General features: G+C 31.7%; 1 pseudogene; it reads right to left on the bottom strand.

Moving 5' to 3' along the window:
* Positions 1-49,141: 49,141 nt before the first annotated feature.
* LOC118608428 lies at positions 49,142-49,260 on the bottom strand (annotated as a pseudogene).
* Positions 49,261-72,089: the final 22,829 nt, after the last annotated feature.

Below are 72,089 nucleotides of genomic sequence, written 5' to 3'. Positions count from 1 at the left end.
ATTATTGATCCATGATAGAAATTTTATATAGATAGATATAGAGAGATGATGATGATGATGATGATGATGATGATGATGATGTTGATGATGATACATAGATAGATAGATAGATAGATAGATAGATAGATAGATAGAGGTACCAAAGTAATTCATTTATCGAGACAGAGATAGATATGGGTATACAGATATAAGTAAATATATAGATCGATCGATCTATTTATCTATCTATCTATCTATCATCTATCTATTTATCTATCCATCTGTATCAATATTACTCAGACTCCAATTAAGATTTTAAATATACATTTTCATCACTCCAGAAAATTTCTTTAGGTCCATTTCAAGTCATTCTCCACCTCGAGACAAATGATATTCTGTGGTTCTTATCTTTCTTATTGCCATTATAGATTAATTTTTCTTTTTTGAATTTCATATAAAGATACACATATAGTAAGTATTCTCATGTCAGACTTTTCTTAACATTGTTTTCTGCATTCAACTCCTTTTTGTCTTTTCTCTATATCCTTTGTATTACAAAGTTATACATTCTATTGTATCTTTCCAGGAGGTTTTATAAGTGATTAATTCTCCAAATATTTGTTTGCAAATATTTTATTTAGCTTTCATTATTGAGTTATTTTAAGTGATCACTAAATTACTGAAATACTTTTAATGGTTTGTAAAGTTCCCTCTCCTTAAAAGAGAAAACCATTTAGAATCATTTAAAATAATGAGGTTTACTAGATATGAGTCTAGCTAAAAATAATTAATAAATTTTTGTCCAACTAGAAACCTAGTTACGGCAGCTTGGACTAACTTGGGAAATATAAGTAAAATTTTTACCCTAAATTATAAGTACTTTCTAAATATGTGTGATCCAATACAGTATCCATTAATTATATGTAGGTATTTAGATTTGAGTTAAAACTAAATAATTTTTAAAAAGTACTTCATAAATCACTATATATATTTCACATCCTTAAAACTGGCATATTGCCTGTCACTACCATTATTGGTCAGTGTAGCAATTTCTATTAGACAGCACTTTTCTAAGAAATACATTGTTTTATTATTCTCATGAAAGTTAGAGCTAAATTAATTTACCCACAGCTATTTATTTCAAAAAGCAATACCACCATATTTGGTTTGAAATTTTTTAAGCTAGGGCAAAGTCATTATAGCCATCTTAAAATTAGCAGATATTCCAGTTATTATGGCTGTGTAACAAACAACACCAAAACTCAGTGGCTTAAAACAATAACAATATTTATTTTGCTCAGACATTAGCAACTTGTGTAACACTTGACCAAGATTAGATTATCTCTGCTCTAAACTGCATAAGGTGAACTGGTTTGGAGGCTAGGGTTGAGGGCTGTTCACTTATATGTCTATTTGTAGTAGTGGGCTGCTGATTGAGACCTATACCTACACATGCCCATTCTATGCTACTTGAGCTTCCTTGCCACAAAGTGAGTGGGTGTCAAGTATGATCACCCCATGATAAAGAGAAAGTTATTCTGAAGCCATAGGGCATTTTATAATAGCCTTGGAGGTCAGGAAGTGTGGCTTTTACTACTTTCTATTTGTTGAGACAGTAGCAAGGACCTGCCCAGGTTAAAGGTGAGAGTAAATGAATTCCACCTCCTGATGGAGAATGGTAAGTTTCTAAAAGTGCATGAGAAATCAGATCTCTGATATGATTGCTGTGACAACTTTTATAAAATACAATCTACCACAGCTGTTTTCCACATTTGAAATCAAATATACACATGTAAATATATGTTCTTTCTACTTCAAAAGTGACGATCCATTAATTTGAAGTACCTCTGAGGTGCGGCACTAAGGATTGATGTGAGAAGAAAGGAAAATTATGTTTTTGATATCATACATCTTTGTACTTTTGGAATTTTTAATAATTTTAAATCATATTTTTAAAAAAATCATACAAATTAGAATATTAGTACCTTTAAGTACAAATGCTATTGGAAATTAATGCATACAAGACCTGTCAAAGAATCTACTTCTTTTATAAATGAATATAATCAAGTCCACTTCTCTAATTTTACAGATTGGAAAAATAATTACCCATTAAGAGCAGTCACTTAGCTGAACTATCAGATACTCTGTTCACTTATGGATCATTGCCAAAGTCCTTGCTCAGTTGTCTTCCATACTGAACTGCTGTGTTCACAGATATATTATCTACATCGTTGTTCCAAGCTATATCGTCATATACTATGTACAAAATATTTGCAGAGCAGTGCTAGAGAACTACAGAAAATGACATTAAAACTTCTATTTGATTTGTTGACCTTGTAAAAACATGTGATATTAGTTAAGCTGCTATATGGAAGCGATTAAGGAAGTTTACTTTTCCCTGTAGAATTCACAAGAATCTTCTGGCTCCTCCTTTACTTTAGATCCCTGTGAGATTGATTTTTTTTCCTCTGAACCTATCTTCATTTTCAAGACAGTGATGCAAGGTTTTCTGCTTTTAATTAGTACAATATTGTGACAAATATATCCAAGAAGCTTCTAGAAGGTCAATGTAAAGTATTTCATTCCATCTTTCTTATCTTCATTTAGAGATAAGAACAATTAAAAAAGAATACATTCCACTTTGGAGCAGCAAGATAAAAAAAAAGAAGAAGATGTTAATAGAGAGTATAGAGAGTACCAGAAGTAAAAAAAAAAAAAAAAGCCTTAAAAGTGTGATTAGTGAGATGTGGGGAGTTAGTAATATTACAAAAAAAATACTTTGATTTCATATACAAAGAGCAATCCCGGTTACTCTGTACTATAACAGCGTTATTCGTAATAATGAAAGTATTTTTTTTCTCTATATAACTAGTACCTTTACTCATCATGGGTTATACATTCTTGTGAGTTTTTGTTGGAGATCTTAATTGGTAAGAGCTCCCTGCCTGGTGCTGGAAGGAACTCTACCGAGTGCCGCTATGAGAAATAAATGCCAGCAGCACATATCTCTCAACAGAGTAAGCAATCTCGAAAGAAAGTGGCAGTACCACAGGGAGATGTTGAAAAATAACTTAATGCAATTCTATGCCACGCTGAGTTCATTCACCACTGAAAAATTACATAGGTAATAATGACCAACAATAAGGTGATTGTTGTCAGCATACATTGTTTAAAATTGAGTGAATCTGGAAATTTTAGAAATATCAGCTTACAGTTACTTAGAAGGAAAATATTTAACAAGGCAGAATTCTAAAATTTTTCCCATTTTATAACTATTACTTTGTGATAGCTAAGCAATTTCTAAACAGATTTTTTTTAATACAATAGTTCTGCTTATTAAGTTAGTACACGTTACGGTGTTATTCTCAAAAATGTAAACTTTTGTGAAATCCCTGTGTGCTTCAATGCCCAGTTTGGGAATCACATCTCTATACGCTGCCCCACCAATCGACATTTTTTCATTTCCATTATCTCAGCAAGACCCATGTTCACAATTTGCTGTTACACATGCCCCAAAACAACACTTCACAAGCCAATGCAAATTGATGGCAATATCTATATTTATTTTTGCAATGCCTTAGATAAAAATCATTTAAACAATGTCAGATAAGGTGGCCTTTTCATAAAAAACATCTTCTTTCAAAACCAATGTGTTTCTATATTCCAGTAAAGTTAAAATTACATGATAAAACAGAGTTAATTGCTAAGATAACATGAAATAATATCAGAAGACTTAGAAATTAAGACCAGATAATGATCTATATCATTAAATTAAACAATTACACAGAACTAGAAAACTTATTCAGTAGTAAAATATCAAAATCTACACTTATACATATAAATTTTATCCATGGTGACACTAGAGCAGTATTTACAGTAAGTATCTGATTTTGAAATTACAATTTTTAGTTACTGAACGCCAAAAAAAAAAGAGTTTGTTTTTACTTCTCCAATAACTTGGGAAAAACTATTTGTAAAAGTAGATAAATATGTATCAAGGCAGACTTAATTTAATAAATGGAAAGTTGTTCCAGTGGCTTCTTTGGTAATTTAATGAAATAAAATAATTATAGCATAATGTACTTATTTAAATATTCAACATAGTGAAATACAATTTTATAATATTCTGAAAGAAATTTTATCTCAGGATGAATAATGTATTTTATATGATTTATTTTTCAAGTTCTACAGTTTTTATTAAGTAGTTATATAGGACAACATTGAAGGGCTTTTAAAGGACTTAACAACAAGTGCAATATTTTGAATCCTTTTTTACAGCAATATTTTTCAAATTCTAGATGTTAAGTTAAGAAAATGAACAATAATATGGAAAAGAAACTGTATTAAAACTAGTTTAAATGTAAAATTATAACCAAAATAGACGTCATGGTCTGTGAAATCATGAAAAAAAATACTATCATATACTATTGATTTACAAAGTAATATACAAAATAAAATAAAAATAAGTGATGAAGGAGAATAAAAAACATAGACAAAATTATGAGATGAGATCAAACAGAAAATTAATATGAAGAAATCCATGAAATATTGTCCTACAAAATAATTTAAAATAGCTCACAAATTAAGCTCTGTGCTTCCTAATTGCCAATTTTGTCTTTTTATTCAGTTTTACTCTTTCTGGATCTAGTGGCAATTACTTTTAAATGATTTAGGCACTTATCATAAAATCTAGTTCTTTATATATTCTAGTTATTGAGGTGTGAAGATCAAAAGAATAAAGTAAAGGTAGGTGGAGTTTTTTTTAATTTGATTTCAATGACAATATATTTTTTGTTAAATTTATTAAAATGACATTGGTTAATAAAACTATATAGGTTTCAGGTATACAGTTTAATAATGTATCATCTGTATATTGCATTGTCTGTTCACCACCCAAGTCAAATCTTCCATCTTTATATGTTTACCCTTTTACCCTTATCTGCCTCCCTGCTTTTCCCTCTGATAAGAATTAAACTGTTGTCTGTGTCCATGAAGATTTTTTTTTGTATTTTATTGTATTATTTTTATTAAATTTATTGGGGTATTCTGGGAAACATGACAGAGTGAGTGAAGTCCTCACATTTCTCCCTTTGAAACAACAACACAACCAGGGATCCAAGAGGCTTAGACACCACTCACTGAAAACCAAAAGAAAAACATCTTCTTTGCAGCAAGCTAAAGAAAGATCTTTAAATAATAAATCTTCTTTCTGGAAAAAAACAGCAGAATACATTTCCATTAATGCTCAGGTGGAGAAATAGTCCATTGAACACCACAAGCAACCAAGGTGACAAGGCATCTCAGAAAGAAAGAGAAAAATATCCAGAAAATATGCTTACAGACATAAAAATATGCGACTTCAATGAGAGAATTCTGTATGGTATTTTTGAAAAAACTCAGTATTTTCCAAAATAAGTCATATCGACAATTTCGGGACTTAAAAAAAAGAACTAGATGAGCAGAGCAAGGAGATCGAAATGTTCAAAAAGAACAGACTAGATCCACTGGAGATAAAAAAAAAACTACGAGAGTTGAAAAATGAAATAGCAAGCTTGGGAAATAGAGTCAACCAAAGGAGGAAAGGATCAGTGATATTGAAGACAGAAATCTATAAATAAATCAGAAGGAAGAAGAGAGAAACTAAAGAAGGAAAAATAATGAAAGAGAAATACTAGAACTTGCTGATACCATAAGGAGAGGAAGCATAAGAATAATGGGCATTCTTGAAGGTGAGAAAGAGGAGCAGACACTAGAAAGTATTTTCAAATAGTGGATGACAATTTTCCAATCTAAGGAATGAACTGGAGCTTGGAATTAAAGAAGTCAACAGAACACCCAATTAACTCAACTCAAAAAGGCCTTCACCAAGTCACATTGTATTAAAGTTATCAAAAATCAATGACAAACACAGAATTCTCAGGGCAGCCAGAGAGAAGAAAATGGTAACTCATAAAGGAAAACCCATTAGATTATCCTCAGACTTCTCAGCGCAAACCTTAAAAGCCAGACACAGAGATAGCCTTAACAAATATAAGAGAGTTGAAACCATTCCAACCATATTATCTGATCATAATGCTTTGAAACTAGAGATCAACTGCAAAAAGAAAGCAGGAGGAACCACAAGTACATGAAGATTAAACAATATGCTGTTGAAGAATAACTAGGTCAGAGAAGAAATGAAAAGAGAAATCAAGAGATACATAGAAACAAATGATAATTATAGTGAACATATCAAATCTTTTGGGACATGGCAAAACAAGAAAGTTCATTATTATTACAGGACTGTCTCCAAAAACAAGAAGGATCCCAAATAAATAACCTAATGCTTCATCTTAAAAAGCTAGAAAAGGAAAAACAAATGAAGCCTAAAGTTAGCAGAAGAAAAGAAATAATCAAAATCAGAGCAGAAATAAATGAAATTAGAAAAAAAAAAAACAATAGAAAAAACAAATGCAACAAAGAGTTGGTTCTTTGAGAAGGTTTATAAAATTAACAAACCTCTAGCTAGACTCGCTAAAGGAAAAACAGAAAGGAAACAAACAAAATCAAGGATGAAAGAGGAGAAATTACAACTGACGTCGCAGAAGTACAAAGGATCATGCAAGAATACTATGAAAAAATATATAACACCAAATTTAATAACCTAGAAGAAATGTACTAGTACTTAGAAATATACATCCTTCCAAGAGTGAATCAAAAATACTGGAAAATCTAAATAGACAAATCAGTAGTATGGAAATTGAAACAATCATCAAAAACCTGCCAAAAAGTAAAAGTCTAGGACCAGATGGTTTAACCAGGGAATTGTAGTAAACATTCAAAAAGATTTAAAACCTATTCTCCATGAAGTCTTCCAGAAAATCTAAGAGGAGGCAATACTTCCCAACTCATTTTATGAGGTTGAAATTACTCTGATACCAAAACTTGGTAAAGATAACACAGAGAAAGAAAACTACAGAACAATCTCTCTCATGAACAGATGCAAAAATTCTAAACAAGATACGATAAAACCAAATACAGCAACATATTAAAAAAATATATATTCACCATGATCAAGTGAGCTTCTTCCCAGGGCCACAGGGATGGTTCAACATATGCAAATCAATTAATGTGATACATCACATAGACAAATTGAAGAATAAGAAACATATGATCATACAAATAGATGCAGAAAAAGACTTTGAAAAGATACAGCATCCATTTATGATCAAAACACTTAACAAAATTGGTATAAAAGGAAAATACCTTAACATAATAAAGGCTATATATGACAAACCCTCAGTCAGCATTATACTTAATGGTGAAAAAATAAACCTTCCTTCTAAGATCAGGAACAAGGCGAGGCTGTCCACTGTTTGATTTTGTGGATTTTCTCTCTGGTCCTTCTTCTTATATGTTATATACTTCATTTCTAAATTGTTGGCATGTGGTTACCATTACAAATATGTAGGGGATAGTTTTATATATAGTAGTCCATTTTCTTCTGTGTGTTCCTTATCTCCATTCCCTTTTATGAACTTGAATCTTTGAATCTTCCCTTATTTTGTCATTGTTGACTCAATTTGTCCCTATGTAAGCTGAACATTCATTACTATCTTGATATAGCAAATTTCTTCTTTTTGTTTATGCTTATAATGCTCTGTTATTAGTAAGGATTGCACTCTTCTGCTTCTATCTGCCTGCTTGTCATCTTATTCATTGTTATGTATATTTTTTGTCATTTTGTTTTAGAGGAACTGTTCCCTTTCAGTGTTTCCTGTAATGCAGACCTCATAGTGGAGAATTCTCTCAATTTTTGTATGTCTGGAAAGGTCTTTATTTCTCTTTCATATTTAAAGGACAGCTTTGCTGGATACATTATTCTTTGCTGGTATTTTCTTTCATTTAATTGTTTGAATATTTGATCCCATTCCATTCTGGTTTGTAAGGTTTGTGCTGAGAGGTCTGATAATAACCTAATGGGTTTTCCTTTCCCCTGGCTGCCCTGAGAATTCTTTGTCATTGATTTTTTGTTGTTTTAATACAGTGTGTCTTGGAGAAGGCCTTTTTCAGATTGAGATAATTGGGTGTTCTATTGACTTTTTGAATTCCAAGCTCCAGCTCGTTCCTTAGATTTGGGAAATTATTGTCAACTATTTGTCTGAAAATGCTTTCTAATCCCAAGACACATTATATTAAAACTGTTAAAAAATAATGACAAAAAGGTAAAAGAAAACAGTAACTTAAAACAAATAAACAAATAAAACATTAGATCATCATTGTAATTTTAAGCAGAAAATTTACAAGTTAAAAGAAAGTGGAATCAAATATTCAAACTATTAAAAGAGAGAAATTTCCAGCCAAAAATAATGGATCCAGAGAATTTCTTCTTTAAATATAAAGGAGAAATAAAAACCATTTCAGAAATACAGACGTTTGAGGAAATTCTTCACCACAAGAATTGCATTACAAGAAATACTAAAGGAGGTCATTTGAAATGAAATAGAAAAAAACAAAAAGATACAAAACTATGAGTAAGATGACTGAGATACAGACAGAAATAGGGAAGTGCATCCATTGTTAAAAATAGGGTATTATAAAATTAATTGTTACATAATGGTTAAAAGAGGTCAAAATATTTTTTTAAAGGAGAAAAAAACACAATAGTTACCACAACTTAGAAATAAATTGATCTCATGAATAGAAATAATTTGAGACAACAAAAACAGAAAAGAGGAGGAAGTAAAGGTCTGAATGTGAAATTAAGAATAAAGATAAGATGCACACAAAAGAAAAAAAATATCTGTTGTATATATAAAACTTTCTTTTCCTTAAGCTTAATGGTAACGATGCAGAAAAAGAAAATCCAGAACTGAGATACAGAACATAAAAAAGAGGGAACACAGCGAAATGGCATAAAATACCACCAAACTACAACAGAGATACAAAAGGACAAAGAAATGATGAAGACACTGAGCTACCAGAAAACAAAAGATAACATGGCTATAGAAAAACCTCATACTTCAATAATCACCCATATATAAATGGACTGAACTCACCAATAAAAAGGCACGGCAAAGCAGACTGGATTTAAAAAACAAGCAAACAAACAAACAAACAAATAAAACATTGGCTGCCTTCAAGAGACACATATAGACTTCAAGGGAAAGGGTGGAAAATGATATATCGAGCAAATGGCATCCAGACAAAAGCGAGGATAGCCAAACTTATGTCTAACAAAATAGACTTCAAGATAAAAAAGGTAACAAGAGACAAACATGAACACTTTGTAATGATAAAGAGGAGAATGCATCAAGAAGACATAGCACATATGCTCCCAATCAAAGAATATCAAATATATAAAGTAAAACTAACAGAACTAAAGAAACTGACAAAAACAATTATAGTAGGGAACCTAAATACTTTTCCTATAGTGCACATGGAACATTCTCAAAGATAGACCATATGTTGAAACACGAAACTAGCCTTAATTTCAGAAGATTAAAATCATACTAAGCATATTCTCAGACCACAATGTTTTGAAACTTGTGATTGATTACAAAAAGAAAGTGGAAAAAAAACCCCACGAATATGTGGAGAGTAAACAACCTGCTACTAAAGCATGACTAGATCAAAGAAGAAATAAAAGGAGAGATCAAGAGATACATAGAAACAAAATAGAATAAAAGTACAACATATCAAAAATTTTGGACATAACAAAAACAATAATAAGATAAAAGTTCATATCATTAGAGACCTTTTTCAAGAAATAAGAAAAATCCAAAATAAACAACCTAACATTACATCTTAAAAAGCTTTAAAAAAGAACAAATGAAGGTCAAAGTCAACAGAAGAAAGTAACCAATAAAAATTATAGCAGAATTAAATTAAATTGAAAAAAAAAGACAACAGCAAAAAATAATGCAACAATGAACTGGTTCTTTGAGAAGATTAATAAAATTGACAATGCTCTGGCTAGACTCACTAAAGAAAAAAGAGAAAGAACTTGAACAAACAGAATCAGGAATGAAAGAAGAAAAGTTATGACAGATACCACTGAAATACAAAGGGTAATATGAGAATAATATAAAAAATTATACGACACCAAATTTAATAACCTAGAAGAAATGGACAAGTTCTTGGAAATATATAATCTTCTTAGACTGAATCATGAAGAACTGGAAAATCAACTTAGACTGATCAACAGCATGGGAATTGAAACAATCATCCCAAGAAGTAAAAGTCCAAGATCAGACAGCTACACCAGTGAATTCTACAAAATGTCCAAAGAAAATTTAATACCTGTTCTCAAACTTTTTTTCCAAAAAATTGAGAAGAGACAATAATTCCAAAGTCATTTTTTGAGTTCAACATTACCCTGATATCAAAACCAAGTAAAGGTAACACAAAAAAGAGGACTATAGACCAATATCTCTGATAAAGACAGATGCAAAAATCCTAAATATTTTACCAAATATTGTTATATTCTACCAAATATAACGATGCATTAAAAAAGATTGTGGACTTTATTACACTGGTACAAGGATGGTTTAACATATGCATATTGATAAATGTGATACACCATATAAACTAAATAAGGACCAAAAATCACATGCTCATATCAATAGATGCAGAAAAGCATTTGACAAGATATAGAATCCATTTATGATCAAAACACTTAACAAAATTGGTATAAAAGGAAAGTACCTTAGCATAATAAAGATCGTATATGACAAATCCTCAGCTGACATTATAATTAATGGTGAAAAACTAATGACCTATCCTCTAAGATCAGGAATAAGACAAGGTTATCTGCTATCACCACTCTTATTCAATGTAGTGATGGAAGTCCCCGCTAGAGCAATTAGACAACAGAAAGAAATAAAAGGTATCCAAATTTGGAATGGAGAAGTCAAATTGTAACTTTTTGCAGGTGGCATGATTCCCTATATAGAAAATCCCAAACAAACCAATACAAAATATATTAGAAACAATAAACAGACACGGGAATATTTTAGGATATAAAATCAATGTGCAATATTTCATTGCGTTCCTATACACTAATTATGACTTTTAGGAAAAAGAAATAAAAAATCAATTCCTTTTGCAATTGCAACAAAAAGAATAAAACCTATAATTAAACCTGATGAAGAAAGTGAAGAATGTGTGCACTGAAACTATATGATGTTATTAAAAAAAATTGAAGAAGAAATAAAGAAATGGAAAGATAGTCCTTGTTCTTGGATTAGAAGAATCAACATAGTTAAAATGATCTTATTACCCAAAGCATTATACAGGTTTAGTGCAATCCCCATCAAAATCCTAATGATATTTTTTAAAGAAATAGAACAAAAAAACCATCAGATTTATAGGAAAGCACAAAAACTTTGAATAGTCAAAACAATTCTGAAAAAAAAGGATCAAATCTCAAAGTGTCACTCTGCCTGACTTCAAATTATACTACAAAGCAACAATAACCAAAACAACATGACACTGGCAAAAAAAAGTGACACACAAAAGAATGGAACAAAATAGAGAGTCTAGAAATAAATCCTCATATATATGGGCAAATAATTTTTGACCAAAAAAAAAAAAGCCAAACACATACAACAGAGAAAGAAAATACTCTTCAATAAATGGTGCTGGGAAAAATGGAAAGCCACATGCAAAAGCATAAAACGAGACTTCTATATCATTATACACAAAAATTAACTAAAAATGGATCAAGGATCCAAATGTAAAATCTGAAACAATAAACTGAATAGAAAAAAAAAAAGTACTAAACTTATGGACCTTGAATTTAGAGAGGATTTTATGAAATTGACCTCACAGGTAAGGGAAGTAAAAGCAAAAATAAATTAAAGGGACTATATCAAACTAAAAAGCTTCTGCGCAGAAAAAGAAACTGTCAACAAGTCAAAGAGATAACCATCCAAATGAAAAAATATATTTGCAAACACTATCTCTGTTAAGAAACTAATATCCAAAATATACAAAGAACTCATACAACTCAACAACAAAAAAACAAGCAATATTAAAAAATGGGCAGAAGATCTGAAAGGATACTTCTAAGACATACAAATGGCCAACAAACATGAAAAGTTGCTCAACTTCACTAGCTATTAGGGGAAGGCAAATCAAAACCACAGTGAGATACCATCTCACACCTGTTAGAATGATTATCATCAACAGGTTTGGTAATAAGCATTGGAGAGGTTGTGGGGAAAAAAGAAAACCTCATACACTGAATGTAAATTGGTACAGCCACAATGGAAAACGGTATAGAGATTCCTTAAAAATTTTAGAATAGAATTACTATATGACCCAGCAGTCCCTCGTCTGTGTATTTACCATAGGATTTGAAAACATTTATCTGTGAAGATATGTGTCTTTTGATGTTCACAACAGCATTATTCGTAGTGGCCAAGACATGGAAACAACTGAAGTGTCCTTTGATCGGTGATTGGTTAAAGAATGTGTACATACATACAATAGAACATTACTCAGACATAAGAAAAGATGAAATATTGCTATTTGTTGTCCCGGCCCGCGGGACAGTCAACAGGGACCCTAAGACAGAACGGGGAGGGGAGGGAGACAAGACGACGCAAAGAATGGAGACAAGACAGGCTTTCTGATCAAGTCTCGTTTATTAAGGCTCGCTGCAGGCTTATATAGGGCGTGATTGGGTGATGTTGCGTTAGCGGGGCTGATTGGCAAGAGGCATTCAGGATACTGTGTAACACAAAGGGGCCGGGCGAAAAGACCCGCGAAAAGTCCCTTCGGCGGGAAGCGAGGCAGATACATCCAGGAGGCTTACGTGGCCTTGGCGTGGAGCCCTGCTGAGCAGCCATTTTCGGCCTGGCAGCCATCTTAGTCAAAACAGCCCCCGACACTTCTGGTTTTAGCAAAGATTTCCTGACACATAGAAAAAAAATGCTGAGCATGGAGCTAGAAACACAGAGCAAGTTTCAATGTTTTCAATGAGCTTGAGTAAGTCAGTTAATATTTCTGAACCTCAATTTTCTCATCTATAAAATGCAAAAAATAAAAATTCTCTGTATTCAACTTATAACTTAGAATAGACAATGAGAGATAAAAGAGATATTGTACATTAAAATGATATACCTGTAAGTCACAATGTATGCATATAAGATTTAACCTTATGCCCACATTATATGAAGCAATCCCTAAAACTTCCACTCGAGCAACTAGATCATTTAGCTTTAATTGCACTTTGCTCATATACATTAAAAATAATCTTATTTCCCTTTGGAAATACCATTACATTTGTTGGATACAACATGTATTCAATGTGCAAATTGTGAATATTTTATCTCAAATAAGATGTATTGTATTCTGCCAATATAGATTTTATAACCTAATAAAACTACACAGAGATTTCCTATTTATTCATTAGGTCATTTTCCTTGTTATTTGTTGTTGACTCTCAGCCTCACATTTGCTTTTCTATACTGTGCTTTAATACCTCTGTGGCTGAAATTCTGCAAATTATGGTTACTACATTCACTTGACAGCTGGTTTCCAACTACCTGTTGCCAATAGGAGGCACTAGCAGGAGACTAGAAGCCAGGAAGAAGGGAGTAGCTTCATGCTTCTGGCTTTCTAAGTTTGGCAGCTGGTAGTCCAGGATTATTTAATAGCATCTTCTGATCTCTGATATTATCCATTCTTTCTTTTTTTATTATTTTCAAAGCCCGTTCTCCACCCCATCATTCTTCTGCTCTCCTAGCCCTTATATTAACTTAACTAATACCTTCTGTTTGAAATACCATGAGTAGTTTCCGACAGGTCCATGGTTGAGACATTCATATAAAGGTGTACCTATTCAGGATGAGAAATTGATGTTTTCTATATAATTTTAGTAAAAATATAAATATAAATATAAATAACAGAAATGACATTAATGACTTCGAAAATGAAAAGAAGCCCCAGAAATTTCATATAGTTATCATGTGAAATCTTGAGGCAAGAGTATAAGTGAAAGTCAATGCTATTTATACTATACACTGAAAGTGATTTGTCATGTTAATAAGCTGTAAACAGAACAAAGCAAAACATACATATTAAATGCAAAACAAATACATTTTCTTTTGAATATTGTTCACCATTAAGTATCTTGTCCAGGGAAGTCAGTTGAAACTTTTCTAGCAAAAAAACAAGTTTTGTTTTGTTTTGTTTTTTTGTTTTCCTCTAATTACTCTCATATCAGCATCACATGTTATCATCATCCACATTAGAGTTGTTCCAAGATTGTCTAGCAATGCATTTTTTAATTCAAATACCTCCATAATTTTCAGATTAAAAATATCATATTCCCTTCTTCTAAAATTGTGCACATTTTACAAAAAAAAAATAACCAGTGAGCATTCAGTATTTTTCCCAATATAAATTATCAAGGCAATATAAAACCTATCATAATTTCAACTCTTCATTCAATAGTGTTTTTTCAAGAAAAAAATCAATATCGTTTTTCAGGTTAAGCAAATTAAACAAAACACGCATAAACAAAAAACATACACATAAAAGAAAATTCTAATTTGAATTTAAAGCCACATCATTTTGCAAAAGACTAAGCCATTTATTCAAATATTCTGAGGATGTACATATTAACGGATAAAGAGTGTAACATTTTTCTTCTATTTTAAATTTTTTGTAGATATTGTCGCTTTTAAGAACTCATTTTACTGTAGTTAGTGTATTCACAGAATACAAAAAAAAAATGTTATAGCAAAATAGACAACTGAGAAGCCCTTTCCCTGAAAAGAAACTGAATAACCGATAAAGTATACTGTTTAGTGTATTGTTGAGAAGCAAATAAAAGGTTTATATTCAAGAGCTCCTTCCACTAAAAACAAAAAGAAACCATAATCTGTGGCCAGACTGGAGGTAGTTGCTGATAGCATTGAGATCAGAATAGTAAAGTTTAAGATAAAATGATGAGAAAATATACATTTTCAGTTCACATGGATTTTTTGCAAAATTATGCATATACTACACCATGAAGCAATTCTCAAAAAATTTCAAATATCGATGTCATACAAACTATATTGCCTGGCTACAATGCAATGGAGATAAAAACAAATGATTAAAATATAAATTAAAATACTCTATATTTTGAAACTATAAGATACTTTGGTAATGAACTCATGAGTTGAAGAAAAATTTATAATGAAAGCTTTAAATATTTAAAACTAAATAATAACGAAAATATTGTATATATATACTGTGGTTCCAGAATTATGGAACAAGGAGTTTGGTAATTTCCCTCCTCAGTGAAATAAAAATTTAACTGAAGTAAATTAAAAAAAAATTATATATATATATATATGTAATTTAATGTACCAAGAAATTGTCCTAAGGGTATACAGTAAATGGAGAAACGTTTATTTTTTAAAAATCCACAAATCTTACTAAGAACAATAAAACTCTGTAGCATTTCTGTCATGAACCACTCTGTTACTACTTCTCCACTGGAATATAGAAGGTTTTTCTTAGGGAGCTGCACTCTGGGCAGGTGTGACAATGGAGACAGACCCTATATACCCTCAGCTCCCATTTTGGAGTTACAGTTTAATGGTGGAAAAAGGCAGTTGTTGTGTACTGATTGTTATGATTTCTAATCCATGTTTTTGAGGTAGTTTTGAATAAAGTTGCTTTGATCTAAGAGCAAAGTTGTTTTGAACTAAGAATAAATGTGTTTACATTGAGGAAGCTGTGCCAGGATGTTGTTATCGACATCTGTTGTTGTTGATAAGTGCTCAGTAGCTCAGGCTGCTGATGGGTACCACTAGGGGCTTATTGATAAGAACATATGGAGGAACAACTGTGACTAAGGGACATTTTAACTTTAAAAATGAAGAGTTTGTAAAGTCTTACTGAGAGTGTTTGGTCTGGAAAAGGTGACTCTCTGCTGATCTAAATAGCACTTCAAACCTTGAGGCATTAGCTCTTGTTGGGCAAAGTGACTCTGTGAAGGACATCGTCTTGTCTGCCAACAATATCACCTTCACTTTCCAGCAGCATGTTCTAGCAACAAGAGACTTTTACTTTGCACTGGCAATTGAATGCCACCTCTTCACTGGTTAAACCAACTCTTTTGAGAACCAACTTATAGAAAGGTACACCTCAATTAAATTTGAACATTTTTTTAATACCCCTTTTTGACTGGAATGATAGTGCAATTAATTTATTATTGGTTTGTAGTATGTTATTGATTTATTGGCTTTAGAGATATTATCCTGTATGCTAATGGATTATGAAATATTATTATTATAAATTATAACCCCCACAGTGAACCTGCATTAAATAAGTTACTGTCAAAGACAATCTCAGTCTCAGAGAATAATATGCCCCAGACAAAGCAGCAGGTCACTGGTGTTCTCATTTTCCCCAGTACAATGCTGCAGAAAGTCTATTCTAGGCAGAGGTCTGGGATTGCCTTTCTGCACCCAGCACTCATAGGGCAGAAGCTCAACCCCAGGTGCAACAGATGAAAAAAATGCTGAGTCCTGATGCTGCTAGTCTGAGATCACCCTAGGAAATACCATGCTCGAAAGAATAAGCCAAAAATACTAGGTACTATCACCTCTTACTACAAGTGCTATCTCTACTTGAGAGAAATACTTTTTGTGAAGCAGAGCCTGTAGAATTAAATGCTTACATTTGTTGTAAAAACAATGGAGATCTTCATGGAGAACAATTAAGAGGATACTTATAGCAACACGAAATGAGTAGGAACAGACACACATTAGAGCAATTGGAAATTTAATAGAGAGAACCAGGGAAAGAGACAGACAAAAAGAACTATTATGGGATCACAGTCAATCTTGATGGTGGAAAAAGGTGTGTGCATAGGTTATGTTGCACTCACTCAAAAGAAATCATCAGAACATGGGCGGGCTTGAAAAAAAATTTGCTCAAGCTGCATTTACATCATTCAACATAGGAAAGAAGCCTCACTGACACAAGGGGCTTAAATATAACCGATGATCAAACGATGATGAAACAAAAAAGTTACTATTACCCAGGGTAACTTCCAGGAAGCCAAGCTTAAAAATAAAAGTACACTCAGACTATAGCAGTCTGGGAGACTGTGTGTATGTCCAAGCTGCACACTTTCAGAAGTATCAGAAGTGAATTTACAAGATACTAGTCGGTGGTTGAATGTGGAGCAAAAAACTCCCTGAACACTGATAACCTTCTCCAACACAAACACATCCAAGAACAAATGGTAAAAATCTAGCTTCCTAAGGAGTGGTAAGAAAACATTTGACCAGTAAGTGGCTTTTGCAAACGCAGAGGTGACCCCTAGGTAGCCAGACTGAAAGATATAAACTAGGGTGAAAAAATCTGGCTAGAGGCATTGAAGGTTGCACACTGCAGGGGACATAGACACGTCAGAATTAGTTCATCCAAGGTGCTTAAAAAATAATAATAATAAAATGATGAAACAAACAACAATATAAGCAACAATGAATGGGGACAAAAAGAGAATTAATGGAGAATCAGTAATGACAGTTGCTACAGTATATTATTTTATTAAACTTTAATATATTTTATTTTTAAAATTATAGTTGGTATACAATACTATATTAGTTTCAGGTGTACAACATAGTGATTAGACATTTATATAACTTACAAAATGATCACTCCAATAAATCTAGTACCCATCAGACACACCATAAAGAGTTATTACAATATTATAGACTATATTCCTTATGCTGTACTTTACATCTCTGGGACTATTTTATAACTGCCAATTTCCATATTTTAATTCCTTCCCCTTTTCCACTCTTTAACCCCTTCCTATCTGTCAACCTTCAAAATGTTCTCTGTATCTATGAGTTTGTTTCTAATTTGCTTGTTTATTTTGTTCCTTAGATTCCATATGTAAGTGAAATCATATGACATTTGTCTTTCGTTGTTCAACTTACTCCACTCAGCAAAATACCCTTTTGGTTTATCTATGTTGCTTCAGATGGCAATATTTTATTTGTTTGACTGTTTGTTCGTGTGTTTGTTTTATGGTTGAGTAATATTCCATTGTATATGTGTATAACTTTTTTTTTGTATCCATTTATTCATTGATACACACCCAAGGTGTCTCCATATCTTAGCTATTGTAAACAATGCTGCAATAAACATATGGATGCACAGGTTACTTCAAAGTAAAATTTTGTGTTTCTCCTGATAAATATCCAGACGTAAGATTACTGGGTTCTTCTTTGTCTCTTGTTATAGCCTTTGTTTTAAAGTCAGTTTTATCTGGTGTAAGTATAGATACCCCAAGTTTTTTTTTAAATTTCCATTTCTATGAAATATCTTTTTTCCATCTCTTTACTTTCAGTGTGTGTGTGTGTGTGTGTGTGTGTGTGTGTGTCTTTCAATTTGAAGTGAGAATATTATAGGCAACCTACGTAAGGATTTTGTTTTCTTACTCATTCAGCTACCATATGTCTTTTAATTGGAACACTTTTTTGAATAATTGTTGATAGATATGTAGTTATTGCACTTCCGAGGCCACCTGATAAAAGTCAACAAGCAATCCACAGATGGATGCCACTTGTGCTGGGTTTAGAGGTGCCTTAAGAGGCCAAGCCAGGAATCAAAGCTGGATGCTGCTAGTGCTGGGCATGGGGCTGCTCAGCAAAAGATATCAGGCATACCAAGGCCAGATGCTACTTCTTCAGGTTTTGTGAGTTTTTGAGAAATTTTAGGAAAGCCCACATCATGAGTCAAGACAGGCCATTTGTATGAAAAATGCCACTAGAAGCAGCTTGGGTGGGCCCACAAGCTAGGTGAGGTAGGGTCTCAGGAAATCACCTGGGGGAGGTGACTGTGTTAGCCAGGTTGATAGAGATCATATATGGTAGCCTCCTGTGTCTGCATACCAGGAGCTAGGAGGGGTCAACAAAAGAACAAGGGATTCTGCCAGCACTTCTGTTCAGGCTCCTCCAGCCCCTGCCCTGAAGCCAGACAACTTGGTTCTTCCCCATATATCACTGGCACTCCTCAACCAGCTGCCCCAGAAATGGAGCTTAGAGTGAATGAGTCTGTCAACAAGTAAATCCATTCCATGTGTAGGCTCTTTAAGAGAAATGTCTGCAACTCCAGCAACCCTGTTTTCTTCAACCACAATCTCCGCTAATTTTCACAGCCAGAAGTTGTGGGGACTTTTCTTCCTGGCACTTGAACCCTGGAATGAGTAGCCCTGTGTGGATCCCGGACCCTTCACCTCTGTAGGGAAGATATTCCTCTTGATTCTCAACCACCACACACAGTTGTGGGACTGGTCCATTTTGCATCTCCATCCCTTTTATCAGTCTCAAAGTGGCCTCTTATGTTTGTCCCCAGTTGTAGGACTTCTGTTCAGCCAGAATTCAGGTGACTTCTAATAATGGTTGTTCTGTATTTTTGTTGTAATGTTGGTATAATCCTGAGAGGAGGTGAGCACGGCATCTACTTTCTGCACTACCTTACCAGAAGTCTTAAAATATTATTTTATAATTCTAGTTTTTCTATAAAAAGAATTTATAACTGAACAACAAAAAATCAAATAACCAGATAAAGAAATATGCAACGAGATAGAATAGACGTTTCTCCAAAGATAATATACAAATGGTCAATAATCATATGAAAAGATGCTCAACACCACTAATCTTCAGAGAAATGCAACTTAAAACCACAATAATATATCATCTTACACTCATTATACTATCTACTTTAAAAATGGAAAAAAAAGTGTTGCTAATAATATAGAGAAGTTAGAATCCTTGTGGACTTTTGATGGTAGGGTTATAAAATTGCACGATTGGTATAAAAAAGAATATGAGGCTTTATAAAAAATTAGGTATGGAACTTCTATATGATCCAGAAATCAGGGTATAAATGTAAAAGAATTAAAGGAATTTCTTGAAGAGATATTTGCACACTCATATACATAGCTGCACTATTCATAATATAAGAGAGGAAAGAAATCCAAATGTCCATTGATGGATCAATGGATAAATTGAATGTTGTATATGCATGTAATAAAATATTATTGGGCCTTTAAAAAAAACAAATCTTGCCACATGCTACAACATATATAATCCTTGAAAACACGCTAAGTGAAATATAAGACAGTCACAAAAAGACAAATACTGTATGAGTCCACTAATGTGAGAAATCTGAAGTAGTTAACATTCATAGAAGCAGAAAGTAAAATGGTGGCTACCAGGGACTGGTGAGAGGAGAGGAGGTAGAGTATTGTTAAATGAATATAGAGTTTCAGATTTACAAGGTAATACAGTTCTTATGTTATTTTTCACAAGGTGAATATGCTTAACATTGCACTACTGAAATGTACAATTAAAATAGTTAAGATTGTATAATGTTATGTTTTGTATCACAATAAAATCCATGATAATAATAGCACAATAGAAAATGTCTAGTTTTAAACAAACACACAAAAAAACTATAAACCATGCAACAAAACAGAAGTATAATACATTCACAGGAATAAAAGTAGGCAATAAAAATTAACTTGAAAGTGCCCAGATGATTAACTTAGCAGAGAAAGTCTTCAAAGTAACTATTATAAATGTTCAAAAAGCAAAAAGTGTCCATGCTTAAATAATTAAAGGTTACTATGAGAGTATCAATAAAGAGGTAAAAATTATAAAAAAAAACAAATAAAAATTCTGGGGTCAAAACATACAACAAATAGGACAAAAAACTAAGTAGAATGGAACAGCAGTATATTTGAGCTGTCATAAAAATAATTAGCAAACTTGAAGATAGGTCAATAGAGAATGTAATCTGAAAACAAAGAATGAAGAAAATCTCCAAAACATGGTGGGACAACATTAAGCACACAAATATATATTTAATGAGAGTTCTAGAAGAACATGAATAAGATAAAGAGAAAAAAATATTCAAAAAGTAATTACTTAAAACTTTCAAAATTTGATGAACTATATATCGAAGTCACCCTAAAACCTATAAGTAGGATAAAAGCAAAAAGATACACTCCCAGATACACTAGTCAAGAAGTTTAAAGCCAAATATAAAGAGAAATCTTGAAAGCAGTTAGTTAAAAATATTAATTGCATACAAGAAAACTCCAAAAGGATGAAGGGCTGACTCTTCATAATAACTAGAGGCCAGAAGGAAGTGGGATGACATATTCAAAATGTAAAAAAAAAAAAAAAACTGAGAAAAACATCTGTCAAATGAGAATCTTATATCCAGCAAAATTAACTTGTAAAAATGGAGGTAAAATAAAAACATTTCTAGATTTAAAAAACTGAAAAAATTTGTTGCTAGTAGTCCTGCCAAATAAGCAAATAAGATAGACTAAAGATGTTCTCTATACTAAAAACAGCAACTCCAGTCATTAATTCAAAACCACATGAAAAATAAAGAATACTGGTAATGTTATTATATAGGTAATTACAAAAGACAATACAATTACATATTTATTCTCTTTTCTTCACTTTACTAATTTAAAAATCAATTCCATAACACAATATATGTGAAATTACATTGTCGTGCTTATAACATATAAAAATGTAGTATATTTGAAAATAACGGAATGTGGAAACAAAGCTGTTTGAAGAGATGCAGAGAATCAGAAATGGTAAAAAAGAAGTTTGATGAGACAAAATCTATAAAGGTGTACTTATTCTCCTTTTTTCTCATTGTTTCTTTAGAAGACAAAAATTGTACAAAATGATAATTGTAAAAATGTGTTGTTTGGTACAACATATATAGGGTTAATATATACAGCAATAATGGATACAAAAACAAGACAAAGACATTGCAAGAAACAAGAGAGTAATATATATTTTATAGATCCTTAACAAAAACTACCCAGATAAATCATGGGGAAAAAATTGCATAATTATTATAACACACCATATAAATAAATTAAATGAGAAAATAACCCACATGACAATTTCAGTATACATAGAAAAATCATTTGACCAAATCTAATACCATTTCATGATTTAAAAAAAAAAAACAACTCTGCTAATACTTTCTCTCTACAATCAAGAATGAGGAAGGACATCATTGTAGTGGAGGTTCTAGCTAGGACAATTAGGCAAGAACAAGAAATAAAGTCATGTAGATTAAAAAAAGAAGAAATAAAATTCCTTCTATTCGAGAATGACACAATTTTGCATATAGAAAATCTGAAGGAATCTGCTAAGATACCGTTAGCACTAATAAACAAGTTCATCAGGGTTGCAGCGTATAAGATTACTGTAAAAACAATTGCAACAAAAAGAATAAAATATCTAGAACAAGCCTAGCCAAGCATGTGAAAGACCTATACACGTAAAACTATAAGACATTATTAAAATAAATTGAAGAAGACACAAATAAATGGTAAGATATTTCATTTTCATGGACTGGAAAAATGAACAGAGTTAAAATGACTTTATTACCAAAAGCGTTATACAGAAAGAAAGACAGACAGAAAGAAAGAAAGAAAGAAAGAAAGAAAGAAAGAAAGAAAGAAAGAAAGAAAGAAAGAAAGAAAGAAAGAGACTGCTATCTGTCATTGTATATCAAAATTAACTCAAAAGTGAATCAAAGACCTAAATATATGAACTGAAACGGTAAACTGTAAAGAAGAAAATATAGGTACTAAACTCATGAACCTTGGATTTAAAGAGGATTTTATAAATTCAACCTTAAAGGCAAGGGAAGTCGAAGCAAAAATAAATGAATGGGACTATATGAAACTAAAAAGCTTCTGCACAGCAAAGGAAACCATCAACAAGGCAAAGAGGCCACCATTTAAATGGGAGAATATATTTGCAAATGTCTCCTACAAGGGCCTACTATCTGAAATATACAAAGAATTCATACAACTCAACAATAAGAAAAACAAACAATCCAATTTAAAAATGGGCAGAAGACCTAAACAGACACTGTTATCAAGAAGACATATACATGGCCAACAGACATATAAAAAAATGTTCAATTGCACTAGCAATTAGAGACATGCAAATCAAAACTACAATGAGATACCTTATTACACCTGTTAGAATGGCTATCATCAATAGGACAAGTAGTAACAAGTCTTGGAGAGGTTGTGTGGAAAAAAAAAACTTTGTACACTGCTGGTGGGAATGTAAATTGGTATAGCCACTATGGAAAACAATACAGAGGTTTCTGAAAAAATAAGAATAGAATTAACATATGACCCAGCAATCCCTCTTCTGGACATCTACCCAAATTCTTGAAAACATTTACCCACAAAGTTACATGCACTCTGATGTTCATAGTAGCATTTTTCATGATGGCCAAGACATGAAAATAATAAAGTGTTCTTCGATAGATGATTGGATAAAGAAGAAATGGTGCATATATACAATGGAACATTACTCAGCCATAAGAAAAGATGAAATATTGCCATTTGTGACAATATGGATGGATCTTGGGATAATCATGCTAAGAGAACTAAGTCAGACAGAAAAAATTGAGAACCATGTGATTTTACTCATATGTGATATATAAAACTGAAAACAACAAATGAACAAGATAAACAAACAAAAACTCATAGACACAAAGAACAGTTTAGTGGTTACCAGAGGGAAATGGGTGAGTAGAGGAGGTAGATAAGAATGAAGGGCTTCAAATATGTGGTGATAGGAGGAGATTTGACTTCAGGTGTATATGACATATACATATTATTGAATTGTGCACTTGAAAACTGTGTACTTTTATTAACCAATGCCACCCAGATAAATTTAATAATGATACATTAAATAAATTATTTTTATGACTAGTTCTAATAAAATAAAACATTCATTTATAGTAGCATCAAAAAATTAAAAACAAATAAATTTAACAAATGTTGGATAGAATTTGTTCATTTATTTATTCTTTAAGTTGATATACTTTATTTATGTTATTTATCCATTCTCAAATAGATGGACTGTTCAGTTTTGCTAAACTACTCCATAGCCCTACCACCTTGGTATACATTTTGTGTGAATAAGTGGCCCACAGGGGCCTTGAACTGACACTAGCCCTTCTGGAGAATGCATGACCTAAAACACAACCTTCAGAGTCATAAATAAGTTCATAATCTCTGATCGTGACTTCCGCAATACCCCTGGTGATAAACAGTCTTTCTTGCCTCCAAGCTTCTTCTCCTTATGTGCCCCTTTTATAAGACTCACTAGAAACTACCAGATCTCTTTCTGCTCTTTTTTTGTTTGAATTGACCAAACTGGCATGTGATTTTACTCATATGTGGCCCAGGAATCACACAATGACTCCACCCACAGACCCTAATGAAGGTATGTGCCCCAAGTACTGTTGCTCACACTTTGCCTATACACTGCCTTGACCTGCCCTTGCAATTCCTCAAGTCTTGCTGTGTACTTCTTTCAAAATCTGTGAGTAATAAACTTCTCTATTTCTACTTATCCTTTGGTCTTTGTTGAACTTGGCTCATGATCTGACTCCTGGGGCTCTACTTAACAAATGTTCAATTAACAAAATCACAACATAGATATTTTGGTGTTTTTCAGTTCTTGCTATTACAGTAGTGCTGCTAATGAACACTTCTATGCATATGTTACATGTACAAGAGTTTCTCAATGAGAGTGTTCTTTAAACACTTTTGCTCCTGTACTCATAAAATAATTATTAAAATGTTTTGCTTTTAAATAATTATAGATTTACTTTTAAATAATTATAGTACTTAGTTTTCCTCAATGATTAAACTTATGTAAGAACATTTATCAATTAAGTTCACCATCTTATATGGGTGCAGTTCAAGGTGCCCCAAAACAATTACAATAGTAACATCTTATAGTACTGACCACATATTGCCTTAGCAACTATAATAATGAAAAAGTCTGTATTGTGAGAATTAATAAAATGTGACAGAGACACATGGAGTGAGCAAATGCTTTTGATAAAGTGGTGCTGATAAACTTGCTAGATGCAGGGTTGCTACAAACTTTCAATTTGTAAAAAATGCAGTAACTGCAAAGTGCAATAATGTGAAAAAGCAATGAAATAAGGTACGCCTGTACAGTTAAAGGCATTGTCACAAACAAATCCTTTTTCTTTTATAAATCAGCTTTATTGAGATATAATTCACATACCATACAATTCACCCATTTAAAGTGTGTAATTTTGTGTTTTTAGTATATTAATAAGGTTGTGCATAGATTACCATATTCTAAATTTTGAACATTTTTATCATTCCAAAAAGATATTCTGTACCCATTAATAGATATTCCCCATTACTCTGGCCTATCAACCCTCATGCACTAGAAACAACAAATATAATTTTTGCTCTAATCAGATTTATGTCTTTATAGATATGCCTATTCTGGGCATATTGTATAAATGGAGTCATAAAATAAGGGACATTTTGCAATTGGCTTCTTTCAGTTAACATAATGTTTTCAAACTTCATCAATGTTTTGGCATACAACAGTAGTACATTCCTTCTTATAGCTAAATAATCTTACATTTTATAGATTGACAATATTTTGTTTAACCAGTTATCAGTTGATGGCCATTTTGGCTGTTTCCACTTTTTAACTATTACAAACAATAACTTCTAAGGCCATTTGTGTATAACTTTTCGTTGACATATTTTCAATTCTATCAATAAATACTTATGAGTGGAATTGCTAAGGCACATACTAACTCTATGTTTAACCATTTGATCTATCAACTGCCAAATATTTTCCAAAGTAAATTCATGATTTTACATTCAAATCTGTATAAGAAAGTTGAATCTCAACATTCTCGACAACTCATATGTGTCTTTTGATTATTAGCCATCCTAGTAAGTATGAAGTAGTATCTCATTGTGGCTTTGATTTTTCTTTTTCTTTTTCTTTTTTTTTTTTTTGAGTCTAGTCCCAAGGACATTTTCTGCTGCTCCAATGGGTTTTATCTGGTCCTATAACCAAGTAGCACATCTTGATCTCATCTGTCTGAGAAGATGGCTCCTCCCCCAATGAGATGACCCCTCCCTCTTCTTGTGTATATAAAAAACTCTTCTTGCTCTTGTTCAGCAGCAGCTTCTTTCTGTACCGCTGACTAGCCACTGCTGAAGCTCTCCTGCCTCTTGAGTAATAAATGGCATTTCTTACCCCTCTGGTCCTCCTGGTGGTTCTTCTGGAATATACAAACCCAGGTGCAAGCTTCAGGCCTGTGGCTCCTGTACTACACACATACTTTTCAGTATGAGTCTTTTAAAAGTCTAATTTTCCTTAAAGAAATAAAGCTAAACTAAAAAGCTATGAAGTTGTGTTATTCATTCATTATCTGTCAAAATGGTTAGTATAATTTTCACATCTTTAAATCATATGTGGACCTAGAAGAGAACATGTATAGTTTATTAACTGTTATGGAAATTTTTTTTCTATTTACTGTTTCGATTTTTCTTTAAAAGCATTTGTTTTTTCAAATCAGTAATCTGCTTTAACACTCCAAGGACGAGAAAGAAAGTTTTTAGATTTTTAAAAATTATACCTAATTAAATTAACTATAATTTTATATTTTTAACATTTTAGTTTTAAGGTTAAAAACTTAAACAATGCTTATTTTCTGAAATTTTTCACCAATATAAATTGGTATTTATACTTAGGAAATTCTAATTTGAGTTATTAAGAATGGTTTATGGTTTAAAACATTTACAATTTCTGAAAGAGAAGCAAAGGGGTAATTTAATATCATTGAGCATGTAAAAAAATATTCAGAGCATTATAAGTAGCTGGTACATACACTGATCGAAGGAAGACATGACAAAGAAAGGAGTTTCAGATATAATTGTAGAATTTAGGGTAGACATAAGAAAGTATTTCCAAATTTTGAGATATTTTATGGATTAGGGTGGAAATCTAAGGAAGATTGTGGAATGCTTGGTTGGAGAAAGACAGGCAGACAAATTCTGGTGAAGGAAACACTGTAGTCTCCCCAATGACAGCTAAGAAAACTATAGGAAGAGGGTTGAAGGCAGTACCTGAATTTACAGATGAAGATATTAAAGAGTAGAGGGAAAAAAATGATTATATTGTTTGGAGGAGAACTAGAGATTTTTTTTCTGTTTTCAACATTTTTTGGAAACATTTCAAAGCTACAAAAATATAACAAAAATTGTACACTTTTCACTTAGATTCACCATTTGTTTGATCTTTCACATTCATAATATGTGTGTATACATACATGATTATATATGTATATACATAAATATATATGATATATATAATTTTTTGTACTTGCTTTGTTTAGAGTAAATTGTGTCTATCAGGACCCTTTATCACTAACAACTTTAGCATGAGAACAAGAATATTATTTTGCATGGCAACTCTAAAGTTAATCAAACTAATAAAACGTGATACATGATATCACCCATTCTAAAGTTCATAAAATCTTCACCAGTTGACCTAATAATAATTTTAAAATATTTTCTTTTTTCAATTCAAATTCAAACATTGTGTTTAATTGTCATGCTCTCTTTAGTTTCTATTAATTTAGATTTCCTCAACCTTTCTTTTTCTTTTATGGCACTGACATTTGGAAATAATTCAGGCCTGTTATTTTGTAAATAGCTCTCAATTTTGATTTATTTCATCACTTTCTCATTATTATGTTGATTTTGGTTTTTTTAGCAAGAATATCACAGAAGTCATGTGTGTCCTTCACAATTCATCACATCTAGAAGCACAGGATGTCCGTTTGTTCTAATACTGTTAATTTTAATCACTTGGTTGAAGTAGTGTTCACCAGATTCCTCCACTGTAATAGAAGCTTGTCTTCCCTTTGCAATTGGTAAGTGATCTGTAAAAAAGATCGCTAAATCCTGTATCCTTTGTTTAATTCAGAGATATAATCACTTTTAGAAATCATAACCACTAAGTGCAAGATCCCAGCAGCAACTAAATCAAAGAGCGTTTCATTAATAAGACACTCCTAAAAGTTGATAAGTCTCAAATTTCCATGTCTTCATGTTGAACATGTTAAGTATAATAACAACATAAGCATATTAGAAAAACTTAGTGTAAAAGGAAGGAATTTTTGCTCAAAATACGTTACATAAACACACACAAATTACAATGTACTGGAAAAGTCTGAAAGTGATATCCCAATAATTTAAGTTTAAGAAAGGGATGTGTGAACTCTGAAAAGCATAACTTCTATATAAGGCAAGTAATATTTAAGAGATATTAAAATAGAGATATAGCCACTGAACATTTTAGCTAATGTAATAAAGGCTATTATATTCTCTTGGATGGATAAACAAAATATGAACAAAAAGAAAAGATCAAATATGCTTATTCAAATGTTAAAAACTTTTTAAAAGTTTCTGTGTCAGAAGCTATTAAAAATAAATCACTATGCAGATAAAATAACTCTAGATATTTTAATTTCTTCACATAATTGCTTCAAGAGCCAAAAAATTCTACAGAAGGATTAAAAGAGCAGTTAGCTAGAAATAAGGTTTGCACTGGAAGCAATGAGAGATTAAATACATATGGGAGAATAACTAAATAAGTATATATATTAAGAAAAGATAACATGAGCCCAGATTCTCATTGTTAAAAAGGAAATTACAAATATGGAAGGGAAAAAGTTAAGGATATGTTCTGTGGTGTTGAGGTTTTGGATTTAACTAACATTTGAATAGTAGTTTCTAAATACCATTCTCCACTGTAAAGAATCAGAATTTCTTATAGAAAGGATGATTTCAGGTTATGGCACAGAGAGTACAAGATTAGTCTTAGGCATTCTCCAACACAAATAAGTAAGGAAGTGCTCAAGAAATGATGGAAATATGTCAAAAGGACATAGCAGGCAGTTTGTATGGACTCTCACTGGTCAAACCTGAGTCAATTTCAGCATAAAAAACATTGTAGAACATATTATAGCCCAGTAAATAAATTAGGAAACCACAAAACCATGCCTATATAAATAAATCATAAGTTTGATGAGGAATGCGATATTTACATAGATTTTATTATCATAGTACCTTATGATTACGAAGAAGTAAAAATAGACATTTTTTAGTGGAGAAGTCTGGCAGATACTTTCTTCATCAAGTAAGTGATCAAAGTGAACACTGTCAGTAATGGAGCAAGCTGAAATTTTGTGACACCTTATTGGATGAAATGGGAACACAACATTTCTTCTGTGATATCTGTTATTCAGCTTCCATGGATGAATGACCTGATCGAAATCATGAGAAAACATTATATAAAACCAAATTGAGAGATATTTTACATTCTCATTTGTCTGTACTATTCAAATTTTTCAAAATCATGAAAGTCAAGAAAGGTTGTGGGACTCTTCTAGAGTGAAGGAGAATAAAATAATATGATAACTGAAGTCATTATGTATATTCTGAACCAGATCTTTTGCTAGCAAAAGCATCATTCAAACATTTGGAAAAACTTGAATGGAATTTGACGATTAGCTGACAGTATTGTGTTTGTATTCATTTTGCAGTTTGATAGTTGTACTGTGGTTGCATGTCCTTGTTTGTAGGAATATACATGAAATTAGTTTTGGGAGGTCATAGGGCATAGTCAGCAATTTACTGTGAGGTGGATTGGAGGAAATGTTTTTTATACTGTACTTGCAAATTTTCTGTAAGCTTCAGATTGCTTCATAATGTGAATACATCATTTTCCTTATTGTTATAATTTGTCAAATTACTACAATCCATTTTCTGCTTGTTTTTCTTCAGTAGGAAAATGGGAAGGTAATAAATATGCATTTTAAAAATTAAAAATCATTTCAAAAAATAGTGAAAATTACATAAGTAATGCATAATTGTAAAACTAAGATGAACATAGCAGATTTGGTTTAAATAAGTTTGGGGAGTTCTCCAGAATAGTCTCGAGATTATTTAGCAAAAAGATAACTCAGAAAAAACTTATAGGCAAAAATTAAGAAAGGATTGAACGATATTATTGGAAAGAGGACTTGTGAGACACCCTTATAAAGACAATGAAAGGTAAATTAAAATACGCCATTTTGGTTGCTCTTCCTCCCTCTACCTTTTTTTCTTGTTATAATAAATTCTTGTTCTTACTAGCACAGTATCCACGTCTCAACACTAGTATAATATGCAGCAGAAAAAGTTTTTAAGTTTTCTACCAGAGGTTGTGAGACTTGTAAATGAACAGTGCACAACTATTTTCGATTTTTAATCACATGTGTGCTATGAATCAAGGATGATTATTAAGTGAGATTACAACTTTATTTTTTTTCAAATATCAAATAAACTATGGGATACAACTTACTTGTGCAATTCCTGGAATAAGAAGAATAGATTAAATTACCTTTTATATTATTTCAATATCTAAAACAAACAAACAAACAAATAAATCAATTCTAGGAAGGGCAGGAATGGGAACAAGCCTTTAAAAATAGATAAGAGAAAGAGGTCTTCCAGAGTGTGCAGAATGTGGTCCAAGACTAGACAATCCCTAAAAGGAAGATGGAGAAGTAAAGCACAAGACATTATAGTAATATTAAAAGGAACACCAAAATCTCCATTGAGAGAAACAATATATTTGGTGGCCAGTCCTCAAAATCCTCTAAAACTCATTCTTGAAATAAAAAAGACTAGCAGAGTGTTGTGTATTTTGATCTTATGTGAGCCTTTCCCTGAATGATTTTTACCTAATTATTCTGTGGCATAACTCTATAAATCCTCAAAGTAGGTCTTTATAAGAAACAAATTCATTACTAGATTTATGAGGGCGATCACTTTGTAAGTTATATAAATGTCTAATCACTCTGTTGTAGCTCTGAAGTTACTGTAATATTGTATGTCAACTGTAATTTAAAAAATAGAAAATGCATAATAAAGGATGATGCCGAGAGAGAAAGGGAGGAAGAGAGAGACAGAAGGAGGGAGGAAAAGAGGGATGGAGGGAGGGAGAGAAAGAGAGAGAGCATGAGAGTTCATGCTCTCATATATTTTGGGGAATTACTGCCATGAAATAATCATGGAGTCATTCATCTTCTAATGTGTAAAACATATCAATTTGGTCATTATACTTCTCTGGTATATGAAATTTTGAAATTTAACATGAAGATTTACTTGTTTATTTTACATACTCAGAATCTCCAGATATATATTTTTTATAAACATATAAAACTAAGTCTATTAAGAAAAAAATAATGAGAACAATTATATTTTAAAGTCTTGAGACAAAAACAGAATTCACATGGCTATGCAGATGAATTCAGACAAGAGATTTTATTATGATATCTCAACTATTCTTTCAGTTAATAATAGGGTAACCTATGGTTATTAGCTTTTCCATATTTAAGAATTTGATTCAGGCAAATATCTGAATATCTTTCATTAAGCCAAGTTGACTAGAGCTTTTTAAATGGATGAGGTTTTCTGTCAGAAACTGGCATTAAAATAATTTCCTATGTAGAATGATTTGGGCAATTTAAATTATACAATTATTAGTGTATAAGAGCCAACTAAAAACTCAAACTCACAATTTTCTTTTGTTCATCTTCCACTAGAATCCAAAAATAAAATCAAACAAATTACAAGAAAATAATTACATGCCAAGTAATTATTCAAAAGCAACCTTAGGGTATATCCCAGAGTCTTAAAAAAATATTCATCTGTCATGTCACAGTACCACTCAGTAATTATTCTTGTTTAAAATGGTAAAAAAAAACCTGAATCAAGAAAATTATATTACTTATACTGTTCAACTAACATGAGGAAGAGAGGTAAATATACTTCATGAAAATATTTAAAAATAAAGCTCCATTACTGAAAATTTTTCAAAAGAAATTTCAAGTTATTTATAATTTACATACCCAGGTTTCCACAGTGTTTCAAAGTTCTTGGGAAGTAATGATATATTGCTGGTATTGGCTTTACATACAAATTCAGACCAGTGTGCTCTTTTAATTTTGTCCAGATATTTTCACATGACTACAAGGCACTAAATGGTCCCTGGAATCTTCATATTACTAAGGTGTTTCAGATTAAGAAACAGATCTTCACTTTAAAAACCTTAAAATATGACTAGATCAACAGATCACAAAAAAAGATTTAAAAAGTTGGTAAAATAAAAAAATACATTAGTTACAGGCAAAATATACATATATGTCTCTATTATATTGTGTATTATCCGCTTTTAATGCCATATTTGTGACCTCTGGTCACTACTACTATAATTATTTCTTCTGTTATTATTAGCATTTACAGAGTGCTTGTAATTTTCCAGGCACAAGGCTTAGAACTTTAAAAGTAAATTTTCATTTAATAGTCATAAACATGTTATGAGGTTATATCACCATTTTAAAGATATGTAGATGGAGGCTTTGAGAGGTTAAATGACTTGTCTAAAACCTCCAAGTTTAAAAAAAACAATAGAACTAAGGTTTAAACCCAGCTACTATTACTCCAGAACTTCTATGTCTATCAGTATATTGTTTTGCTTCCCAGAACTATGGTTATCTCTCCAGCAAAGCTAGATTGTTGTAAGTATTAAATTACACAGGGTTAGGAAAATTAATGTCTCCATCCTATTTCTTGACTAATTATAGTGAATTAAAAAAAAAACAACTAAAAATGACTTCTGAATTATATACTGCTTTTTATTACTTATGCCCAGGTTACCCTTTATTAGAGTGAATAATTGACTGTTAACTTTGCATTAGTGTAGACAAATGTACAGTGAAGGACCAGAAAGAAGGTGGTGGACTTGTATGTTAAAATTGTTTATTTTTGGAAAATAGTGGATAATCCTCTATATCATCTGAATATATTCTGAGTATATAAAATGATAAATTTTCTATGACCTGCTCTGGTTTTCTTTGCTGGCCTAAAAATTATAATCTGTACACTACTCTTTGGTTTGGTAATGTTGTATGTTCGTCTTGCCACAGTCTTTCATACATACGCATGCATATGCACACACATACACACATATACATAGTTTACATATATTTTATAAGGAAAAAATCCATATTCACTTTTCTGTATTAAAATTATAAGTATAAAACATTTTTGCCATTTCGTATCATTTTAAAAATATAATAGTTGCATAAACAGCCATAAAATTTGGCAATTCTAAGACAAAAAGAATCACAGAATTTAAAAAAATTCTTTCTAATGTTGTTTCTAAGCTTGGAAAACTATTATTTATGACATGTTTGACATATGGTAATTACTTATACATGAAATCTGAGGGAAAAATTGGTTATGAATTAATTTTCTCAACTCTTACAGATAGGAAAAACATATATTTCAAAAAATTTAAATAAGAAATGAAATGTGTATATCTTAATTGAAAAAAATCACCAGTTAGACAATACCAAAATATGAAAACAATCACAAAAGCATTAAAATATAAATTATACAGGTAAGTAAATTAGTTAAAAGTTATCAGTTTCAGAATACTGTGAAAGATTGAAAAAATTAAGCACAATACTTATTATATGTGTTCTGTGTAATTTCTGGAGTCTCTGAGAAAGGAATTAAATAAAAAGGATAATGTAAAGCACATACAATGTGTGTAATTTAAAAGTTATATTTTGTTAAGATCTTAGCTACTCCTTCTACATGTTTTCAGATTCCCTTCTGATTTCTATTGATATTTGAAAATCATATTTCCCTACAGAGACATAAAACAATTAGTTCTAAAACTATATCTTTAAGGTTCACACATCAAAAACATTTTACTCCTAAAGTCATTCATGTTTCTATCAATACAAGATATTGTGAATATTACATATGCTATTCTTTTTGTAGTTGTTAAAATAAATCTAAGTTAGCATAAAGAAAACAGCATGTTTATAATTAACACACATAGCTCATGGAATCCTTTAAATTGGAGAAAAAATAAACCCTTGAAAACATCATAGCCGAGATAAGGGATGTAAAATTTCAAAAAAACCACATATGTTATTTTTCCTTGATTGAGTACTCTCCAGGGTGATTTTTCATAATCACTTTTTTGTTGCCTTGGTACAATTCCAAAGCCCTATCTTGAGTTCTATGGCATGGCATATATGAGGAGATATACGAAAATTAGAGCAAGCCTAAAATGTCTGGTTTCTTCACAATACTCTATTTAGTCATAATTTGAGGTCTGCAGCATAATCCATAAGTTAAATTGACTCATAAGTTCTGTCTGAATCATAGCAGTGAGAACTTAGGTATACTTTTGTTATATGCCTTTAGGTTTACAACCAAATGACTTTCATGCTTTTGCTGAAGCCAACCAAAATAAACTCTTAAGTAATGAAATTGCAAAATACGTGCATTAAAAATGTTTTTCCAGATTTCTACTTATGGTAAAGGCATAGGTACAGATGGGTAACTATATAGGAAATGAGATTTGACCACTACCTCACAACACACGAAACAGATTATATGTGTATCATATATGTAAATTTTATTGTCTGCTAAATATAAAGTAATATAAATTTTAGATGACTTGATAAAGAAGATGTGATACATATATACAATGGAATATTATTCGGCCATCCTAAAAATGAAATCTTACCATTTGCAATGACATGGATGGACCTAGAGGGTATTAGGCTGAGTGAAATAAGTCAGACAGAGAAAGATAAATACCATATGATTTGACTTATATGCAGAATCTAAGGAACAAAAAGAACAAACTGATCAAAAACAGACTTACAAATATGAAGTACAATCTGGTGACAGAAAGATGGGAAAGGGTTTGTGGGGCTGGGAGAAAGGAGTGAAAGGTTAAAGAAGTATAAATTAGTAGTTGATAGATGGTCACACAGATGGGGAGCATGTTGTAAGGAGCACAGTTAGCATTAATGTGATGGCTAGGTAGAGAGCCAGAGGAGTGAAAGAACAATTAGGGAGATTGTTTTAGAAACTACATAAATGTCTAACCAATGGACTGCATATTTGAAATTAATAATAAAATGAAATTGAAAAATTAAATCGATAGATGATAGATAGATAGATAGATAGATAGATGATAGATGATAGATAGATAGATAGATAGATAGATAGATAGATAGATAGATAGATAGATGATAGATGATAGATAGATAGATAGATAGATAGATAGATAGATAGATATAGATAGATAGATAGATGATAGATAGACAGACAGACAGATAAAGACAAAAGGCTCAGATATGTACAATGGAATATTACTCAGCCATAAGAAAAGATGAACTATTTAAGTCAGGAAAAACTGGTGTAGATGATTGAGGCTCTGTTCATCCCTCTGGCCAGCAAAACAAAGTTGTGACAGAAACAAGGAGCAAAAAGCAAGGAAAATCGCCTGGGATCTAGATGAACAAGCCATAAAACTAGCATGAGAACTAAGAAATCACCCTTCAATGGCAGAAGGTAAGAGAGGACAAGGACATGAGGCTGCCCGGTCCGAGGAGCTGAGTGGGACAGAGGCCATAGCGGCAGCAGCCTGCAGCTGGAGATTACTCTTAAAGAGGCCATGTCTGCAAGCAGACTTTTGCAGTTATGGGCCTGCTTGATCTGAGTACCAGCACCGGTTTGCTGTGCAGAGGGCACCAGAGACTTAAAGGAGGACACTGAGTTGCTGGAGTGAGGGCCGATGGGAGACTTACTCCATACAGAAGTCCCGGCAGCATCCACTGTCCTCTATTAAATCCCTCCCCTCTCCAATGTAGACTCAGCACCACCATTGGGGAGATGTCATTAAACTGAATAACAGAGGTTATTAAGCCAAGAGGTTTCCATGAAATTTTGCCTCCTCGACTCGTGGCCCCACCCAAGCCACATCAGGTTTATTCTCCCTTATTCAGGTGCACCTTGCTGAGCAGCTCCTAGACTCACACTGGTGGCAGCTCAGTTTCTGCTGTGGCCTTTTGAGAAAACTATAAGCACAGCATCAGCAGATTGTTTGCTGAATCTTAACAGGTGACCCAGGCTGGGGCTAAATTTGGCCTGCTGCTGAACCTCTCAGGACTGTGCTATGGCACACCTACCACAGAAAGCCACATTAATAGGACCAGGAAACTTAAGAGCTTTGTTTAGTACATAGAAACAGACACAGAAAAACAGGCAAATTTGGAAGACAAAGAAGCAGAATTCATATGAGAGTACAGAACAGAGATCTAGGAATAATGGAGTCAAACAATCTAACAGATGTACAGTTCAAAACACTGGTTGTAAAGATGCTCAATGAGCTTAGGGGAAGAGTAGATGAACTCAGTGAGAATCTTAACAAAAAAACAAAAATGGAAATGAAAATTATAAAAGAGAACCAGTCTGAAATGAAGAACACTTTATCTGAGATGAGAAGTATATTAAATGGAATAAATGAAGTGAATAAAGAAAAGTATCAAATGATCTATATAGAGAATGGAAAAGCCAAGGACACTCATTCAGAATGACAAAAAAAAGCAAAGACTATAATAATAATTTAAGGTGTTTATGGGACACTATTCAATGTAAAAAATATCCATGTCATAGGAGTGCCTGCAGGAAAACAATGCATTAAAGAACTATTTAAAGAAATAATGATGGAAAACTTCCCCAACTTGGGGAAGGAAATAGACATAAAACCCCAGGAAGTTAAGATGGTCCCAAAAACCAGGAACCAAAAGAGGCCCATGCCAAGACACATCATAATTAAAATGTCAAAGGTAAAATACAAAGAAAGAATCTTAAAAGCAGCAAGAGAAAAGCAGTTAGTTACCTACAAGGGAGCACCTATAAGACTGCCAGCTGATTTCTCATATTTTATTTAAAGAAACCATGCAGAACAGAAGGGTTTGGCACAAAATATTTGATGTGATGAAAACCCAAGATCTACAACCAAGAATACTTTATCTAGCTTTGCTATCATTTAGAGTTGAAGGTCAGATAAAGAGCTTCCCAGACAAAAGAAAGCCAAAGGAATTTATCACCACCAAGCCAGTATTATAGGAATGTTGGATGGACTTCTTTAAGAAGAAAAAATATTTCAAACACAGGAATAAAAAATGGTAATAACTACATTCCTATCAAAAAGTACCCCAAAGAGAAAATAATTAAATGCTCTAACAAAACGATAGAGTGGGAGAATGGTTAAGAAAATAAGACCCCTACATATACTGCCTACAAGAGAGTCACTTCAGATTAAAAGATACAGAGACTAAAAGGAAGGGTATGGAAAAATATATCATCTTGATGGACATAGAGGGTATTGAATTGAATGAAGTGTGTTGAATAAAGACAAATATCACATAATTTTATATATATATGGAATCTAAAGAACAAAATCAAGAACAAGAACAAAAGTGGAAATAAACTCATAGATACAAGGAATATTTTGAGAGATACTAGACAGGAGGGAATTTGAGGGGACAAAAAAAGGCAGAGGGATTATGAAGTACTAATGGATAGGTTCAGAATAGACATGGAGATGTCTAATGTAGCATGAGGATGATGGTTAATAATGTAATAAATATGCAAAGGGGAAGAGGAGTACTAGATTTAGTGGGGTGATTGCTTTGCAAGTTATGTGGGTCTCTAATCACTATGCTATACAACTGAAACTGGTATATTATTGAATATCAGCTATAATTGAAAAAAAATCATTGAATTGTACAATGTAAATACAAGCAACTAATTATCTCTAATTATCTATTATATTTCAATAAAGAGAGAAAAACCTGAAAAAAATTGAAATACTGTTATTTGCAATGCATAGATGGATCTTGAGATTATCATGCTAAGTGAAATAAGTCAGAAAAAAATTGAGAACCATGTGATTCACTGAAAGCAAAAAAACAAACAAAACGAACAAACAAAAACACATAAACATGAACAACAGTTTATCAGGGGAAAAGAGGGAAGGGAAGGAAGCAGATAAGGGTAAAAGGGGTCAAATATGTGGTAATAGAAATAAAATTGTGCGGTAAACACATAATGCAACATACATATGAAATGTTATTAAATCGTACACTTGAAAACTGTATTTTTTTGCCAATATCACCACAATAAATTTAATTATAAAAAGATAAAGAAGACTATATTCATAATATTGGGTAAAGTGAAAATTTCTATTTTTTTTTCTTAATTTTTTCTTTGGTTTTATTCAATACATTTTATTTATTGAAGATAGCGTTGGTTAATAAAATCAAATAATTTTCAAGTGTACAAGTCGACAATACATTATTCGTATATTGATTTGTTTGTTCACCACCCAAAGTTAAATTTCCTTGCATCACCAAATATTTGATCCCTTTTACCCCTATCTACCTTACCCCCACCCCTTTGCTCTAGTAACCACTAACTCACTGTCTGTGTCCATGAGTCTTTGTTTGTCATGTTTTTTCTGTTACTTTCAGTTTTATTTCCCACATATTAGTGAAATCAAATGATTCTCAACTTCTGTCTAACTTATTTTGCTTAGCATGATAATTTCAAGATCGATCCATGTTGGTGCACATAGCAGTATTTCATTCTTTCTTATGATTGAGTGATATTCCATTACATATATGTACCATCTCTTCTTTATTCAATCATCTGTTGTAGGACACTTCTGTTTCTTCCATGTCCTAGACAGCATGAATAATGCTGCTATGAACATTGGTGTGCATATATCTTTTGGGATAAATGTTTTCAAGTTTTTGGGTAAATACCCAGAAGAGGGATTACTGGGTCATATGGTAATTCTATTCTTAGTATATTGAGGAACCTCCATACTATTTTCCATAATGGCACTACTAATTTATATTCCCACCAGCAGTGTATGAGGGTTCCTTTTCCACATAATCTCTTCAACACTTGTTATTATTTGATCAGTTGATGACAGTCATTCTAACAGGTATGAGGTAATAGCTCATTGCAGTTTTGATTTGCGTTTCTCTTATAGCTATTGAAGTTGAACATCTTTTCATATATCTGTTGGCTAATTGCATGTCTGCCCATTTTTAAATTTGTTTTGGTTGTTGAGTTATATGAGTTTTTTGTATATTTTGAATAGGTCCTTATTAGAGATGGTGTTTGTAATTATATTACCCTATTCAGACAGTTGCTTTTTTGCTTTGTTGATAACTTTTTGTTGTTGTTGTTGTGTGGAAGATTTTCAGTTTGATATAGTCTCTTTCATTTATTTTTGCTTTTACTTCCCTTGCCTTTGAGGTAATTTCATAAAATCTCTAAATCCAAGGTCCATAAGTTTAGTATGCATGTTTTCATCTATGCAATTGATTGTTTCAGTTTTTATATTTAGGTTTTTGATTCATTTTGAGTTAATTTTTGTGTTTAAGACAGATAGTGGTCTAGTTTTATTCTTTTGCATGTGGCTTTCCAGTTTTCACAGCATCATATATTGAAGAGGCTTTCCTTTCTCCATTGTATGTGATTGACTACTTTGTTGAAAATTATTTGCCCATATATACGGAGCTTTATTTTATGACTCTTGATTCTGTACCATTGTTCTCTGTGTCTCCTTTTCTACCATTACCATGCTATTTTAATTAGTGTCACTTTGTAATGTAATTTGAAGTCAGGAGTGTGATACCTCTGACCTTGCTCTATTTTTCTCAGGATTGCTTTGGCTATTAAGGGTATTTTGTGCTCCCATAAATTTCTGATGATTTTTAAAAATACTATTGGGATTTTGATGAGGATTATATTAAATTTCTATAATGCTTTAGGTAATAAGGTCATTTTAACTATATTGATTTTTTTAATCCATGAACACAAAGGATCTCTCCATTTATCTGTCTTCTTCAATTTCTTAATAATATCTTATAGTTTTCAGTGTATAAATCTTTCACATGCTTTATTAGTTTTATTGCTAGTTATTTTAATTTTTCTTTCATTTGCAAAATAATTTTTTTCTGAAAATTCATTGTTAGTGTATAGGAACACTATTGATTTTTGTGTACTTGTTTTGAGTCCTGCAACTTTATTGTATCTGTTTATTGTTTTTAATAGTTCCTTTTTGTGGAGTCTTTAGGGTTTTCTATGTAGAGAATCATGTCGGGTGCAAAAAAGTGACAACTTGATTTCTTCATTCCCTATTTGGGCACCTCTTATTTCTTCTTCTTGCCTGATTGCTCTATCTAGGACTTCTAATACTATATTGAATAATAGTGGTGATAGTGGGAAGCCTTGTCTTGTTCCTGATCTTAGAGGGAAGGTTTCTAGTTTTTCACCATTAAGCATTATGTTATCCGAAGGTCTGTCATATATGGCCTTTATTTTATTTTCTTCTACATCCATTTTATTAAGTGTTTTAATCATAAATGAATGTTGTATCCTGCCAAATGTTTTTTCTGCATCTATTGATATGATCATATGATTTTTATTATTTATTTTGTTAATGTGCTATATCACATTAATCTATTAGCATATTAAATCAATGTTCAAAAATCTATAGCATTCTTACACTCTAATAATAAATTTAAAAATCAATTTATTTTGTAATAGCAACAAAAATAATATACTACCTAGCAATAAACCTAATGAAACATGTGTAGGACTTATACACTGAAAACTATAAGATATTATTAAAAGACATTGAAGAAGACACAAAGAAATGAAAAAAAAATATCCCATGTTCTTGGAATGGATAAATCAACATAGTTAAAATGATCTTATTGCATAAAATATTATAGAGAGTTAATGAAATTTATATCAAAATTCCAATGGAATTCTTTAAATATTAGAATTTAAAAATTATCAGATTTGTTTGGAAGCATAAAAGACCCTGAATAGTCAAAGCAATCCTGAGAAAAATGAACAAGGCTGGAGGTATAACTTTTCCTGACTTCAAATTATGCTACAAAGTGAAAATAATCAAAACAATATGGTATTGGCAGAAAAACAGACAAATAGACCAATGGAACAGAAGAGTCCAGAAGTAAACCTTTGCATATTGGGCAAATAATTTTCAACAAAGGAGCCAGAAACATGCAATAAAGAAAGAAAAGCCTCTTCAATAAATGGTGTTGGAAAAACTTGAAAGCCATGCGTAAAAGAATAAGACTAGACTGTTTTCTATCTCCATACCCCAAAATTTAACTCAAAATTGGTTAAAAATCTAAATAAAAGTCCTGAAACAATAAATTACATAGACAAACTAGATACTAAACTCATGGACTTTGGACTTAAAGAAGACATTATGAATTTTACCTCAAAGACAAGGGAAGTAAAAGCAAAGATAAATGAATGGGACTATATCAAACTAAAAAGCTTCTGCACAACAAAAGAAACCATCAACAAGGCAAAGAGAAAATCTGAATGGGAGAATATATTTGCAAACAACCCCTCCAATAATACCCAAAATATATAAATAATTCAAACTACTGAACATTGAAAAAACAAAGAATTCAATTGAAAAATGGGCAGAGGACCTTAACAGACACTTCTCCCAGGAAGACATACAAATGGCCAACAGATATATTAAAAGATGTTCAACTGCACTAGTGATTAGGAACATGCAAATCAAAACTGCAATGAGATACCCCCTCACACCTGATAGAATGGCTATCATCAACAGGACGAGTAATAACAAGTGTTGGAAAGGTTGTAAGCAAAAGGAACCCTCATACACTGCTGGTAGGACTTCAAATTGGTACAACCATTATGGAAAACAGTATAGAGTTTTCTCAAAATACTAACAATTGAACTACCATATGATCCAGCAATTCCTCTTTTGAGTATTTACCAAAAAAACTTGAAAACATCCGTGAAAATATACACGTTTGATGTTCATAGCAGCATTATTCATGGTAGCCAGGATATGGAAGCAATATCCTGTTTTACAATAGATAATTAGATAAATAAGAGATAGTACATATGTATAATGGAATATTACTCAGCCATAAAAAAAAGATGAAATACTGTCATTTGCGACAACATGAATGGATCTTGAGATAATCATGCTAAGCAAAATAAGTCAGAGAGAAAAGTTGAAAACCGCATTATATCACTCATATGTAGGGTATACAAATGAAAGTAACAATAACAACAACAACAAACATAACAAACCAGCAGAGACTCATGGACATGAACAGTGGATTTGCGGTTACCAAAGAAAAGGGGTAGGGGGATGTAGATAGTAGTAAAAAGGGTCAAATATTTGGTGATAGAGGAAATTTAACGTTGAGTGGTGAATACACAATGTAATATACATATGATGTATTATTGAATTGTACACTTGAAACTTATTTGATTTTATTAATTAATGTCACTCTGATAGTTTTTAACAATAAAGACTAATAAAAATAAAATGTTTATTTTACTTATATTTTATCTAATACTGTACTTTTCTTTATGTAGAAATGAGTTAATGATCTGTATCAACTTCCTTCTCAATTTTTTTTAAACACTTTTAAAGGCAGGTCTGTAAAAAGGCAACAAAATTTCTCAATATCTGTCTGAACCTTCCAACTTTTCTACTGTGTCTGATTCTAATGCTGATGCATGTCTTGTCTCTTCAACTATGCTCGTTTTTTTTTTGTCCTTTTAAATATGCTTTATTTTTTGTCATTGCTGTTGATAACCAGACATGATGTATTGGGTAAAAGAACTCTAATAAATAGTTTTTTTAGCGAGGTGGTGGTAAGGTATGAAGGAAGGGGAGACATTTTATAGTCTTATACTTAATTCTCAGTCATTTAGTGGGCCTGTGCCCCTTGGCTATGAACTTCACAAGTATCTCTTACTTTTCCCCATTTATTTAGATGGATCAGGATGTTGGAAGGAATGGAACTAGGTATTTTCATTCTCTCAAGTGAGTTAACTTTTGTAAAATATCAATATGTTAAACTCTGATAAAATAGTTTCTCTTGAAGGAAAGACCTGTTAAGAAGAACAGAATGTTCTAGCATATTTCAAAATATTAATTTCTCTTCTTCATGCCAGAAGCCCAAGGGGATTTTTCTCTGATGTTCACTATGAAAATCCAGTAGAGCTCCAGAATACAAAACTCAAAAATGCCAGGGGGCTCCCCTGGAGTTTTTACTTCTAAGATTTCTTTACTCTGAGCAATTTATCAATTGCACTTCAGGTTTTCCTACCCCAGTACTGATTCCTGCAGAGGTTTCTTCTTAGGAGGGGTCCTGCTTTGTTCAGTTGTGATCCCCTGTATTTGTCTGTCTCTATAATTTTGGAGGCAATAGTTATTTCCTGTAACTTCACTTCTCTGACAGATGTAAAAAAAAAGTTCCTGATTTTTTAGTTTGTTCAGAGTTTTACTCGTTAAAATAAAATGAAGACTTCCAAGTTTCTTACATGCTAATCTAGAAACCAGAATTCTCTCAAATGTTTATATTTTTTAAGATACTTTATATAAGGAATAACTACAGTTTCTGGCTAATCATATTATTATATAAATATAAAATATTATTAACAGTGAATTTTTATTATGCTTTTATTTGAATAATATAAATTATAAAATATTACTGCTTTCATTATTTGTTTTATAATAAGTGGGTACAGTCAGTATTATAGTAACTCAAGACCAAGAAAAGAAGTTCATTATTAGGGTTCAGTACAACCAAATAAAAATGTTTCCAGATGTAATTTTAATATTTTTTATAAAAATAATATAATAAAGAACTCATAAATGGAGAAGAGGTTGTTTTCAAGCAAAATAGAGGACTTTTCTTGATTAAACATTCATAAACACTTAAATTTCTTCCTTTTCTAAATTTTTAAAGATAAAACTATATGTTAGGACTCTTAAAAGATCCAAGTGCTTATAGTAGTAAAGAGGTGTTTTTTTTTAATACTAAAATTAGAATGCCTAATTGAGGCTTATGAAATAGAAAAAAACAATGTTAATGGAGTGTATCTTATTTTTTAAAAGAATCATCAGTACTGTCTTTAATAACAAAATAAGAGGTATTTATTCTTGTTAAAAAGGACATCTCCTGAATCTAACAACTAGACCACCAGGAGAGCTTTATTCATGGTGGTCAAGATACGGAAACAACTGAAGTGCCCTTCGATAGATGATTGGATAAAGAAGATATGGTACACATATACAATGGAATTATTCAGACATAAGAAAAGATAAAATGCTGCTATTTGTGACAACATGGATAGATCCTGAGATAATCATGCTAAGTGAAATAAATCAGAGAAAAAATTGAGAACCATAAATTTTCACTCATTATGGTATATAAAACTGAAAACAACAAATGAACAAGATAAACAAACACTCATAGACATGGAAAATAGTTTAGTGGTTACCAAAGGGAAAGGAAGGAGTGGAGGAAGTACATAAGGGTAATGGGGGTCAAATATATGGTGACAGAAGGAGATTTGACTTTAAGTGGTGAAGACACAATGCAATATACGTGACATATTATTGAACTGTACACTTGAAACCTATATAATAGTATCAATCAATTTAACCCCAATAAATTTAATTTAAAAAGTATAGACTCATACCAAACTAAAAAGTTATTGTACAGCAAAGGAAACCATCAACAAAACAAAGAGACGGCTGACTGATTGGGAGAAGATATTTGCTTATGATACATCTGATAAGAGGTTAATATCCAAAATATATAAAGAACTCATACAACTCAACAACAACAACAAATCCAATTAAAAATTGAGCAGGAGACCTGAACAGATACTTCTCCAAAGAGGAAATACAGATGGCCAATAGACATATGAAAAGATGCTCAAGGTCACTAATCATCAGAGAAATGCAAATTAAACCACAATGAGATATCAACTCACACCTGTCAGAATGACTACCATCAATAAATCAAAGAACAAGTGTTGGTGAGAATGAGGAGAAAAGGGGACCCTCATACGTTATTGGCGGGATTCCAAATGGTACAGCCACTATGGAAAATAGTCTGGAGTTTTCTCAAAAAACTAAAAATGATTTACCTTTTGACCCAGCAATTGTACTTCTAGATATTTGTCCAAAGAAAATAAAAATAATAATTCATAAAGAACTATATACCCCTGTGTTTATGGCAGCACAATTTACAATAGCTAAGATATGGAAGCAAACTAAATGCCCATCAACAGACATAGACGACTGGATAAAGAATTTATGGTTCATATATACAATGGAATATTACTCAGCCATTAAAAAATGAAATCCTACCATTTGCAACGACATGGATGGCCTAGAGGTTATTATGCTGAGCGAAATAAGTCAGACAGAGAAAGATAAATACCGTATGATTTCACTTATATGTGGAATCTAAGGAACCAAAAAAAGAAATTAATCAAAAACAGATTCACAAATGTAAAGAATAATCCGTGACAGCCAGAGGGGAGAGGTGTTGAGGGGCTGGGGCAACAGGCGAAAGGTTAAAGAAGTACAAATTAGTAGTTGACAGATGGTCATGGGTATGTGGAGTATGGCATAGGGAATGCAGTTAGCATCAGAGTAATGGCTAGGTTTAATGGCTAGGTGGAGAGCTAGAAGAGAGAAAGAGAAATTAGGTGGATCATTTTATAAGCTATAAAAATGTCTATTCGATGTACTGCTTACTTAAAACTAATAAGATAAAATTTAACAAAAAAAAGAGAAAGGGAGGAAAAAATTTAAAGTCCATATTCAATGTTAGAGAGTGAATCTCATTGTTTCTTTCTATTTGTGTCTTTCCTGTTCCTTTGAGACTTTCTAGTGTCACAGTATTAGGAAGTAAACAATGAAAACTCCTTATCTTAAGAAGAGTTTTGATGTTAATTGTTATACAGTACTATCCCTTTATCTGTGGGGGATTTAGCCCAATACCCTTGGCGGATACCTAAAACCGAGGATAGTACAGAACCCTATATATACTATGTTTGTCTCTACACATACACATCTATCATAAAGTTTAACTTATAAATTTAGCACAGTAAGAGGTTATAATTACTAATAATAAAATAAAATAACCATAATAAGTTATAATAACAGTTATGTGTATGTGATCTCTCATTTCCCTTGCTGAAGTCTTCATATAGGTTCAATGCTTTCTGGTACAACACAATTGCTATCAGTTAGAACATATTTTCTGTTCATGTTTTCCATCCACATACTTAATGCCCTTATCATCTTAACTAAGCACTTATCACACACCATGGCCTTAACTATTGCAGTTTGATATGCAACAGTAAAACTAGAACGAATTTATTTTTCTTTCTTCAAAATTTTACAAATAAAATATTCATTCTTACTGTAGATCTCAGCAACCTCAGCAAAGTTTTTTTTTCTTTCCTTATTAAGTTGAGAACTTCCACCTTTTCAATTAAAGGAAGATCTTTCGGCATATACTAATTGCTAGAATTGCAATAAGGCTTTTGGGCCCTTATTAAGTAAAATAAGGGTTACTTGAGCACAAGAACTCAAATACTATTTACAGTTAGTGTGATTACCAAGAAGGCTAAGTGACTAATAGGTGGGTAACGTCTACAGCATAGTTATACTGGACAAAGAGATGACTCACCTTCCTTGCAGGATGTAGCAAGATATCTCAAGATTTTATCATGCTACTCACAATACTGTATCATTTAAAATTTATGAATTTTTTATTATGGAATTGTCCATTTAATATTTTCAGACTGATGTTGACTGCAGATAACTGAAACTACAGAAAGCAAAACCATGGATCAGGAGGGACTACTGTACTTGAGACATTTTGTTCAATTTATCAATAAACCACATTATTTAGATATAGGCCTTAATGATACTTCAGCAGGGAATAAAGACTATATTCCCTATAGTTACCAAGATTAAACATTTCTATGTTTAATCTCTCCCCATTGCCCCTAAGGACCTCTTCCATGCACATACATTTTTTTTTCCCTTGGAGGCTGTATGATTACCTGGGTAGAAACAAGATTATCAGAGACAAAAACAAGAGTTTCATAACAATATTTTGTATGCTCATATACAGCATGGCACAGTATCAGAATTATATTTGCCACTTCAGCATAAAATTCTATATTCTTAATATTGTGGTTGCTTACTGGTTGTTAGACTCCACATTCTTTAACATTTCTTTTTTTTTTTTAGTGGAGACTTTGGCATTTTCCTACAATTTAGTGAATCTACACAGAAAAAGAATATGGTTTTGTTTTAGAATAATTTGGTAGTCCTTCAAGTAATTAATGGTGATAAACAGAAGTAATAATTATTGTCCTTCAGAAACTAAATTATTTCTCAAACATTTGTCTTTAAATTCAGTTTAAATAAACAATTCTTATACTTGTAGTTTCTTAATAGGATATATATTTCTATGTCATCTCAAAATGTTTTTCAATAAAATGGGAATTGTTGCAACAAAGAAAAATTATATATATATATATATATATACACATACACACACACACATATATGCATGATATGTAATATACATAATATATTATATTTATAGAAAAGCTTCTGTGATTGTGTTGAGTGTTTCTATGACAAGTAGAACACTCAAATCCAAATAAGCCTATTTAGACACAATACTTAAGAGGTTGGTGTAGGGTACGCCCAATAAATTTAGTTCTATTTCTCTTAAGAGGTACATCAGTACTGTAGTGGATAATAACTGAACCTATATTATCGAACAAATACAAATATTCACAGAAGAAACGGAAAATAATGTAGATTTTTTAAAAAAAACAGCAGTGATGTTATGGTGTTATAATTCCTTCCGCAGTACATAATTGCTTAAAATCTTAACTAAGGATTACAGAGTGAACTGTTCTAGATAATGACCCTATTCAGATCTTAAGTGTTTTCGTAATTTAATTTTTTGAACACTTGGATCAGAGTTCCATGCTAAGTTAGTGAATGAATTACTTTAAAAAAAAATTGGAGCTAATACAAAAAGTAGAGAGAAGTAAGTCTTATATATATGAATGCCCTAAACTGAGAATAGTACAGAATCTATCTATAATATATATATATATGTGTGTGTGTGTGTGTGTGTGTGTACACATATATACACACACACATATGTGTGTGTGTTCAGTATATATGTGGGTACATTGACAGATATAGATATAGATATACAATTTAATAATTTCACTTGGTTGTTTATTCAAATTTCAGAGGCAACTTGACTGCTAATAATATCTGGAAATTAAATTATGGTTATTTTATGGATGCTCTCTATTGGAAATATCCAAGTCCTACCCTCTTGTCCATTATATTTTCTTTGACAGACAATCATTTATCCTCTTTCTCCTAACTTGGATTACTCAGGAGGAAAGATGTTTATTTTAAATGCATGCATTAATCTTGAAATCCAAACTATGAGATGTCTATTGTCTTGCAAAATTACACTTGACAAAAAAAGTTATCCTCCTGTGGAGGAAAATAAAACCTTCATGCACTGCTGGTGAGACTGCAAATTGGTACAGCCACAATGGAAAACAGTATAGAGGTTCCTCAAAAAACTAAGAACTGATCTACTGTATGATCCAGCAATCTCTCTACTGGGTATTTACCCCCAAAACTTGAAAACTCATATCTGAAAAGATATTTGCACACCATTGTTCATAGCAGCATTATTCATAGTGACCAGGACATGGAAGCAACTGAAGTGTCCTGTGATAGATGATTAGCTAAAGAAGCTGTGGTACATATATACAATGGAATATTACTCAGCCATAAGAAGAGATGAAATAATGTCAATGGTGAAAACATGGATAGATCTCAAGATAATCATGCTAAGTGAAAGGAGCCAGACAGAAAAATTTGAAAACCACATGATTTCACTTATATGTGGGATATAAATCTAAAAGCAACAAATGAACAGGACAAAGAAAGACTCATGGACATGGACAATAGACTAGTGGTTGCCAGAGAGTGGAGGGAGGGGGGAGGTAGATGGGGTAAAAGTGGTCAAATATGTGGTGACACAAAGAAATCTCACTATGGAAGGTGAACATGCGGTGTAAATATATATATATGCCTTACTCTTAAAGTGTACAGCTGAAACTTATTGGATTTAATTAACCAATGCCACCATAAAAAATTAAATTAATTTTTAAAAAATGATAAAAAATAAAACGCCAAAAAAAAAGTTATCTTCTGTTATTAGTTGAACTGACTTAGGATAGTACCATGTGTAACACTTAGAAACAACACTTTTCTAATGCTGTGAAATTTATACAAACAACATATCTTTTAATTTTTTTAGCAAGGCAACACTTGGTTGACCACACAGATTGCAAGGACTTTGTCAGTTTACAATCCCTTATTTTTTTTTACGCCTACAGCACCTGGTCTTCCTAGGTGGTCTCCCATCCAAGTACTAACCATGCCCCACCCTGCTTTGCCTCCGAGATCAGACGGAATTCGGTTTGTTCAGGGTGGCATGGCCGTAGACTAAACAACACATGTAATGAGAAGACTCTGGAAACATTATTTATTCTTGTAACTGAAAACCTTTCATAACTCACTCATAGCCACCACTTGTAAGTTATTTTTAATTATAAATAACTTGTAGATATAATAAATTCACACATACACCAGTCATATATAAATTTTCACTTTGAAACCTTCCAAGCAATAAAGTATTTTGATATACAGAATTTTTATTTTAGAAGCTTTACTTATTTCTGAATAATAATCAGATAAAACCTTGGACTGCCTAATTAATTACCTTTGAAAATTTCCTTAACTCACTCATAGCCACCACTTGTAAGTTATTTTTAATTATAAATAACTTGTAGTAAAAATGTATAAAGCTATGGTATTCTTTGAATTGTAAAAATATAAATCAACCGAATATAATTCCAAGCTTTAAAAGAATAAAAGCTAAGTTTTCTCATACCTTAGTTTTTTTTTCCATATCACTACCTATGGTCAATTACTTACAATGTTTTTGAAAACTGAAAACACATTTTAAAAATCATGTCTATGTTGGCCTTTCAAAGATATTTTCCCATTAATAACAAGTAAATAAATTTAGTAAGTCATTAATTATGTAATTCTAGTTAGAATAATATTCTTCTTTTATGATAATCCTTTGATTAACTGCATTTTTTGATTAACTGCATTTTGAAACAATTTCTGAACATGTATTTTCACTCTTTTAGGCAATGTTAATTACCATTGTACCCTATTTTTTTGTAACTTCATATAAGTTTTTTTTTGCCTGCTATTTTTCTTTCCTACAATATAATCTGTTTAAATAGTTTCAATTATTTAATGCCCTTGTCATTTTTTTTTACCTTTTTGTGTGTGATCATATTCCTTCATTATTTACTGTATTGTTTAGAACGATTAACAATGCATAAAAAATACTAAATGGAACAAATGCAAGCAATCTCCTTGTTCCTTGAAAACAAATTAAGAAGAGACTAGGAAAGCCTTTTTTTTCTCTTCATAATAACACTGACATAAAAAAATGTAATTTCATAAAGCATACAGTTCTTCCTTGACAAACAAATTAGTGATTTAAAGAACACATTTTAACTTTTATAGTAAAAAGAAACTAAGCTAAAACTTGTATCATTTTTTTTACATGATTTCTGGAAACGAGTATCAACTGAGGCTAAAAAATTTATAAAAGTAGATCATTCACATTGCATCTCACTTTTTAATCGAAGTTCAATTTGCTGCTAATTTAATAATGTTAGTGTACTGTGAACTTCACACATGAATAAGAGACAAAAATTAAATAAATAATTCCCAGGTAAGACTTCTAAATTTAACATGAACCAAAAATGAAAAATAAACAATTTTAAATACACTAGAATGATCAGAACAACATTTGTTACTTAATGTGGGAACACATATTTTAGATCATGTGATAATAATCACCGAAAAAGGGGATTAAGAAGTACAAATTGGTTGTTATAAAACAGTCATAGGGATATAAAACACAGCTGGAGAATATAGTCAATAATGCTATAATAACTACATATGGTGTCAGATGGGCACTAGACTAATTAGGGACATCGCTTTGTAAATTATATAAATGTCTAACCACTATGCTGCACACCTGAAATTAATATAAAATAATATTGAATTTTGACTGTAATTGAAAATAGAAATAATTTAAAAGAAGAATAAATCAAGGATTAAGACTCAAAAATAAAATATATTATTTTCAAAATTGTTTACAGTTACATAGATCTCTCAGAGTGTTTAACCTGAGAAAGAAATGAAAGCATTTCTAGGCTACTTTATATCAAATTTTAATATTTTTCCTCCTTGTATTATTTTATGTGTACAGATTTGTTCTTACTACAGTATTTTTTAATTACCAACCTGTTTAACAATAACATATTACATATATTGAATAAACAAGTATACATTTACTCATCTAGGTCATTGTTTTCTAAATATGTGTTTAGACGAAGTCAAAGGAGAAGAATGGGAATACAAGGAATGTGACAGTGATTAAAATACTTTGGATTAAGTCATGAAATAAAGTGGGATTGCAGCAGTTTGTGCAAGTACCATAGACAATAAAAAAGTAAAATACATAATCGCAACTTTTTTGTGTTAGAGTAGGCAGATAGATAGGAGCAGAAAAGAGAGAAACCCACAGGGGCACAAATGTGTTTGCCATAAGCCCTGATAGGCCCTTAGAGGAGCTCAAAACCCACAGCATCCTGGACCAGAGACACAGGTGGTCTTTCCCACAAAGACACATGTGCAGACCAGACCTCAGCCACTCTTGGTTTAATTCTTCCTTCATTATATAGCTATTATAATAAATCTTTGCAGTTAACACTGTACCCAGAATGCATCTGAGGTGATGACAGTTCTGTAAAAACTAAACGTAGCAAGAAAAGTTGTGTACTCCTAAATCCAAGAAAACCACTTTCTTTCTAATAAAAGACCACCAAAACTCATGAATATTCCACTCTTTAGAACAATAGACAAAAACCCTCTTGAGCTTGCCTACTCTTCTATCTGAAAATGTGCTTTTGCTTTTAAGAGTGCACTTTTGTTTCCAATGAACTTGAGTCATTGCTTCATCACCTTCACTGTCTATGAATTATTTTTCACGACGTCGACAAGATCCTGGTCAACTATCTGGTAACACTTGGGCAAGACTACTAATTTTTAAGACTAGAACAAAGAAGTAACCAAGGAAGTTCTAACAGGAATTACAGGGTGGTAGTTTCCCTTGTTCATATAATCTTCATCTCTGACATAACCTATACATCTTATAACTTCACTACTGAGGGAAAGGGGCTATCATCAGTTAAAACAAATATTGCTTAGGGACTACATAAAAAAACACGTCTCAATATCACAACATTATGATTGAACAATGTTTTTGTGAGCTTTCTTATAGGTCAAAAGCAAATATATCTTAAGGCGGTCATTAAATGGCTACTTCTCATGAACTTTAACATATTTTTATCTAAATAAATTGGCTTTCTTTTTTTCAAAATGAAATAGCAAAGGCTGTTTGTATTGAGACATTATGTTTATTATTATGTTTATTATTATGGTTTTTAATTTCCAATTTCCATTCTATAGAAATGACTTTGAATTTATTGTATTAACTATGGTTTATCACACACACATACGTCCAACTCAGAAATTATCTTTTAATGAATGGATACATCTTTCTTGCTTAAAAGAGCAGATACACAAACACACATATTGTGAAATCTAATTGTTTTTTTAAAGCAAGAATAATGAGCAAATGAAGACCTTCAATTTTTATTAAAATCTTCTCCAAAAAATTCTTTTGTGATGGCATATAAGTTGCAAACAGCAGGAAAATGTAATGGTTCTGTCAGAAGTAATAGTAGGTAAGAACTCGATGTTGTCATTTTTTTTTACTTTTAATTTGTTACTGTTCTTTTTTCTTTTAATTTCAATTAACTTGAAATAAACTACAGATCCATTTCCGAGCCTTTCTATGAAGACTATTTGGCAAGCTCATATTTAAAGATAAGGTTAAATTCAAGTATATGCAATACACAGTTTTGATAATTTTCTTCTTTTTTATCGCCATGTTTTTCCCTTTGTTTTTCCTTTGGAATCTTTTTCTCCCTCTGTGTATCTGTGTGTGTTTAAACCGATAGCACTTTCAATATTCATTTAAAATGTCTATACATGTATTTTCTGTGTTTGTTTTTGTTTGGTTCATGGAACAAATGTTCAGCAAAAGCATGTTACTTCTTTAACAGGTATTCATTTAAGTGAAAACCACTGTAATTTTGTTAGTCTCCTGTGATAATTCAAGATGTTACTCACATATGGATTTAAAACTGGAAAGGGAATAATCTGCATACATTTTCAAAGTTGAACATGCCAAGAAGTAGAGAATAAGATGTCTAATAAGACATTCATGATTTATATTCATTTTTAAGTAATTTTTAAGTTCAAATTTTTAACATGGTGCAAGGTAATAACTATATTTATTAACTATTACTATTATCTGCTTCTGTTTAGACATATTGAATTTTAATCTCTGTCGTGTAATTTGCAAAGACACTTTCTTTGATGACAAAGCTGCCACCGGATCTATGAAAGAAGAAACTATTTAAAATCTACTCTGTCTCAGTGGATCAAAGACACCACATTTTAATGTAGTACTGTCAATGTTTCCTATGGAATGCAGTTTGGAAAGTTTTTTTAAAAATTTTAAATATATTTATTTATTTATTTATTTATTTATTTTTATTTTGTATTAACTTTATTGAGATGACATTGATTAATAAAACTATATGTTTCAAGTATACAAATCTATAATATGTTATCTGTATATTGCATTGTATGTTCACCACCCAAAGTCAAATCTCCTTCCATCACCATATAGTTCACCTCCTTTACACTTTTCTACTTCCCCCTCCTCCGTTTCTCTTTGCTAACCACTAATCTGTTGTCTATGTGTATGAATTTTTGTTTGTCTTTTTAATTTGTTGCTTTCAGTTTTATATCCCACATATAAGTAAAATCATATGGTTCTCAACTTTTTCTGTCTGATTTCTTTTACTTAGCATGATTATCTCAAGATCCATCCATGTTGTTATTTCCGTGCCTTGGCCACCATGAATAGTACTGCAAGAATATCAGGGTGCATTTATTTCTACGAATAAATGTGAACTGGCTTTACCTCAATGGTTCTTTTGAGTCAAGCTCCACCCTGTTTTATTTATTGTAGTTTTGCAGCAACTTTAATATCAGGAAGTGTTAGACTTTCAACTTTGTTCTTTTTCAAGATCATTTTGATTATTAGATCTGTCTTATGATTCCACATGAATTTTAAAATAATTTTTTCTCTTTCTGAAAAACATGTCACTAGGATTTTGATAAGAGGTTGTAGTGAATCTGTACATTGCTTTGGTTTATATTGTATCTTAACAATACGGAATGTTTTTTTCATTTATTTGTGTTTAATTTCTTTCAGCTGTGTTTTAAGTTTTGAGTTTATAAGTCTTTCACTTGCTTGGTTTAGTTTATTCCTAAGTAGTTTATTCTTTTGATAGCTAATGTGAATTTAATTATTGTCTTTATTTTCTTTTAAGATTGTTTATTATCAGCTTATAGAAATGCAACTTATTTTTCTATGTGCATTTTTTATCATGTTTCTGCTGAATTTATTCAGTTGTTCTAACATTTTGTGTTGTTCGCTGTATTTAGTACTTTTTACATATAAGCTCATTTTAAATGCAGAGATAGTCTTACCTCTTGCTTTCAAATTTGGATATCTTTTATTTATTTTCTTGCCTAGATGCTCTGGTTATGTCACCGAATGCTATTTTGAATAGAAGTAGTGAAAGTGAGAATCCTTGTTTTGTTCCTTGTTTTAGAAGAATCTTTGATCCATTGACCATTGAGTACGATATTAGCTATGGGTTTTTCATACATTCGCTTTATTATGTTAAAGTAGTTTATTTGTATCCCTAGTTAGTTGACCGTTTTTATCATTAAAGGATGTTAAATTTTGTCAAATACTTTTCCTGTATCAGTTGAAATAATCATATTCTTTCATTTCATTCTGCAAATGTGGCATACTGCATTGATTGATTTTTGCACGTTGAACCATCATTGAATTCCAAGAATAAATATCAGTTGGTTATGGTAAATAATCTTTTTAATATGCTATTAAATTTAATTTTTTATTTATTAAAGATGTTTATTAATATTCATAGAACATTTTCACCTGTAATTTCTTTTCTTGTGTAATCTTTTTCAGTTTTGGCATCAAAGTAATTCAAGCCTCATAAATGAGGTAGGAAGTGTCTCTTCCTCTTCAGTTTTTGGAAAGAGTTTGAGAAAGACTGGTGTTCTTTAAATCCTTTGTACAATTCATCAAGTAAGCCATTTGATCCTAAATTTTTTTTGTTGAGAGATTTTTGATTACTGATTCAATTTCATTATGAGTTATAGATATATAGAGATTTTCTATTTTTGTATGTTTCAGTTCTGCTGGTTGTGTTTCTAAGAATTTGCACATATTGTCTATGTTAGGCAGTTTGTTTGCATACTGTTGTTCATAGTACTCTTTTTAATCAAATTTATTGGCATGACATCTGTTAATAAAATTATATAGGTTTCAAGTGTACAATTCAAATCATATGTATATTGTATTGTTTGTTTACCACCCAAAGTTAAATTTCCTTCCATAATACTCATATAATATTTCTTATTTCTATAAATTTTGTAGTAATATCCATTCTTACATTTCTGATTTTATTTGGGTTTTCTCTCTTTTATTATAATTTTGTCTAGCTAAATGTTTGTAAATTTTATTATTCGTTTTGAAGAACCAGTTTCAGGGGTTGTTGATATTTTCTATTGCTGTCTTATTGTCATATATATATAATATATATATATATTATATATATATATATATGCTGTTATCTTTATTATTTTCTTCATTTGCTACCTCTGGATTCTTTTTTCTTTTCTGATTCTATAAGTTTGTTAATTTAATATTCTTCTTTTTTAAAATATTTTTGCAGTTATAAATATAGTTTTATAAAAGATATTTTCTGTCTTTACCATGAAGATTACATATAATATCTTAAAGTTGTGACAATTTACTTTAAATTATATACATATTAACTTCAACAAAAACTACTCCTTTATAGCTTTACCACCTCCAGTTTATGCTATTGAAGTCACAAATTATATACATATATTACATATATAAAATATATATATAATATATAACCATTAACATAGATTTATAATTGATGTGCTTTTAAAAAATATTCTATAGAATATAAAAAGTGGAGTTATGAACCAAAGCTACAAAATTAATGGATTTTATATTTGCTTATTTTATTACTTTACTAGAGATATTTCTATCCAGCCTGAAGGATTTCCTTTGATTTGGTATTCTTCTAGGGATGATCTAGAGGTAATGCACTCCTTATAGATGATTGATCTTCTTGGATTTGTAGACCCATGCATTCCCCCAATTTTGTTAAATTTTCAGCCATTGTTTCTTTAAATAATCTCTCATGCCATTTCTCCTCTTATTTTAGAACTCCCATATTACATGTCTGCTTAATTGTGTCCCGTAAATTTCTTAGGCTTTCTTCATTTTTTTTACATTCTTTTGTTGTTGTTCTTGTTCATTTTGCTCCTCAAACTTGATAATTTCTAATTATCTCTCTTTATGTTTATTAATTGCTTTATCCGTCTATCTGATTCTCCTGTTGGACCTTCTAGGTGATTTTTTTTAATTTGGTTATTTTAGCTCACAGTTTAAGAATTTATTTATGTTTTCTTTTTATAAATATGTCTCTGTTGATATTTTCAGTCTATTCATATATATTTTTCCTGATTTCCTGTACTACTTTCTCCTTGTTTTCTTTTAACTCAGAATATTTAAGACAGTTGTTTCAAAGTCTTTGCCTAGTAATTCTCATGTCTGCCATTCTTCAGGGATCATTTTTGGAGATGTATTTTACTTATTTGAATTGACCATGTTTTCTTATTTGGTATGGAAAATTGTATGAAGATATTCCTTTTACCACAAATTGCCAATATTATCACCACAGTGTTTTTAAAGGCATATCTTTCCCACTGATAAAGAACTTCCATTACTGCTTTTATATTCTTGGTTAATCTAACTTTTTTCCAAAATTTCCCTGACAACACTGGTAGTCTTGGATTTCTGTAAATTTGACATGAACAGAGTAAATTATATAATTGTTGTTAAACTATTTTACTAAGGAGAATAAAAGAGGGCTTAAACCCTGTCTGTGTTTTTTAACTGCTTAAATTAACCCATCAGAAACTAAAGAAATTTGCAGGAAGTCAGCACTTAGAAAAAATAAACTTCTCATCTAAAACAGCTTTTAAAGTTCACTACTGTTGAATTAACATAATGTCATAATAATGTTGCATATCTTTTTCTATTTTCTCTTTTATTTAAAAAGGAAACAATTCAACCTATACACAAGATAAATTTTGTGCTAAATTTGATGTATTTCTTCTGTACCAGCTTAATTAAAATAGACATTAGGCAGTTTAAATAGATAGTTAAATGTGGCAATTAGTGAAATTCCTAGTGAGCAAAAAGTTGCTGACACTATTTCCAAGAAGACTGGGACACAGTGAATTACTGTTATTATGAAATATTTATTATTATTCTCATTTTTAAATTTTTCAGTTGTGAGTATATATTACTATTAGATATTATATTTTTCTTATTTTAAAAATTAGTACATAATTATGGATAAAATTGGAAAAATGAAAAACAAAGCCAAACATAAATACGAAAACTAATCATTTAACCTAGTGATTTGTTTTTCATAACTTTATGTGCACAATGTGTTTTTATTTTTATATTAAAAACTAAAAATATATTTTTTGTCACTAAGAATTTGTTTTCTATCCTTTATTGACATTTCATATAAATGGAATCATATATGTGGTCTTTGTGACTGACATTTTTTACTTAATTTATATTTTTAAAGTCCATCCATATTATAGCATTTTTTATGGTCAAGTAATATTCCACTCCTTTCTGGCTTGTAAGGTTTGTGCTAAGACGTCCGAAGATGATCTAATGGGTTTTCCTCTATACGTTACCGTATTCTTTTCCCAGGCGGCAATGAAAATTCTCTCTTTGCCATTGATTTTTAAATATTTTAATGCAATGTGCCTTGGAGAAGGCATTTTGAGTTGACATAATTGGGTGTTCTGTTCGCTTCTTGAATTCCAAGCCCCAGTTCATTCCTTATATTTGGGAAATTTTCATCAACTATTTGTGTGAAAATGCTTTCTAATCCCTACTGTTTACCTCCTCTTCAGAAATGCTCATTTTTATGTTTTCTCCCCTGATAATATCAGCTAGTTCTTGAATTTCTCTTTCATTATTTTCATTCTTCGGTTTCTCTCTTCTTCCTTCTGATTTATTTCTAGATTTCTGTTTTCAATATCACTGATCCTTTCCTCCATTTGGTTGACTCTATTTCCCAAGCTTGCTATTTCATTTTTCCACTCTTGCCATATTTTTTTTTATCTCGAGAAGATCTATTCTGTTCTTTTTGAAGGTTTCAATCTTCTTACTAAAGAATGTATTCTGTTTGTCTAGTTGTTTTTTCAATTCCTGAAATTGTTGATATGACTCGTTTTGGATCTCACTGAAATTTTTCAGAAGTACCATCCTGAATTCTCTGTCATTTAAGTTGCATATTTCTACATCTGTTAGTTTATTTCTAGAGTCCTCCCCCCCCCCCCGCCTTTTCTTCTAAGAAGCATTATAACCTTGTTTATTCATGGTGATTAATGGACTATTTCTTTGCCTGGGCATTAATGGAAATGTATTCTGGTTGGTTTTTTTTTTTCCAGAAAGATTTGTTATATGAAGGTCTCTTTTTAGCTTGTTGCAAAGAAGGCACTTTTCTTTTGTTTTACAATAGGTGACATCTAAGCCTCTGGGATCCCTGCTTTATATAAGGCCTTAATAATGCCTTTTTTCTTGCAGATGTTTAATCACCCTCGCTACTCTCAGTCTCAATCTCTGTTAGTGGTAGCAACAGTTTTGATAACATTTGGTCAGATTCCCCTGGGCTCCATAGTGTTCAGTGTAGGAGGATATGAAGGGAAGGGTCCTCTGGTTTGGAAGTTGAGGGCTGCAGCTCAGCCTTGGTTTTGCAACTGGGTGTGGTAAAATTCAATGTTGTTTCTCGATAGCCTTGCTTCTCTGTTTTCTGCTCTGAGGACTGGGCCCTGCCACCAATTGAGTGGAGCTCACAGCACTCCCAGGCAGGGCTGTTCAGGGAACTCATCACAACTTCTCTCCTCCTTCTCCTTCTACAGGGAGCTCCGACGGATGGGAGAGGCAGCTCCTTTATTTCTCCCAGTCTACTACCCAACATCTGGGTAGCTTTTATGCACAGATCCCACACTCAGACATGCTTGTCTGTTTTGGTGTTTTCTGTTGAATTTTAGATGTTCGGTTTATTGTTGTTTCAAGGGGAGAGATCTGGGGACGTCTCTCATTCCTCCATGTTTCTCCAAACTCTCTTGTATTTCTTATTTTAAACATCATTCAACGTTAGTTTTCCCAACAGGGAAAATGTTATTTTAAAATTTTATTGATTTTGCTATGGTTGTATCTTATTTTTTATTGACTTTTGCTCATATTTTCACTTTTTCATTGCTTGTATATTCTTTTGGTTTTATTTGCTGTAATTTTCTAGCCTATCTAGTTGTATGTTTAGATCATGAAACTTTAGCCCCTTTTTTCAAAAATTTTATTTAAAGTTATTAAAATTCATTTACCTCGATTAGTTATATTCTGCAAGTTTCGATTATCTATTTTTCCAAAACATTTTAAATTACTTTTGTAATTTTTCTCTGACCCATGAGTTATAAAAAGTGTATTTCTCAATTTCTAAGTATTTGTTTTTCTTCAAAGCACCTTCTTATTATTTATTTTAGCTTAATATTAGTGCATTCAGACAATATATTCTGTATAGTTGTATCCTTTTTTTATTTGTTAAAAATTACGGTGTGGACTCCAGTGGTTGATTTTGGTAAAATTGCTGTGTGAACTTGAAAGAATCTCTATTCTGTGTTTTTTGAGTGTTGTATATATGACAATAACGTTGATGCTGTAAAACTCATTATTCAAATTTCTTGTATTCCTACTGATTTTTATTTTGGACCACTTGTTCTCTCAGTTACAGATCTTGTGAAAATCTCCACTACACAAGTATATTTGCCTAGTTCTCTTTTTAGTACTGTCGGTTTTGCTCTATATGTTTTAATTTTATATTATTAGATGCAAATGTAGAATTTCATATAGTCCTTTTAAACTGAGTCTTTTATCATTATAAAATGACTCTATAAAAATACTTATTTCCTTAAGTCTACTTTGCTGGATATTAGTATAATATACCACCTTTTTTTTCCATTTGGGTAGATATAATCTCATCCTTTTATACTTTCAATATTTTTTGAAGAAAAATTTAGTTGAGTTTCATTTTGGTTTCTGAATTTTAAATGTTGTCTGGCAATTATTTTTTAGATATTAGTCAAATACTGCTCCTTAAAAACCCTGGAAATAATCTCAGTAGCATGTGGTAATAAGCATTTATATTTTACTCACAATTTTTTAGGTTCAGTGAGGTGAATTTCATTCAGACTCTGATGACTGGGTAGTTTTACTTTGTATGTCACTTGTCCTTTTCTTAAGAGCAGAAGGCTAGTCACAACATATTCTACTCATATCAATGGCAGGTATACAAGAGAACTTACCTAACCACACAAATAAATTTAAAGCCTCTCCTTGTAGTACCTCTGCTAACATTTCATTATCTAAAACATGGCACATGGCTGAGACCTAAGTCAAGCTGGAGAAAGTCAAGTAGAGAAAGTCAAGCTTTGGAGTAAGAGAGCAGTATAGATGCATCCATGATATGTGACATAAGAATCTTGAATACATGTTAATGCAGCTTACTTATGGTCTCCAGCTTTACATAGGTAAGGCTTGATCTCTGTTGTACCACTTCCATCATGACAGATCACTGCTTAACCTGCTTGACCATATGTCTTTGTGGATCTGCCAAAACTCACGTCATTATGGGCAATCAATGTCCATTATCAGGTGTGGGGTCTCTGTTGGGGCCCAGTAGCATACCTAGAGCTATTTTGCAAGGTTATTTAAATATGCATTATAGCTAACACAACTTTTCTCTAGAATTCTTGGGTCTATGCCATGAAATTTTTTACTTGGGATTAAATGTCTCAATCTGTTACAGGTCATTGGACCCTTAAAATCTTCATTAATTTGTTGAGTCTTTGCAGAGTTGGAATTAGGATGCAGCGAATTTGGACTCGCCACAGGGGAAAGTTTAAGGGGGCATCGAAAAAAATATGCAGAATTCAAGATAAATATTATTTCAGGTCCATGCTACCCTGAACAAGCCTGATCCCGTCTGATCTCAGAAGCTAAGCATGGTCAGGTCTAGTTAGTACTTGGATGGGAGAACACCAGGAAGACCAGGTGCTGTATGTGTAAAAGATAAAAAAAAAATAAGAGATTGTAAGCTGACAAGGTCCTTCCAATCTGTGAGGTCAACCAAGGGTTGCTTCATCTAAATAAATAAATACATAAATAAATAAATAGATAGATAGATAGATAGATGGATAAAAATATTGTAATAGCAATATTTTTAAAACTCACATTATCCAAAAATTCCATGATGAGCAAATTATCAAATGTTTAAATAAAGACAGGCTCATTATTTATTTTTTCTTTGTCTTAAGTACTAATAACTCTTGGTACAGTGTAGTTACTACTCCTGTGTGTACGTATCTTAACAGAGACTTCTAAGAACTTGCTCTTTCTCATGCAGACAAATTAAAAAATATTTGTTATAGTGATTAATATGATATTATGAGGAATATTCAGAAGGCCGATAACCTTTCAAACTATATTGCAATGAATAATAGAAAACTTAACAATACCATAAGTATACACTATTTTCTATTCCTGGCAAATGTCAACAGTTTTCAATTAACCTTTCTGAACTGAATGAAAATATGTTACAGATCGATGGCCACATAATATATACCTGAGGCTTGTTAATCTACTTTATCAAAGATACAACCTGTATTGCAAGTGTAAGTGGGGCTACTAATGGATTGGGTTTGTGGAATTCTGCTGACATCTTCCAAAATATGTCTGCTTTTTCAAGGGACAGGGTCCCTAATTCCTGTCATTTCCACCATGATACAATACTATTTTTTATCTACTATTTTGTTTGAAGTGTGTAAAGGGGTAAGTTTCAGATATTTCTACTTGATTTCCCTTATGATAATAGTTCTTACCTCACAGACCAAGGAACCAATGTTAAGGAATGTGTCGATTACCAAGGATAAGCTTTCCAATTATATATTTGGGGTTGAGGAAATGACTATTGTGTGGATCTGTGGACCCAGTGGTCTTACTGTAAGCCTTACTCCATTTACTTTTTTAGCTTCTATACACTGTAACTATAACATCAGTGTCATTATTATGCTTTAAATGCCTGGGAACCAATTTGAATTCTGAGTCATATAATCTTAGAAATGTTAGGGCCCTTGGTCCCTTTGAGAAAGAACTGAGGGAATTGTATTATATACCCTTACCAATATGTTGTAGAGGCCAACCTCCTGGGAATTGGCCTCTCCTTCAGTTACTGGGTTCCAGGTCTAAATACTGACTCAGGTCAAGAAACTGGGTGAGGTTTCGTTACTTCTGTCGTTAGCCTCTCAACCACATATCCTTGTTATTTCTGTTTGTATAGTTTGAGCTATATTTGTTGACTTCCTACACTCCTTGTCTTTGGAGATACCATTTTCTCTAAACCATCTTTATCTCTCTCTTAGCATCAAGACCTTCTGGCTTCCATTCTGGACTAGCCACTTACTGTGATATTTTTTCCTGTCTTGCTTCTGGCAGTTAATCACCATTACCTATTTTTTAGTTTGAGGATAATGTCATCCCTGTTGCTGTCAGTGAGTTCAATTCTATAATAGCATCACCTACCACCAGCTTTGTTCTACAGAGAATGCCCATATTAAACATTTTCAACCTTACTGGTTTTTCCCTTAGCTTGCATCATTATTGCATTGGTAGATGAAGTAACCCTCAAGGACCACGTAAAGAATACAGTTATATTGTGAGATTTTTAAATCTTACATAATATATTTACACTAGTAGGCCACCTCTCTCATCCCTTTGACCCATTTTTCACCATTTGCCAGCATTTCAACTCCACCTACTGTAGAGTAGATCATTGTTTTCTCCAAGTTTGCAGTGTATTTCACACTGACCCCCGAGGTTCTTAATATGGTATTAAATCCTATATCAAAATAGAGCTATCTTATGTCAAATAATCTTCCATGATTCAACCTTATGTTATATTGCCTTTGATCCAGCAACCTCTGTACTCTCCTACCTACTCATCCATTTCTTGCATATATTGGCAAGATCCTATAAATCCTAGAAGTCCTTATTCTTTTTCAGTTAACTAAGAACTTCCCTAGCAGAGTTACGTTGTGGCTTAATCTCAATTACCTGTCTAGTAGCCAGAAGGAGATGTGGAACTACGTCCTGATGGGCTGCATGTATTGTCTTGCAAGGCAGAGGACTCTGCCTAATGTTGGGGCAAGGAGAGAAGGCTAGTCTTTGACAGGGAAGATGGGAAATTTCTTCAGGCCCAGAAATTTCAGGGATATCTGTGAATTCAAGATTTTCTAGTGTATTATTTCTGATGTCCCATTCAGTGTATCAGGTTGACAACCTTCCCAATCAGGGGTTCTCATTGTTGGATGGCCAGTGATCCAGCTGGAAATATCTATCTCCTTCCTCAAACCACTCCTGGCACCAATCCTCATAAGTTAGGTTCCCCATAAAAAAGACTCTGAAAGGAAGTTATGCATGCAAGAATCTTATTAGGATGTGACACCTGTGATCAACAGCTTTAGGAAAAATGCTAGATTGAACAATGAGAGAAGTTTAACAGTGATAAAAAGACACCAGCCAATTCTACAGGGAGCTATGAAGTTGGGATGGCCCTGCAGACTTGTCTCGAATTAGGGTAGGAGAATTCTGACCTATGTATCCCCAGTTGTACAATCACTAAATATAGGCTATCTCAGTGGATAACATACAATCTTGGATGAGGTGCCTCCTATAAGCTGATAGCAATTTCTAAAACAGTCAGCAATCAGTAATCTCATCAACTATGGAAATTAGTGCTTTGGTCCTGAAAAAATGGAACCCAGGAGATGAATCACAGCATCTCTTACCTTAAATGTATATTTTCCCAATGTTCAATTTAGTGATTACTCTAAAAATTAAAACATGGTTTTGCCTACTAATGTGAATTTTATATTAATATCTTTACCACTTCTCAGACTTTGAAATTCTTTAGCATTATTTATTACCTCCTGCATTTTTTTGGTATTATTTCTATGTATTTTAATTTCAAATATATTTTAAGCTTAGAGAGACATTTGCATTATTGTTTTAGACAAGTCAATATTCTTTTATATTTATACAGACACTTTTGCTAATGTTTTTACTCTCTGAACGCATGACTATTTTTCTATATGCGTTCATTTTTCTTGTTTGAAAAAAAAATTTTAGGATTAGAGTTCTGAAGATACGTTCTCCTACTTTATGTATAAGTTTCTGTGAAAATACTTTATCTCACCTTCTATTTTTGAGTTATTTTTGAGGTTTAAATTATTGTTTAAAAGGACAGGTTTTGAAAATTGTTTTTTTTTCATTTTTATTCTTCAATTAGAGGTGACAATATTGTTTTATATTAGTTTTAGGTGTACAGCATAGTGGTTAAACATTTATATAATTTACAAAGTGATCCCCCCATTAGCCCAATACCCTCTTGCCATCAAAGATAGTCATTACCATATTATTGACTATATTTTCTATGCTATATTTCACTTCGTCATGACTATCCTGTAACTACCAATTTGTACTTCTTAATCCCTTCACCTTTTTCACCAAGTCCCCTAAATCCCCTTTTATCTAGCAATCGCTGTTTTTTCCTTTATGTCTATGAGTCTGTTTGTTTCATTTTTTAGTTTATTTCATTCTTCAGATTCCACGTGTAAGTAAAATCATATAGTATTTGTCTTTATCTGACATACTTCACTCAGTATAATATGCTGTAGGTCCATCCATGTTGATGCAAAAGGTAAGATTTCATTTTTTATGGTTGAGCGATATTCAATTACCTATATGTACCACATTTTTATTGAATAATTTGTTGATGTACACGTAGGTTGCTTCCATATCTTGCCTAGAGTAATGTTGCGGTGAACATAAGGGTGCATATATCTCTTTGAATTTGTTTCTTCATTTTTTTTTCTGGATAAATATCCAGAAGTGGAGTTGCTGGGTCAGTGAGATAACTGGCTCCTTCTTTATCTCTTGTTACATATTTTGTTTTAAATTCTATTTTGTATCGTATTCATACATTTACTTCAGCTTTTTTATTTGTTTTAACTTTTATGAAATATATTTTTTATTGTTTTACTTTCAGTCTGCGTGTGTCTTTTGATCTGAAGTAAATCTTTTGTAGATAGCATATGTAAGGATTTTGTTTCCATTCAGCCACTCTAATTTTTGATTGGAGAATTTAATCCATTGACATTTAAGGTAATTGTTGATGGGTATGTAGTTATTACTATTTTACCATTCATATTTTTTCTCCTGCTCCTCCACCTCCTCTTCCTCTTCCTCCCCTTTAACAATTCTTGAAATACTGGTTTGGTGTTGATGCACTCCTTTAACTTTTCTCTCTCTCTCTCTCTCTCTCTCTCTCTCTCTTTTGTCTGGGAAGCTCTTTATTTGTTCTACAATTCTAAATGATAACTTTGCTGGGTAGAGTAATCTTGTTTATAAACTGGCATGAGCCATCAAGCAATTCACAGATAGCTACCACTTGTGCTGGGCTTGTAGGCTGCTACTAGTGACCAGATGTCACTAGTGACAGGATCAGGGATGCTCAGCAAGAGGTATATGGCACACTGAGGCCAAAGCTGCTTGTTTGAGTTTTGTGAATCTTTGAAAGATTTTAGGAAAGTCTGCCGCATGAGCCAAGAAAGCTTATTTGTATGGGAAGGCCACTGGATGAGCCCACAAATTGGATGGAGCAAGGTTTCAGATAATTACTAGGGCAAGGAAACCAATGTCAGCCAGGTTGATGGAGATTTAGACATGGTAGCTGTCTGAGTCTGCAAGCTGGGATGGGAAGGGGTCAGCAAAGAAACAATGAATTATGCCAACACTTCTAACTGAGAGAAAGCTGCCCCTTCAACTCTCACCCTGAAGCCGGACAATTTTGTTCCTTTCCACATGTTTCTGGTAAGTTTTAAGGTCCTACTCCAGTGTTTGAGCTTAGAGCGAGTCCACTAATGAGTAAGTCTGTGTGTGGGCCCTTGAAGAGGAACACCTGGGAATGTAGTAGTCGCTCATCTCACTCTAATCAATCTCTGGTTTTCACAGCCAGAAGTCATGGTGACCTCTCTTCCTCCCACTGGAATACTCAGCTGGAGAGCCCGTTGTGAGGCTGGAACCCCTCACTCCTATGTGTAGACTTCTGCAGCTGAGATAGCCTTCCTGATTTTTAACTGCCACACTCAGGTGTGGAACCGGCTTGTTCCCGGCCTCTGCCCCTCCTCCCAGTCTTGAGGTGGCTTCTTTTGTAAGTTCTTAGATGTAGAACATCTGTTCAGCTAGACTTCAAGCAATTCTCAATGATGGTTTTTCTGTAGTATCGTTGTAATTTTGATGTGGTCATGAGACAAGGCAAGTACAGTATTTACCTACTCTGCCATCTTGACTGGAAATTCTTAATGTCTTTTGAAGAACCTTAGGTTTAATTTTAAAGTCTGATTTATTATGCTGCCTAAGTAATCCTGCTTACCCAAAGCTCACAAAGATCTTCTCTCATGTTTTTTTAGGAACTTACTATATTTAGTTTTTAGGTTTATATTTGTGATCTAGAAAGAAATCACAGAATATTCAAGTTATTAAAACTAAGCTTAAAAAGAATATAACCATTATTTTCAAGAAAATAAATTAAAATAAAATTATATTAGAGATGAGATCTCTAAAAACAAATCAAATGAAAACTCTAAAACTGAAGATATAATAATTGATATTAAGAAGTGAATATTAAGATATTAAGATGTACATAGTAGAATGTACATAACAGAGGAAAGTATTAGTGCAATTGAAGGGAAACGACAGCTTTTGTGACACCTTGCAGCTGCATGGTTGCCAAATATAACAAATAAAAATACAGGACACACAACAAAATTTGAATGTTATATAAATGATGAATAATTTGTAGAAAAATATTTAGAAAATTACTTATTGTTATTTTGAGATTCAAATTCAACTGGGCATCCCTCATTTTATCTTGCACTCCTAATGTGCTGTACTTTTCATTATATGAATTGACAACATTCTTACATCTTGAAAAACAAGTTTGTGTATGCTTTAAAATATATTCACTGTCTAACTTATTTACTTTGTAACATGTTTTCTTGTCTGTTAAAATATACGAAAGCTGTGTCTAACAAAAAATTTTGTATTACTAGTTTAAGGTACTGATTGGTTTGATTTCTTTATTCTGGAATTATGTTTTCCCATTGTTACTAAAGGATTTGCTTTACCTTGTGATTTTTCTTTTATCCTATCATTTATGACACTAGTTTAAAAATAAATACACTCAAGTAAATTAACACTGACCCTGTTATCCTCCCCTAAGATACAATTTGCTAATTTTATAACTGCTTTAAGCTAGTCATTTTTTGTTGTTTGTTCTGATTTTACAGTGGATATATAAATATCAGTGGCTTGTATATTAATTTATTTGATGAAATATGATTTTTAAAAATTTGTCAATTTTCTTATTTGCAAATGTGTGCAACTATCTACCCACCATAAAGATTCATTTGTCTTCTGAACCAGTCTGATTGTTGGTTCAGACTTCAGGGGATCAAAGTAAACAGAATATTTATGTAATGGAGACTCATTTTGAGATATACACACACATATACATACACACACATATATCTGTCACACACACATGTATCTGTATGTGTGTGTATCATTCGTTAACTTATAAAAATTAAGTTTCTAATACTTATGTATCATAAATTATTTTGAATTACTTCTGACTCTGAGAAAAGCTAGCCACCAGGTGTGTCAGCCATAAGGCCTCTTTTAATTTTTATCTTCTTTTTGCAAGAACCTCTACCTCATTTAAAATATATGTTGATATTTTAGTGAATCGCAAATGCTTATTTATTTATTTATTTATTTATTGTGATTTTTAGTGGAGCACAAATATATTAAAAAATAGTGCATTTCAAAATCTGACTGTAAAATATCACACAGGTTCCAAAAGAACATGCTTCAAATTTAAGTCTTCATCCCCCAAGTGATAGTTACGTATCTAGGAAAATATTTAAATAACATTTGATAAAAATATTCTCAGCACTAGTGATTGGCATCCTATTCTGACATGATATATATTTATGACAACTCTGGTCTTTTTATAGCTGTTCTAATGCATGATAACCAGCATGCATTGGAGTAGTCTGATAGGATTGAATACCTGTGATCTTTCCAAATTGAAGCATTTGTTAAGCAAATGTTTAGACTCGTAGAATTCATGCGAAAAAAATATATTGTTCTCTAAAAACGTCTATTTCTAAATTGTTTCTTTGTACAAACTATAAACTTCCAAAACCATTAAGCATATGTAAGATCCGTACTTATATAATTATATTTGCATGTTATTTACTGGGCTTTAATTCGAGAACTATAAATTACCAAGGCATGTAACATTCCCAATAACTCCCTGCAGAAATATTTGAATAGGGGCATTTTTCAAATTGGAGTTTAGTAAACAATGGGTGAACACCTATGGGTTGTATTCACTTTCCTAAAGAAAGAGCCAATTCATTTATCAAATAATGTACCCTTGTAGGTGCTATTCAGATAACAAATTTTTAGACAAATGCTATAAAAACTTTTGTAATATAATATAAAAGTAATATTGTGAGAGTCCTATTGATTAAATTATGTATTGTTTCCAAAGAAAAACACAGATGTATTTTAGATTTTTGACAAAAAATGTTTAAAAGAATTATGGTAAAAATATATATGTATCTATATATCAAATAGATATAAATAGATACGCATTAATGCATATTAGTATGTATACTGATTTTTCTATGTTCATCTCTTGCTTATCCTGAATATTTATGAGTTGAAGTATAGAATATATATTTTATTTCTATATGTGTGATATTAAAAGGTTTTCCCACATTTTGTGTATGTAGGTTATACACAGAAAGTTTTTGGTATATTAGCACAATAGAAGATACTGAAATCCATTATTTTTCTGGTGCAATTGGCTTTTATACAAATTTTATAATCTTGTCGCATTTTCCTGAATTATTGAATAATAAATTATAAGTAAAACACTCCTTGTTTATTTTTAACTAAAAGCACATGTTCATGTTAAAAGTGCAAAAATATAGAAATATATAGTGTGACAAATCTTATATCCCCTGACAATGATAACTTCATTGCACAAAGATACTCTTAAGACATTTTATGTGTGTATATCTTTCAAGATATTGTTAGCCAATATGCAAACTATATACACAGATATATAGACAGATAATAGATTTATATACATGTATAGAGACATACATGCTATAATAAATGGTATATTGATCTCTGGTACAAGTATATCTATAAAATAAATTCCTAGATGTGGAATAATACTCCAAAGAACACTTTTAAATTCTGATTAATTTAAATTCTGATAGGTATTTTCAGGTTGCCCAGCCCCACAACCTAAAATCACCAATTTGCTTCCCTCCCCCCATTAATATCAAAATATTAGTTTCTTGTATTCTATTCAAGAGTGGACATTATAAAACATTTAAATTATTACTACTTAGGTGGTTCAAATATGTTACCTCATTGGTACTATTTAAACTGTTACATTCATTCCACTTCATATAACACTTCTAATACTAAAATAAATTTCAGATTGAACAATTATGTAAACATGGAAGGAAGATATTTTAGTCTTAAAAGTCTTGGTCTTTCCTTAAAATAACTAATAATCTGGAAACCATATGAAGAAAAAGCTTTCAAATGTACCTTATTCATATTTAAAATCTGATAAATATTTAAGCATATTTCTGAAATGTTCATGCTTTTTATTTGTTAGTCTACTCAAGGAAGAGTATCAAACTCCTTTAATTACCAGGGGTGATTTTAAAATCGGGAAGAAGGGTTAGTATGACAATTTATTCTTTTTTTCTGAATAGCTTCTGCGACATATTAATATAAATTTATCAAGGCCTCTAATGTTTTATTATTTCTACTTAAATCATATTAATTTATGGACCAGTGATATCATTAAAATAGTGGGCCATTTCTATCAAAAAATAGTATTTGTGCATTAATTCTTTTAACTGTCTTAAAAGACTTTTAAAAGTCACATACCTAATTTGGTAAATTCATTCCTCAGTATTTTGTTTTGGATCCTGATGTAAATGACATGTTTTCTCCCATCATTTTTTTCTAACTTATATTTATATATTGAAAATAAATTGAACTTCACATATAAATTTTGTAATCAGTAACCTTAGTGGATTACACAATTGATTTTTATTGATGTGCAAAAAATATTTTCAAGAATGCAATCACATAATCTACATAAAGTATTATTCTTATTTGTATAAGTATTATTATCTTATTTCTTTTATTTATCTAATTGTCTTATCTAGTAAACCCAGTATAGCATACTGGTTGTAGTGATGATGTGCATCCCTGTTTACTTCATAGGTAAAGTTTTGTTAATAAGAATTATTTTTTTCAAAAAAAAATGTAAATCAAACCACAATATACTAACACTTCATGCCTGTTAGAATGGTTATAATAGATAAGAGAAAATATAACTAACGTCGACAAGGATGTGGAAATAAGGGAACCCATGTACACTGTTGGTAGAAATGTAAATGGATTCAGCCACTATGAATAATTGTATGGAGGTTCATTAAAAACTTAAAAATAGAATTATCATATAATTTAGTAATTACATGTCTGGGTATGTATTCAAAGTAAATGCAAACAGGAATTCAAAAAGATATATGTACTTTCATGTTTGTTGAAACATTATTCACAATAGTCAAGTCGTGGAAATAACCTAAGTGTCTATGAATGAATGGATGAATGAATAAAGAAGATGCATTATATCTATACAATGGAATATTATTTAGGCATGAGAAAAAATGAAATCCTGCCATTTGTGGCAGAATTATGCTAAATGAGATAATTCAGAGAAAGACAAGTACTGTATGATACCATTTCTATGTGGAATCTAAAAAAGCCAAGTTTGTAAAAGAATAGAATGGTAGAATGGTGGTTACCAGAAACCAAGGGGTGGGAGAATTGGGGAAGTGTTATCTAAGAGTTCAAATGGGGACTAGGAGATAAATAATTCCTGGAGAGCTAATGTACAACATAGTGAATATAGTCAACAATACTGTATTATAATCTTCAAAGTTGCTAAGAGGCTAGATTTTAATTGCTTCCACAACAAAAACAACAAAATAAATAATAATGTGACTTGATAGAAGTGTTAGCTAAAGCTAGGATGGTAACTGTATTTTAATATATAAATGTATCAAATCAGCACACTAGACCTTAAAATCACACAATGCTATATATCAATTATATTTCAATTAAAATGATGCTAGTTTTGTTTTAAGATATTCATAACTAGATATCTATAGCCATAGCTACATCTCTTAAGGAAATATCCAGATACAATATTCTTTCCTTATCTGCAGAGGATGCATTCCCAGATACCCAGTTAATGCCTGAAATGGCATGTAGTACCAATTCCAAATATATATTGTTTTTTTCCTATATATACATTTCTGTGATAAAATTTAACATATAAACTAGGCATAGTAAAAGAGTACCAGCAATAACTTATAAAAAGAATAATTATAACAATATATTGTAACAAAAGTTATGTTAATGGATTTGAGAGCATTATTAATTGAAATGAGGGTTTCCTGAACATAAGCAGTGTGATACCAAGACAGCAGTTCTGATAACACAAGCCTACTAAGTGACAAACAGGAGTGTAGTTTATACAGAGTGGTTTCGCTAGACAAGGAGGTGATTCAAGTCACAGGTGGGACACAGAA

The sequence above is a fragment of the Rousettus aegyptiacus genome, unplaced genomic scaffold (genome assembly GCF_014176215.1).
Source record: "Rousettus aegyptiacus isolate mRouAeg1 unplaced genomic scaffold, mRouAeg1.p scaffold_m13_p_9, whole genome shotgun sequence".
Lineage (NCBI taxonomy): Eukaryota > Metazoa > Chordata > Mammalia > Chiroptera > Pteropodidae > Rousettus > Rousettus aegyptiacus.
Note: the sequence above shows the minus strand (reverse complement) of the source record. Positions and strands in the feature narration are given on the sequence as shown.